Here is a 72,089-nt window from a genome sequence, read left to right on the forward strand (position 1 = left end):
TCTGGTTCTTCGACTAATAATCCCCCCCGACTTATATCCACACCGAGATATTCAGCAATCAAAGTAATAAATATACCACCTCCTATTATGCTATGCGGTCTCATCCCCCTAACCATAGCTGATAAATAATAACCCACACAATAAGGTATACTTACAGCGCTTTGTGGGTCTCGAATACACATGTGGTAAAACAAATCCTGTTCATTTACCTTTTCCTTATTCTTACCTCGTTGTGTAATCGAATTGGCTAAAAACCTATGAATTACTCTTAAATATGCTCTATCTATATCCAAATAAGAGTAATTTCCCCCTTTAAATCGGTGATGGCTAGTCATTTGACTCCATACACCATGCGTATCAAAATTTTCATCAATTTTCCTACCGTTCAATATCAACCCTCTACAATCGGCAGATGCTAACTCCTCAGGCGTATATATACGTAAGGCCTGAGCCATGTCTAGTAGAGACATGTGGCGCATCGAACCTCCTAACAAAAATCTAATAAAAGATTGATCGGTTAAACTAGCTACCCGATCATTTATTTCTATACTACACAATAATTCTTCACACCATACTTTATATACAGGTCTATGCATGTTGAATAAACGTACCCAATCGTTAAAAGTTGAATTACCATACCTCTGTGTAAGTAATTCCCTAATTGGCCCGGCTAATTCTACTGCTTCTAACGGTGCCCATTCTATTACCCTAGGTACTTCAACAGCTTTAGAATGAAGAGTATGCAAGCCCCTTTGGTATTTTGGATAATCTATCCAACGTCTGTCAAATCTCAAGTTCGGGTGCAAATCTTCCAAGTGCATATCTGAAAATGTCATAACTGGATAAGGTATATCTTGTTTATAATAGCTATCAACATCCTGTTGTTCTGCATTCTCAGGAGAAGCATTGCGAGCTTGGGATGAAGATTCACCCCTTTCAGTCTGCAAAACACATCAAACACAATTTTTACGCATCCAAATATGCATTAGTGTCAGCAAAATCATCAATCAAAATAATTACAATGACATGTTCAATTTATATCAAACTTAAGCTCATTTTCATATTTTTATCAAATCTACACTTTTTCAAATAAGCATATACGAAAATGTTCGCCAAGTTCATAAGCATTCAACTCAAATAACATGTCAAAATAATCATTACTAGCAATTAAACAAGTTTCAAATGACATTATCTCTTAAAAATCAAGTTCATGAATTTTAGACTTGAAAAAGTCCACTTTAATTCTCAAAATCATGTTTAGGCTCAAAGTTTGGATCATTTAACTACCTAAACATGTTACACTACTTAATTTAGCAACAATTCATGACAAAAATCGGCCATAACCTGTTTATATCAAAAATCCCCAAATTGCTCAAGAACACAAACCCTAGATTCCTCAAAATTTGAAGTTTAAGGCTTCTAATCATGTTAAATAGCATCAATCTAGGTTATACAAGCATAATACATAAGCAATTTAAGCATAATTACACTAAAAAGTATCAAAATCGAATTGGGAAAAAAATTGCTCAAGAACACCAATTTTCGGATTAAATGGTATTTAGGTGTAGAAATTTACCATTTTTCTTGAGTAATTCCTTGATAGCATCCTTCTCAACATGATTTTAGTAAAAGATTTGATGAAAAACGGTCAAAAATTGCGAATTTGGTGTGTGTTTTTCGGTATTTTCGCAGTTTGGAGTGTGGTTGTGGGTGGACTGATCTGTTTCTTTGCGTTTTATTTTTTTCTGGGTTTTTGGTCCTCCGCGAGTTGCGGCATTTAGACCTTACAAACTCCGCAACTCGCGGCGTTTGGTTTTTTTTTTTTTTTTTTTTTTTATAAAACCTTATACTTTGTAAAACTTATAATTAATTAAATTTTAAAAATTTGTTTTTCCTTTAGGAGCGAGGGTGTTTCGGATCGATGTCCTAGTCCGTCCCTCGACAAAATTTTAAAATTTGTCAATTCAAAGCGAGATTTTAAAAGTAAAGATTTTTGGGTTTTTTTTAATATTTTTGGCATACTTTAATTTAATAAGATTAAAAATAATAATAATAAAAGTTCTCGTCCCTCCCTCGGGTAAAGCAATTTCGGTTCAAAGACCTAGTCTTCAACTTACGACGAATTTTAAAAATCATATTTTTAACTTAACGAAATAAAGTAAATTTTTGTTTTTAAATTCACACCAAACTTAAATTTAAAATGCATAAAATTAAAAATTCACATCAAACTTAATTAAAAATTCATATTATAAATTCACACCAAACTTATATTTAATTTTGTTGTTATACATACAAACTTATATTAAAAATATTAAAAATTTTCAAATATTGAAAAACTTAAATATATTGATCTTACAAAGTTCACAATATTAATTTAAGATTTATATATTAATTTTAAAAATATGGTAAAAATAAAATTAAAAATCTTTTTGGCTTTTATCCCACTTTAATCAATCAAATATTATCAAAAATATGCGCCCCTCTTTTCGGTAAAGTAATTTCGGTTCCATGAGCTAATTTAACTCATGACGAATTTTTGAAATATTTTGGGTTGATTGATTAAAGATATTTATACCTTAAGAATAAACGTTAAATTTCGCAGTGATGTAATAAATTTTTGTATGATATCAATAATTTCGGTCGCCAAACCTAATTTTATTCAATACCAATTTAATACTTTATAGCGAACAATTTAGCGTTTATTATCAAAAGGTTAAAAATGAAAATAAAAAAAATAAAAACTGTACAGACTTACATGTGAGATAGTATTCTTAGTGATATGATCTATCCCACTCATAAGATAGTCGGTTTAATTGGTTTTCCATAGCTACAAAGGCGTAACCTCGAGCATTCAGTGTTTTTTCTTCTAAACATATGAACGGTCCGTCTCTGCATAAAGTAACAAATTCGGTGTTTGAATAGGTTTGATTATTTGAACATTTACCTCCATGTGACAATTTTCCGCATTTGTGACATCTTTCTAGGTGTCGTGCTCTTCTTTTCGCTGCGGATTTTGATTTTCCTTTACCAAATTGTAACTTATTATCTTCGCATCTGGATTCTTTTCTTACTCCGTCCAATCTATCTCTGATTACTGATACTATTTCACTCGGAAGTGTGTCATTATTACGTTTAGTGATCAAAGCGTGTAGCATTAGACCATGGTTTTGTTCACAGGCAGTCTTCATTTCGTAAAAACCTAAAAAAAAATAAAAATTCAGAATGGGGGGAGAAGACTAGTTCTTTAGGGTCTGCTAGGGAAAGACCATTCGGGTTCCATTTTCGAGAACTACACGAAAACAGAAAATCTAACTCTAACAGAAATACATATTATCCTTTAAAAGACTTGATTCTCCCCACACTTAGTTAGCCGTGGTATCAAAATTATGATTAACTTCATTGTCAACTTCCATTGGACTATCTATGTAATGTTTAACTCTTTGACCATTAACCTTAAATTCAATCCCATTTGAATTTATTAATTCTATCATTCCGTATGGGAAAACTCTTTTGACTATGAATGGTCCAGACCATCTTGATTTCAATTTTCCAGGAAATAGCTTGAATCGTGAATTGAAAAGAAGAACTCTGTCTCCTTCTTTAAATTCTTTTGAACTTCTGATTCTTTTATCATGTCATTTCTTCGTTCTTTCCTTATAGATTAACGAATTTTCGTATGCTTCATGTCTTAATTCTTCTAATTCATTTAGTTGACTTAACAGTAGACGTCCAGCTTCATGTAAGTCGAGATTACATGTCTTCAAAGCCCAAAATGCTTTGTGTTCAATTTCTACTGGAAGATGACATGCTTTTCCATAAACGAGTCTAAAAGGTGTGGTTCCAATTGGAGTTTTGTAGGCTGTTCTAAAAGCCAGAGTGCATCCTCCAATTTAATGGACCATTCCTTCGGATTTGATCCTACGGTTTTTTCTAGAATACGTTTTAAAGCTCGGTTGGTATTTTCAACTTGTCCACTTGTTTGTGGATGATATGCGGTGGAGATTTTATGAGTTACTCCATATCTTTTGAGAACTTTCTCAAGTTGATTATTACAGAAATGAGTACCCCGATCATTTATTAAAGCTTTCGGTGTTCCAAACCTTGCAAAAAGACATTTTAAAAAGTTGACTACAACTCGTGCATCGTTAGTTGGAAGAGCTTGTGCTTTCGCCCATTTAGATACATAATCAATGGCTACGAGAACATAGAGATTATTATGAGATTTTGGAAATGGACCCATAAAGTCAATACCCCAAATGTCAAATACTTCACATACTTGAATGACATTTTGTGGCATTTCATCACGTTGACTTATTTTTCCGACTCTTTGACATGCATCACAGGATTTGCAAAGAAGGTGTGCGTCTTTGTAAATTGTAGGCCAATAGAATCCAGCATCATAAACTTTTCTTGCTGTTAGTTGAGGCCCATAATGCCCTCCTGTTGGTCCTGTGTGACAATGGTTTAAAATTTTACTAGCTTCATCTCCGAATACACATCGGCGTATTATTCCATCGGGACAACTTTTAAACAGATGTGGATCTTCCCAGAAATAGTGTTTTATATCACTGAAGAATTTCTTTCGTTTTTGGTACGATAATCCTTTTTCAAGGAATCCACAAACTAAGTAGTTTGCATAGTCTGCAAACCATGGAATTTCATTATAATCTATCTTCAATAGATATTCATCAGGAAAGTTGTCTTGTATAGCTGATTCATTTAGAACTTGTAATTCGGGATTTTCAAGACGAGAAAGATGATCAGCGGCGAGATTTTCTGCTCCTCTTTTATCTCGGATTTCAATATCGAACTCTTGTAAGAGTAAGATCCAACGGATTAATCTTGGTTTGGCATATTGTTTCAAAAATAGGTATCTAAGAGCAGAATGGTCGGTATAGACCAACGTTTTTGCTAGAACGAGATATGAACGAAATTTGTCAAAAGCAAAGACAATAGCAAGGAGTTCTTTGTCATGATCGGCGCATTAGTAAGTTTCTCTTTAAGAATATTAAAAGATTTGATACATTCATCTGAAAAGATGAATGGAGCATCCTTTTCTAGGAGTTTATTCATAGGAGTGGCAATTTTAAAAAAATCTTTTATGAAACGTCGGTAAAAACCGGCATGCCCTAGAAAACTCCTAACTCCTCTAACATTGGTGGGATGTGGAAGTTTAGCAATTACATCTACTTTAGCTCTATCCACTTCAATTCCTTCTTTTGAAATTTTATGTCCAAGAACGATGCATTCTTTAACCATGAAATAACATTTCTCCCAATTAAGTACTAGATTTGATTGTTCGCATCTAATAAGCATTCGTTCCAGATTAACTAGACATGATTCAAATGTATCACCGAAGACTGAAAAGTCATCCATGAAAACTTCCATGCATTCTTCTATCATGTCGTGAAAAATCGCCATCATACACCTTTGAAAGGTTGCAGGGGCGTTGCAAAGTCCAAATGGCATGCGTTTGTAAGCAAAATTACCATAAGGGCACGTGAATGTGGTTTTCTCTTGATCTTCGGGTGCTATTGGAATTTGAAAATATCCGGAAAAACCATCTAGAAAACAATAGTAACTATTTCCGGCTAGCCTTTCCAACATTTGATCAATGAAAGGTAAGAGAAAGTGATCTTTTCTGGTGGCGTCATTTAATTTTCTATAATCAATACATACACGCCATCCTGTTACAGTCCTAGTAGGAATAAGCTCATTTTTCTCATTTGTGATAACAGTCATGCCACCCTTCTTAGGCACGCATTGAACTGAGCTTACCCATGGACTATCAGAAATTGGATAAATTAGACTTGCATCTAGCAGTTTAATAATTTCTTTTTAACAACATCTTGCATATTAGGATTTAGTCTTCGTTGGCGTTGCACATACGTTTTATGACCTTCTTCCATAAGGATTTTATGTGTGCAATACGAAGGACTTATTCCTTTAATATCATGAATCTTCCATGCAATGACTGGTTTATGAGCTTTCAACACAGAAATGAGTTGAGATTTTTCATTTTCAGTAAGAGAAGATGATATTATTACAGGTAATTCAGATTCACCATGTAAATAAGCGTATTCCAAATGGTTTGGAAGTAGCTTTAACTCTAATTTCGGTGGTTCTTCTATCGATGATTTATATCGATATCTGTCTTCTTCTTTTAGCATTTGAATTTCTTCTGTTGTTGGTTCATATCCATTAGCTATTAGTGTAGCTAACATTTCAGCTTCATCAATTGGTTCATTACCTTCTCCTAAAGAACATTCTCCTGTTCCTTGTAATTCTGGAAATTCTTCTAACAATTCTGCATGTGAATCTATAGTTTGAATATAATAACATGTATCATCTGCAAATTGCGGTTTTTGCATTGCTCTATCAACTGAAAAGGTAACACTCTCGTCCTCTATACTTAGGGTCAATTTCTTACCGAACACGTCTATCATTGCTTTAGCCGTGTTTAAGAATGGTCTTCCTAATATGAGAGGAACTTGAGAATCTTCTTCCATGTCCAGAACAACAAAATCTACTGGAAATACTAAAGTACCAACTTTAACTAGCATGTTTTCCATTATCCCTCTAGGATATTTTATTGATCTATCGGCTAGTTGTATACTTATTCTTTTTGGTTTCAATTCTCCAAGGTCTAGTTTAGTGTATAGTGAATACGGCATTAAATTTATACTAGCACCTAAGTCTGCCAATGCTTCTATTGAACTAAGACTACCCAGAAAATATGGAATTGTGAAACTTCCTGGATCAGATAGTTTTTCTGGTATCTTATTCAACAGCACTGCTGAACAATTAGCATTCATAGTAACGGCCGAGAGTTCTTCCATTTTCTTTCTATTTGAGATTAGATCTTTCAAGAATTTAGCATATCTAGGCATTCCTGAAATCACATCAATGAAAGGAAGATTTACATTTATCTGTTTAAACATATCCAAGAATTTGGATTGCTCGGCTTCAAGCTTCTCTTTCTTCATTTTACTCGGGTAAGGAAGTGGTGGTTGGTATGGTTTAACATAAGGTTTATCCTTAGCTGTGTTATCTTCATTAACCTTTTCAACTACCGGTTCTTTTTCCTTATCTTGATCAGGTTGTGGTTCTTGTGGAGTAGGAATAGCTTCATCAGAAGTTACAGGTATTTCAGGTGGTTTAAGTGTTGTACCACTTCTTGTGGTAATGGCTTTAGCTGTTTCATTCCGGGGGTTAGCATTTGTATCACTAGGTAAACTTCCCGGTTTTCTTTCACCTATTAACCTTGCTAGGTTACTTACTTCTTGTTCCAAATTTTGAATAGAAGCTTGTTGATTTCTAAATGCTTGAGCATTTTGTTCATTAGTTTGTTTTTGAGATGTGAAAAACTGCGTTTGAGTTTCAACTAGCTTCGTCATCATATCTTCTAAATTCAACTTTTTATCATCGGTTTGTGGTGGTTTATTTTGAAAATTAGGTCTTTGCTGATTGTAAGTATTATTGGATACTTGTTGATTGCTAGGACCTTGTTGGTTGTTGTATGGAATATTTCGATTATAATTCTGGTTTTGATTGTAGATCGGTCTTGGCGGTTGATAATTATTCTGATAATTATTTCCAGGCCTTTGGTTTAGATATGAAACATTCTCTCTTTGTTCCATTGTTAGTTCAATACTAAGACAATCTTTTGTCAAATGTGGTCCTCCACACTGCTCACAACTAATTCGTATTGAGTGAATATCCTTAGTCATCTTTTCCATTCGTCTCTCGACAGCATCTATCTTTGCGGAAATGGAATCTAAGTCATGGCTAGAATCGACTCTAGCTGCTTTAGATGATCTAACGATATCTTTTTCTTGGTGCCACTCATGTGAGTGGGAAGCAGTGTTATCAATAATTTTATAAGCATCAGTTTCGGTTTTCTTCATAATAGAACCACTAGCTGCTATATCTATGTCTTTTCTTGTAGTGATGTGGCATCCTTGGTAGAATATTTGTAATATTTGACAGGTGTCTAAACCATGTTGCGGACATCCTCTTAATAACTTTCCAAATCTTGTCCACGCCTCATATAGAGTTTCATTTGGCTTCTGTGCGAACGTAACAATTTCTCCTTGAAGTCTTACGGCTTTAGATGCCGGAAAGAATTGTTTAAGAAAATTTTCAACTAAAACGTCCCATGTATCAATCGCCCCTTCAGGTAACGATTCCAACCAATCTTTGGCTTCTCCCTTTAAAGTCCAGGGAAATAACATGAGATATATCTGTTCATCCTCAACTTCTCTTATTTTAAATAGAGTGCAGATCCTATTAAAGGTACGAAGATGTTCATTTGGATCTTCCTTCGGCGCACCACTAAATTGGAATTGATTAGTCACCATATGTAGAATTTGTCCTTTGATTTCATAATCTGGCGCATTAATGTCTGGATGAGTAATTGCGTGACCTTAGCCAGTGCGTTTAGCTCTCATTCGGTCTTCCATACTTAAAGGTTCCATTACTTCCATAACTGAATTTGTTGAATCGGAATCACTAGAGGATTCTGATTTAATGGTTCGTTCCTCAACAATCTCTGTTTGAATGATTGGTGGTTCCGGAGGAAAATTTAATGGTTCAGGATCTATGAATTGTCCCTGAATATTATCCGGATTCTCAATTGTGAGGTCGGGTTCAAAAAATGGATTATCGGAAATTTGAATTGGAGTACTTGGTTGACTGGATGACGATTCTAAAGAAAAATCAACGGCGGTAATATTTGCTAAATGTCTTGATCTAGTTACAGGTGGTGAACGTATAAAAGGTGATGAACGTCTTGCTCGGTGCATTCACTGAATATCCTATTAGTTTTTAAAAGGAAAGAAAAATTATATAAGTTATCCAATTAATAGACTTTTCTGATTTTGCCCACGTTTCGAATAGCCAAAAGATGCAGCAGAGGGGCAGGATTCGTTTGGTCTCAATATAATTGAGGACTGTTTGGCTCCAATAACCCGGTCCACGTACAAATCCAACTATTTCTACGAACCAGAAAATTTTGATGTCTATCAATTTAACCACTTAAAATAAATTTTCGTAATTTTAAGAAATTTAGATAAGAAGTAGAAAAAAATCTATATCCTAAAACTAGAATAGCGAGAAATAAGAAAGAAAAAGAGTGCGTCGAAAAAGGTCGAAAAATAAAAGGCGTCGAAAAATAAAAGGCGTCGAAAAATACGAAAGAAAAAAATGACTTTAAAACTTAAAAACACTCGACTAACCCAACCTTATTACTACCACTAACTTAAAATTATAATCGCAAATTGAGATTACTAATTGAAATGATAATTGATACATAGGTAAAAGGTGTCTAAAAATATTAAAGCTTACAAGTAAAACTATATCCCAAATGGCAATAACTTAAAAAAAACACTAAAATTTAAAAAGGCGTCGCAAAATTCTAAAGCACCTAGATCTAAGTCTAAAGAAAAAGCACTTAAGGAATTTTACGACAAAGCCTAAAAATCTATAAATAAAAATAACTATGGCAAAAATTAAGTTTAAAACTAAAAACTAGCGAAAAACAAATAAAAAGGGACAAAATATAAAAATATACTAAAGGTTGTAAAAAAAATACAATTTTTTATAAAAATATTATTTTTATATTATTTATTTTATAAAACTATTAATTTTTATATATTAATAAAACTAAATAAACTTAATATTACAAATTAAATAAATAAAACTAAATTAATTAAAATTAATTAACTAATCAAACCCTAATTAGGTTTTAACATTAATAATAATAATAATTATCCCGTAATTAATGCTGTTAGGGTTCCTGTGTGGCCCGTGTCAGACGACTCCGCGAGTCGCGGTTGGTCCGGTTTAATAACTCCGCGAGTCGCGGAGGGTTCAGGCTCAGACGAGATGCAGGTCAAAATTCAACAGGTCAGTTTTATTTATATTTTATTTATTTATTTTTCTGTTTTAAATAAAATATATTTATATAAATTTAATAAAACTTATATTTTAAAACCTAAAATAAAAATAGAAATATTTTATAATTTTATAAATAAAACTCTTAAAACTAGATTTATAAATGTTTTTTTTTTCGGTTTTTGATTTTATGTTTTAAATAAAAACAAAATATTTAAATAAAACTTATATTTTTATAAAATAAAAATAAAGAAACTTTATAAAACTTAAATATTTAACAAATTCTTAAAAATATTTATATTTTTGTTTTTCTTTTTATATTTTCGAATATATAAAACGTATTTTTATAAAAACGTATTTTTATAGAAGTAAACTAAAAATAAAAATCTTTTTTATATATATATTAGCGTTGCGCTTTCGGCGTTTAAGTTCCCCGGCAGCGGCGCCAAAAATACTTGATGTTTTCACTAGGGGTATATAAAATAGCTTATATTTTACAAGGAAATACTATTAAATACGATACAATTTTACTCAGGATATTTATTTATTTATTGAATAGATATACTTAAACCTTGCTACAACACTTATAGGCAGTGTACCTAATCGTACAGTAGTGTAGTTTTTAGTAAGTCCGGTTCGGTCCACAGGGAAAATATTTTAAACAAAGCTTAACGCTATATTAGTTTTATTTTATAAAATTACAAATATATATATATAAGTAATATTATTATTATAAAGGGGGGTTTTTACCGTTTAATGACCGGTTTGTCGATTTTAAAACTTTAGTCGCAGTTAAAACAAAATGTAAAATATTAAATAAATAAAAGACTTAATTTAAAGCGTAAAGTAAATAACGATAATGAAATTGCGATAAATAAAAGTGCGATAAAATAAACTTGCGATTAAAAAGTACGATAATTAAAAGTGCAATTAAATACAATAACAATAAATAAAAGTGCTATAATTAGAAGTGCAATTAAATATAAAATAAAGGAAATTAAATATGAAATAAAAGAATTATGCTTATTTAAACTTCCGTAATCATGATGTTTGACGTGTTTTTTTGAGTTTTATGCCCATGGGTTAATTGTCTTTTGTTCTGGATTATTTAATATGTCCGTCTGGTTTTTGTCCATAACAGTTCATCAGTCATAAATATAAAGTGCGAGTGTCCTCGTCAAATTATCCTTATACCCGAAGTTAAATATTCCAACTAATTGGGGACTTAAACTGTAACAAGATTTTAATACTTTGTTTAATAATTACACCAGGTTATCGACTGCGTGTAACCCAAGGTTTTAATACTTTGTTAACAATTATGCCAAGTGTCCTGGTACATAATTTCACCCCTGTTTTAATAATACTAGTGGCTATTAATCCATTCCCGTGTCCGGTTAAATGAACGATTACTCGTACTTATAAATATCCCGCCCATCGTGTCCGATTGAGTGTATATGGTTATTTATAGGGACGTCCAATTGTAAATCTTTATATTAAAATTAACAAACTATCATTTAGTTAAACAAATATAAAGCCCATTAATAGCCCATAGTCTAATTTCCACAAGTGTCGTTCTTTTGTCCAAACTCCAATTATAGTACAAAGCCTAATTACTCAATTTTAGTAATTAGCCCAACATCATGATTACTTCGGATTAAATAAGCATAATAATAACTTAGCTACGAGACATTAATGTAAAAAGGATGAACATAACTTACAATGATTAAAAATAGCGTAGCGTTACACGGACAGAATTTCGACTTACACCCTTACAACATTCGCTAACATATCCTTATTATTAGAATTATAATTAAAATTAAAATTAAAATTAAAATTAAAATATATATATATATATTACGTTTACATATAGAGAAAGAGAGATTTTAGGATATATTTTTCGTCGAACTGCGTTGGCTTTTATAGGAATTTGAGTCCAGGTGAACTCCGCGAGTCGCGTAATTTTTTGCCTTCAAACTCCGCAACTCGCGGAGTTTGAAATTACAGCTCACCCAGCTTTGGCTCTTTGTTTGCCGACGATTTATAAATATATTATAATATATATATTAATTTTAAGAATTAATTATATATTATATTATATTTATATACATAGTTAACTTGTAATTTTTAGTCCGTTGCGTCGAGTGTTGAGAGTTGACTCTGGTCCCGGTTTCGGATTTCCGAACGTCCTTGCGTACAATTTAATATCTTGTACTTTGCGTTTTGAATCTTGTAACCTTGCAATTTTGAGACGTTTCTTATCAATAATTGGAACCTCTTTGATTGTATTTTGTACTTTTGAGCTTTTTGGTCGTTTGCGTCTTCAATTCGTCGAATCTGTCTTTTGTCTTCACCTTTTATTATTTAAACGAATATCACTTTTAAATAGAACAATTGCAACTAAAAGCTTGTCTTTCTTGAGGAATAATGCTATGAAATATATGTTCATTTTTAGTATTATCAGCATGAATGAATCTACTTCAGTTAATGAGCACATTAATTCTTTGAATACTCTATTTTCTCAACTCGCTTCATTAAGTTGCAATATAGAGCCAAAAGAACGTGCTGAACTTTTACTTCAGAGTCTACCTGATTCGTATGATCAACTCATTATTAACTTAACCAATAATGTTCTCTCGGAGTATCTAGTCTATGATGAAGTTGCGGCTGCTATTCTAGAAGAAGAAAATTGGCGCAATAACAAGGAGGACAAACAGGCCGGTTCACGACAAGTGGAGGCCTTATTGGTGTCAGGAGGGAGATCAACGGAACGTGGCCCAAGTGGGAGTCACAATCATGGTAAACCAAAGTCTAAAAAGAAGAAGAACTATACATGCTACAATTGTGGCAAGAAAGCTCACCTGAAGAAGGATTGTCGGAGTTTAAATAACTCAAATCCTCAAGGAAATATTGCAAGCACTTCAGATGATGGGACTGCTTTGGTTAGTGAGGCAGTGGTAGCAAATGAAGGCAGAAAGACATTTGTTGATGTCTGGTTATTTGACTCGGGAGCTACTTTTCACATGACCCATAGAAGAGAATGGTTCAAACAATATGAACGTATCTCAGGAGGATCTGTATACAGTTGCAATGATCATGAACTAAAGATCATTGGAATTGGAGATATCGTTTTGAAGATGCATGATGGTACAGTTCGTACTATTCAAGGTGTGCGACACGTGGAGGGTTTGAAAAAGAACTTATTGTCTTTGGGACAATTGGATGATCTTGGTTGTAAGATGGTGATACATGAGAATATCATGATAATCAAGAAAGATGCGGTTGTACTTATGAAAGGAGAAAAGGTGGGTGCTAATTTATACATTCCGAAAGGCGAAACGGTACAGGAATGGGAAGCATCTGTTGCTTCAAATAGTTCAAGTGATAAAGTTGCTATGACATGGCATCAAAAGCTTGGACACATGTCTGAGCAAGGTATGCAGATTCTTGTTGAAAGAAATCTTATTCCTGGTCTTACAAAGGTATCGCTACCTTTCTGTGAGCATTGTGTAATCAGCAAGCAGCATCGCCTGAAGTTTAACACATCAAATTCTAGAAGTAAATTGGTTCTTGAATTGGTTCACTCTGATGTGTGGCAACCACCAGTTCAATCCCTAGGAGGAGCAAAGTATTTTGTATCATTTATTGATGATTACACTAGGAGATGTTGGGTGTACCCAATCAAGAGGAAGGCAGATGTGTTTGAAGTTTTCAAAGTTTACAAAGCGCGTGTTGAACTTGAATCTAGTAAAAAGATCAAGTGTTTAAGGATGGATAATGGAGGAGAATACACTGGTGATGAATTTGATAAGTTCTGCAAACAAGAAGGTATCAAAAGGCAGTTCACGACGGCATACACTCCTCAACAAAATGGAGTGGCAGAGCGGATGAACAGAACCTTGTTAGATAGAACACGGGCGATGTTGGCAACTGCAAGCTTGGGAAAATCATTCTGGGCAGAAGCAGTAAGTACTGCCTGTTATGTGATAAATCGGTCACCAACAACTGCAATTGAGTTGAAATCGCCGATGGAGATGTGGACTGGAAAACTAGTTGATTATTCTGATCTTCATATATTTGGAAGTCCTGTGTACGTAATGTACAATTCTCAAGAAACGACAAAGTTGGATCCGAAGTCCAGAAAGTGTTTGTTCTTGGGGTATGCTGATGGAGTTAAGGGGTATCGCTTGTGGGACCTCACTGCCCACAAAGTAGTCATCAGCAGAGATGTTATCTTTACAGAAGACAAAAAGCTTAAAGATGTTAGCACTTCAAAAGAAACTATACCGATACAGGTGGGTAATGAATTTCATAAAGATTCTTCTGAAGCAGTACCAGAGCACGATGAAAATCAAGTAGTCGTTGATGAAGCTCCAGCGACTCGTATTTCTAATCGGGAAAGGAAACGTCCAGGGTGGCACTCAGATTATATTATGGAAAGCAATGTTGCATATTGTCTTCTAACAGAGGAAGGAGAGCCAACAACTCTTCGCGAGGCACTGAATCATTCAGATGCATATCAGTGGATGACGGCTATGCAGGAAGAAATTGAAGCTCTTCATAAAAATAAAACATGGGAACTTGTGCCATTACCGAAAGGTAGAAAACCTATTGGAAATAAATGGGTGTATAAGATCAAGCGAAATGGCGATGATCAAGTGGAGCGGTATCGTGCAAGACTGGTGGTTAAAGGATATGCTCAGAAAGAAGGTACAGACTTTAATGAAATATTTTCTCCTGTGGTTCGACTTACAACAATTCGAGTAGTTCTAGCGATGTGTGCTACATTTGATTTGCATCTAGAGCAGCTAGATGTGAAAACTGCATTTCTTCATGGAAATCTTGAAGAAGAAATTTATATGCTTCAATCAGAAGGTTTTGAACTACAAGGAAAAAAGAACTTGGTTTGCAGGTTAAAGAAATCTCTGTATGGTCTCAAACAGGCGCCGAGATGTTGGTACAAGAGATTTGATTCTTTCATAATGAGCCTTGAATATAACAGACTTTATGCAGACCCTTGTGCATATTTCAAGAGGTTTGGGGACAATGATTTTGTCATTTTGCTGTTATATGTAGACGACATGTTGGTTGCAGGCCCCAACAAAGATCGTATTAATAAGCTGAAGGCTCAATTGGCTAGGGAGTTTGAAATGAAAGACTTGGGTACCGCAAACAAGATTCTAGGGATGCAAATTCACCGAGACAGAGATAATAGGAAGATTTGGATTTCTCAAAAGAATTATTTGAAGAAAGTCTTGCAGCGCTTCAATATGCAAGATAGTAAGCCAATCTCAACCCCACTTCCTACTAATCTCAAGTTATCCTCCGTTATGTGTCCTAGCAGTGAATACGAGAGGAAATAGATGTCTCGCGTATCGTATGCATCAGCAGTGGGAAGTTTAATGTTCGCAATGATATGTACAAGACCAGACATTGCACATGCAGTGGGAGTAGTTAGTCGGTACATGGCGAATCCTGGTAAAGAGCATTGGAATGCGGTAAAGAGGATCCTTAAATACATCAAGGGAACCTTAGATGTTGCATTATGTTATGGGGAACCAAAATTTATTGTCAAAGGGTATGTTGATTCAGATTATGCAGGTGATATCGATAAAACTAAATCTACCACTGCATATGTTTTCACACTTTGTGGTGGAATAGTAAGCTGGGTTTCAAAACTGCAGTCAGTTGTGGCGACGTCAACAACAGAAGCAGAATATGTAGCAGCTACTCACGGTACAAAAGAGACAGTATGGTTGAAGATGTTGTTGGAGGAACTCGGGCACAAACAAAAGAATATCACTTTATTTTGTGACAACCAGAGTGCCTTGCATCTTGCAAGGAATCCGGCATCTCATTCAAAGACAAAGCATATACGAGTTCAGTATCACTTCGTTCGTGAGAAAGTGGAAGAAGGAACTGTGGATGTGCAGAAAATTCATACTGATAATAATGTGGCTGATTTTCTAACAAAGTCAATCAACCGTGACAAGTTCCTCATGCGGCCTAGCATAGACGTAAGCAACATCATTGGCAAGGAAGGATTATCGTGTGAAGACTGATTGAGCTTCAATCAAATCTTCAAGTGGGAGATTGTCAAATATGGAATGGTTGGTGGATGTTGATCAGTAGGTGGATGGCTTTCCTCATTAGTCAAAGTTGGCAAAACATACCTAACACTTTTGGTAGGCAACCTACCATTTGTTTTGACCACATGGTTTATCTACATATACATGCGTATGAATGCATGAATGGGTAGGTAGAATGCATGGTTCATTTCAAGTATAAATAGAACCATAAGCATGCTCATTTATGCATCCCAAATCAATTCATTCTCCTTGTACTAAAACTTAAATAGAGAGTTTGTGAGTAATCTCCTAACTATAAGAGATATAAAGATTAGTGTTTATCTTTGTAATTAGAGAAAAGTGTAATTCCTATTATTCTTATTAGTGAAGCGGTTCTTTCCTTGCCCGTAGTTTTTACCCTTTTGAGGTTTTCCACGTTAAATCTTGGTGTTCCTTTATTGTCATTATTTCGAGTATTATTAGCGGTTTGCTATAATTCGGTGTCGCTTTTCACAACATTATACTGATTCAAAAACTAGAACCATAGATATCCAAAAAAAAAAACATAGAAACATCAAATTCATTACATGAACAAAACTTTATAAAAATTAACAGTAAGCAACTTAAGATTCAGGATGTAAAGAAAACACTGGAAATTCTAAAGCAATATATTCCAATAAAACACAGAAACAACTTCCAAATGTTAATACCAGTGTACCACCATAACCATCTACCTTCGGCCTTCTCCTGAATTTTGAACACAACATCAAAACAATTAGTACTTAACGTCGCACTTTTACTTGGTTTAATCAGGCTATAGATTTGTTATATAGATATATAATGTATCAAACATGACATACCAATTAAGAAGAGAATGTTGAAGAAAGGTAATTCTGATCCTCCATTAAGATTTCAAGATTCTTGCTTTTTAATAGAAAATCAACCGCCTCCTCATCAAACTTCACCAAAAAACCCAACCGGATCAGTTCAGAAAGCTTTGGCACAAATTCTTCGTTTTCCCAAATCACACCATCAGCTATCACTTGTGCATAATGAGAAGCATACTCAATCACATTTTTGTATCCGCAAGACTTGTCCATCTTTTTTTGCATGAAAAGCTTCGAGTTCTTCTTGTCCCAACGAACCATTCTCACAGCTTCGACACTAACCACATCTCCAGAAGAAAAAGTCAAACTGTATCTAACAGTCATCGGTTCCATTGTCTCAAAAGCTTCAACGGCGAGCAAACGCTTAACAGCTTCATGTCTTGTTTCCACGTCAACTTTAAGACTAGGGTCACCAAGAAATCCAAGAATCAGTTTAAACAAACCTTTTTTAACAATCCGTTTTTCAGATTTTACCGGCTCAAACTTATCATGTTTAACATCAGATATCGTCTTCTTAACACATTCAGATAGCATACGAACACCGAGTTTGCCGTATATGTCCATGATTTTCGTTCGGGTTAGACATTTCAAACTTGGCTGAGGATACCAAACAAACATGCGATGAGAAGATTTCTGAAATAGATCTACTAAAAACAGGTCATCGCCAATGAAAACATCAGACTTGGGAAGCAAAAATATCCCATCAGAAGTAGGATCTAAAACCGGAAGTTTCGATATGTTACTAATAAACGTGTCTTCTGTTTTTGAATTCCAGTTGTTGACCACAAACTCCCAAAAGGCGCAACATTCAGTATGTGTAATTTGACGACCTGAAGATTCCCATTTCTTCCATAACTCGCAGTAATCGTCAACTGAAGGGTGAACTTTGACATTGAAAACATTAGCAAAGAAGCTAAGAAGATTATTCTTGTAGTTACATTTATCCAAAACATTAAACTCGTCACCAAACAAATTGTGTTTATCATGTAGAACACATTTTTGAGGTGTTACCCATTCTCCATTTTCAGTACCTCTCGGGATCCATATTTTTTTGTTGAATTCCTCTTCGGGTTTCCAATTCAATTCAGACAAGTAACTGTATATGCGTTTGATACAATCAAAACTCGAGTGACATTCGAGATAACTAGCAAGCAGTTGGCATCCGTTGTTAACATCCGTTACTACCTTTAACAGACTAAGCTGATCTTTATAAGATGCAATTCGAGATCCATAAAACTCTTCATCAATAAAAGGACCGTCATTACGTTTTATTACACGATCCCAAGTAGAATCGAAAAGCAGACAGTCACCTGGACGTTTGTAACCGAAGTAAGTTTTTATCCATTTCTTCTGGGAGAGCTTTTCAAAGAACTTAGCACGTGTTTTGGATTCGACAGTTTCCAGTTTCTTAACAGTGTCAAGCAACCCAAAAACGCTTACAGGAGACATGCTGCTACAATCATGAGGCAAGATGACCCCACCAGCCACCAACTTTGCACCATCTTTGAAATTTATGATCACTCCTAACAGCTTCAGCTCATCTTTATAATCATTAATCCGACTACCATAAAAACTATCGGTGTCATCAATGAACGGAAGAAGCGATATTGAAGAAATCGGTTCCCAATCTGTTCCAAACAGAATGCACTCACACGGAGATCTGTAGTCACCGAGTTTTGTCCGTAACCATTTCTCTTCTCGTAAGCAGCTGCTGAGTTTTGAAGGCAATTCGACCATCATTTTCTTTACCTTTCTGCACCAATCCAGTAACAAGAAAACATTTTCTTTTCTCATTGAAGAAGCCTGTTGCTTGAAAGTGGAAACGAATTTTTTTGATGCATCTTCAAAATTAACAATAACACCAATTTTGTGCAGCTCATTTGACATTGAGAAGATCTTTCGTCCATAGAAGCTTTCGTCAAGAATCGGAAACGATTTGAAGACGTGAAGAAGACCTCCCCATTCAGATTCAGGATTCAACAAGTAACAATCAGACGGGCATTTGTAGCCCATGTTGGTCTTCAAGCATTTCTTACCCTTAACCGCTTGCACCAATTTATCTGATGATATTAACTTTGATATGCACTTTAATATCAAGTAAACGGCTTCAGATGACAAAGAAGTCAATAAAGACGAAGACTTTAAGTTATCATAAACAAGTTGGTAACATCTTTGATTGAAACTCGCAACCACACCCAACAGCTCTAATTCTGTTTTGAAAATTTGCAATTCGTAGCCATAGTAATCTTGATCAATGAATGGAATATCGCTTATCTGTGAAGCAGCATTCCATTCACAGCTGTACAAAACAGCATTGCTCGGAGCCACATCACCTCGAGATGTTCTGAGCCATTTTGTATCTTTGATACGTTCAATGAAGTCCTTACTAGAAATATAATTGGCTCTCAAATACTGAATAAACTTCAGTATTGAAATCACATTGTCTCTAGTAAGCTTCGAAGAAGCTACAATAGACATCAAACGGTCACCAATGAATTCACACGCCTCTTTGTTTTCAAACCGTACACCAAACATTTGCAGCTCTTCTTTGTAAAGTTTTATACCATCACCATAAAAGTTTACATCTATCAACGGGATGTCAACAAGGACCGATCCATTTTGTAAAAGCTTCCCAATTGACTCTTCTAGCATGAACGACTCGTTAGGTGGCCTATAACCAGAACAACCGCTTAACGAAATCTTCAACCAACTACCGTTTTTGATAGATGAAATAAACCTTTCGCGTAAACTAACTCTTTTAATCCTTAGATTGTGAAACCATTGAAGAAGCAAAAACGTGTTCTTCTTTGTAAGAGGAGAAGACAGAGTAGGAATAGAAGAATTTGGGGGAGATATATTAGGAACATCAGAAGCACCAACATAAGTTTTTAGAAACGAAATTAGTTCTTCCCCTGATGTAACCGTACCAAAATAGTTTGCACAACGAGTGTAATCTTCTCCCAGCTCAACGTAATTATCTCGTCTCCAAGGATTTGTACCAATCAGCTCGACCCATTTGCTTCCATTAGCAGGTACCAGAACTCCAGTTCTACTCGTGTTTACATAACCGTAGTTATCAACAATCGGCATACGACCACAGAGAGCTTCAACCTGATGCTTCTGCAAGTACTTCTTTTGTAAAGAGTTGTAGACAAAATGGGCAAACATAACCGCCAGTTTTCGGTCACTACCGATTGAAGAACAAAGTTCAACTGTGTATTCATAAACACCGACAGATTTAACTTTCAAATCTTCTCTCAGCCACTTATCAAGTATATTCTGTCTCGGACACAATCTGATAGCATCGTGCGTGACTTCGGGTAAGAAAGATTGTTTACCTGAGCAGGAAAATTCCTTGTTACATTTAATCAACCAAGAGATGTTGCAATCAGAATTCACAAGAAGTAGCTTGTTTGCACAAACTTTGATTTTCATCAATGCCACCTGGCCATCAAGTCCAACATACTTGATCAAGGGTATGTTATTGATTTCGGTATGGCAAAAAGTCCACCTCCAATGTTCTGCTATGAATATCAAAAGATCTAAATATACATCCTCCGAGATGCCCATCACAAGATTTGAACTGGCTATGCATCTAGCATACCAATCGTAATCGATGTATTTGATTTCCAGAAACTCTAAAACAGAACAGTACTCTGGTTTATCAAAATAAGAAGTCAGAATATAAGCTCCGTGAGATGAAATATTCTGAAAGCTCACACCATTATTTCTTGCACTATTCAGTATGCTCCAAAATACAGGCTTTAGCCTGAAAACTTCCTTAGGTGTGCGAAACAGCTTCTGGACTGTGTATGATTCACAAGGAACAATTGGTTCATTCATAACCTTGGCTTTAATTGCATCCCGAACATGGTTCAATTCGGGATGAGATGAAGAATTAACAGGCAAGAACCGAAACATGTTCGGAAGACTAGAAACAGGAGCATTGTTAGTCGACTTAACGAGTGACGTGAATGCATTCATGAAAGCAACTGGGACACAAGCGAGAATCCCCTTGTTCCATTTGTTGTCCCAGAGAATGTTCTCCCTTGACGAGGCTAGGAGAAAATCAGCTTGGATAATAAACGGGAAATTTGTTACAGTCTCGGTTGGCAAAAACGAATAAATACCGGGCATGGTTGCACCTCTTTTAAGTCGTGTCCCGTTTGGGAAAGCTAATGTAATGACCCATTCTTCAACCTCAGAACGAATGTCAACTTTGTTTTCGTTCTTCACGGGAAACCTTTGTTTCCACATGTAGTAATCACATTCGGTATCATCTTTAATGCTGATGTCATCAGCAGTAAGATGTAGTGTGTATGACTCAGCAACCAGACTCTTCAGTGTAACAAAGTTTTTTTCACTAGAGATAGATATCGCACTAACAGTATTGAGTTTAGGATCCTCGTTGTTTTCCTTAACTGAAAGCCGCTTTATTTTTGACAGGAATAATAAAACTTCAGGATGAACACTTGAAAGCTGATCTTTTACTGATTTGACTTTGTCTGGTTTTAATGGTAACACCAGAGTTGTGGTTGGCAAGGCAGAATTTGAACCATATATGCATCGAATGGCAGATAAAATTGATTCTTCCTCAACCCATTCGGGAACGATATAACCAACCCCGCATAGCTGGCAAGGTTTTTCATTGAACCTTATCTGATAGCCGTTGCTAAAAATGTGAGGTTGAGCTGTTATCAGAAAAACACTCTTGAACCCGATTCCTGATCAACAAGTACACAATGAATTAGTACCAAAACAGGCCAGAACTAAAAAACTATATAATTTGTACGCATAAATATACAGCAGCAGTGCAGCACACAAAAATAGAGAAGTGTACAAAAAATGAAATAACAGATGACCAAACAAGCCTACATTTCCATGTAGCAAACTATTATCAAACATACAAAAATCAGGCAGAATCATCATGCCCAAATGCCCAGTCTTAATAATCACAATATTATAATGAAGGTTTCAACTATAAAAACAAGAAAGAAAAATTACAATTGAAAGGACTGCTCATCTAATCCTACATGTATACAACAAAATGACAGATTACTGATTACACTTTAGTACCCAAAGAAATTAACTGGACGCATAAACATAATTTGGAACTGTATTCAAGTCATGTATCTAGCAAAACATTATACAAAACAAAAAGTATCATGGACACACAAGTTCAATTCATGTATCCCGTTATGAGTCACCTAATTCTTAACATAAAAATCCCTAATAAATGATACTTGTATAGTCGTATGTGATACTGTGCGATAGACATCCCAATGGTAGCCATGATTCACAATAAGAAATCTTACATGATAGTTTGTTCTTAATCTGTAAAATACTTCAAAAAAGCATAACCATCGATATTCAATCCAAAGTAGAGCATGGCATACAATTATCTTATTTTTAATTTAAGTACTGATTACTGAAATTGAAATAAGCGCGAAGCACACCTTTTTCCCCAATATATCCACGCTTACGTAGACCTTTCTTGGTCGATCGTCCCACACTACAAATAGACTCAACATTCTTGCGCGAGAACCCTTTTTCATTATTAAAAACTAATAAGGTCGCCGGAGCTCCAGTATTTGTTATGTCCTTTGACGTAACAACAAACTCCAACGATGGATCAACACCTTCAGGATACTCGTTATCCTCAGCATTCTGTTAAACAACAATTAAAAATTACTCTAACCTAATCACAAAGCAACCATCGTAATTTTTTTTTTTTTTTTTTTTTTTTAAAGCATTATTAACCACACATTAATTAGGTTTTTTATTACTCCGTATTTTTAAAACAACTCATTTATAATCGTTCTGTGTACATAGATATAGTCCATAATTTAGGCGTAATCTACCACACATTAACTAGATTTTTATATTTATATTTATATATTTATATATTTATATTATATCTTAATAACTACGGAGTACAAATAACTTCATAATTAGTCATAATCAAAAATCGTCTAAATTATACAAAGCACTCTGTAAATTAATTATAAACAAAAACTATTACATAAATGTGTATGGAGATATCAATAGAGAAATAGATAACCTGAATAAGTTCCATGAGGAAGTGAACGTCTTTTGCATAAAGTTCCGCCGATAGATTTTTAACGGCTTGATGAAGATCTTCCGTTAACGGATTCGGTTCACCGCCGATCGAAAACTTCGTCCGCCGTATCTCCGCCACATGCTCCTTCGCCGCCGTAGTCGTCGACGTCATAACAGATTAACACAACACAATGCACGATACGTATCTATTAATTAGTGGCAATTACTTCAAACTTAGTTTACCTAATCAATCAATGACGTCACTTCACTACGTATAGTATTATTTATAACTAGTTTATACTTATATTAACTAGAATTTAAAAGAAATTGAAACAATACAGAAAGAAAACGACGGTTACCGGAACTGACTCGTCGTCGTAATCAGTCAGTCGGTCATTTCAGAGTCTATTTTCCAATACTTTATGGCGTGCTTTTTTGTAAGTTACAGTTTTGAACCTTGTTAAATAAGATAGTTGACACATCGAACCTTTTATAATATGTCAAGTCCAAACTGAACCTTTTAATTTTAACCATGGTTCTAGCGTTCGGCTAGACATTTTGTGATATGTTTGTGTGTTTAGAGGCAACGAAATGAGTACACAGTGAAAGTTAAAGGAGGTTTTGATTAATGTTTCGGACTTGTCGGGTGTTCAAGGCCCGGGCATTTTATTTGGTAGTATGCATTATGGTGAAGATGTAGACAACAATACAATTGATAGGTAGAAGGGTGTCGATTAGGAAAGCATAGTAGCTGATACTTTCCCTTGTCCGAGCTCGTGTAAAGTTAGTCTCAAGTCTAAGTCTTCATCTTCGTCTTCGATGGGTGTAGAGGCTTCGGCTACAGGTTGATTGCGGCCTACCAAAGGCTTTGGCTACAGGTTGATTCAGCTTCGACAGAGAAGATGATGGAGAATAATCTTGATTGCGGCCTCAAGTTTGGCACCTTTAAGTGGAAAATTTGGTTGATGTGATTTCTTTTGTTGATCATGTTAGAATCAAGCAACAACAAAGCAGTCAATGAAAGTCAAATTACCATATTTGGTAATTTGACTTTACGATCAGAAGTTGTTGACTTCATCATTTCCCGTTATAGAGATCACAAGATTGCATTGGTCACTAGTTCAACTGATACAAACATGCACAAAGAAACAGCTTTTTTTCATTGTTGTAAAAAGGGGGTTCCAAACTAAATTGGATCCATACCCAAAATAGAATTAGCTGTTAGAAACTCTAGTTATATAAACAACTTGTAAATGTAAAAACCATAATTCAGATTACAAAAAATACAAGTTCATTTACATAAACCGAACATCATAATCTCCTAATTCTTGCAATTTATCATGGTATCAGAGCTAACGGTGTAGATCTTGAGATCAATACACTCGTTTTTTAGCTTCAATCATCTACCAAATTAAGCTGCCATGTCACAAACTGACGGTAGCTCAAGAAATTCAAAGTAGAAAATCAACCTGTTAAACCAAGTTACCATGTCAAAATATGACGGTAGCTCTGTTAACAGCAACCCAACCCAACTACAACTCAAAACTGATCAATTAGAAAACCATAAATTAAAAAGTTACCTGGATATCCTCTGTCAACCGTCACCTCCCATCACCAAATTAGAAACCATCACTGCAAACCACCCTCGACCACCGGTGAACTGATGTGTATATATTGTGGTATATCAGGACACACAATAGTTCAATGTTTTGAACTTATTGGTTATCCCTAATGGTGGAGAAAACAGAAACTTGGTAGAATGGCGGCAACGGCGACGGTCAGAGATAGAAAGAGAGCTGAGGTAGTGATGACGACCGGCGGCCACCGTAAGGTTATCGGCAACGGCGACTTTAAACTCTTTCACAATCCGAAAAAAGGTATCTCGAAATCTAAATCTTTGTATCAATCGACCAATTGGGTGAGGGTTCAATCCTCCAACCCTAATTTCACAAATCCCGTTCATAAAAAAATGAAAAAGAGAAATAACTCTAAGAGTTCAACCCTCAATCGTACGAATCAACTTGATGATATTCTTTACAATCGGTTTCAGTGTCTAGAAGAAACGATCGAAGAAGGATTAAATCCTAATTCTGGATCGATCTCACCAGATAGAGAGAAAAGAGAAAGAGATAACTCTAACCCTAATTTGCTTGAACCCACTGTAGTAGAAAAATGGGGAGGGTATATGTCTGTACCCAATGCCAAACATGGACATGGGCTCAACTTAAGAGGGAGGTGGGTAAAATTAAAAGAACATGGGCTTAAGTCATCGGCCCATAAAGAAACAGTAGGAAAACTTAATGGATTTAATATAATTCAGACCCAGGCCAAGAAATCTTATATGAATAATAATAAATCAGCCCAACCGTTTTTTGAAAATAAACGTAACTCATGTTTTACTGGAAAAGCCAATATTAATTCAAATAACGTTAAGAGTAATGAATGGATTTTTGATTGTGGTGCTACCCACACCATGAGTTTTGAAAAATCCGATTTTTATGCTCAATCAAAACCTCGGGTTAGTAAAATTCAAACGGCCAATGGTGGTGTTGTACAAGTAGAAGGGGGTGAGAAAATCGAAATTACACTGACTATGAACTTATCTAATTGTTTATATATTCACGCCCTGTCCCATAAACTTTTATCCGTTAGTCACGTTACAAAAGAATTAAATTGTTCCATTTTATTACACCCCACTTTCTGTATCCTTCAAGATATCAGGACCGGGGTGATTATCGGGCGTGGTACCGAACGGGGGGGATTGTATGTGATGACCCGGAAATTTCTGACCAAATTTAAACTTAATCTTTAACATTTCCGACACGATAAGCAAAGTCTATGAATTTGAAATTCAAAATTTTAAACTATTCAAATACCTTTCGATTGTTCTCAGCGATTCGCGAACAATTATATGTAAATAGATACATATACTATAACTTGAAAACGTGACAAAGTGTTATAAATATGATACTATGCATTAACCTTATTTGTTTGATTATCTGATTGATATATTTAACTATGGGGTTAAAAGATTATGCCAACGATTGAATTAAAAGATATTTATTAAATTTTCACGGGTCTCTATGATGAGGTCCACGTTGATTTGAGAAATCATGCATTTTTAACGGTATTCGGAATAATTGGTAAATTGATTGTTAATATGTTTTTGGTTTAAATATCTATTTGAATATAATTAGTTTTAGAAAATTAAATTTTATAATATATATATACGAAATGATTAAAAATTTACTATTAAACGATGCCATTTCAAATTAAAAATTTTACGTATTAAGTCGTTTTATTTTTATGATATAATTTTTGTAATTTTTTTTTAGAAACGAAGTTAAATTAAAAATGTACAATTTGTAAAGCACAACGTACAACGTGTAGCTTAAATAGTTGAATTTAAATTAATTCATTTACTATTCACATGAAAACGACATGATAGAAATTATTAATTATAAGTTACATAGAATACCCCTGAAGTATTTAATAAATACGACTTTTTAAAATTTTGAATTCAATTTACGTATTATATTAATATGTCGACACGCTAGTGAACAAACAAGATGTGAGCTGGAAAATGATGCCATGCGATCGCATGGCAAAATGCCCATAAACCCATGCGATCGCATGGGCAGGTGGGACAGGTCTGATCCTATAAATATCGAACGTTTCTGTTTTTTTTTTCTTTATCCATCTATCTCGCATCTATCTCTCAATATATATTATATTTATATTTTTTATTATTATTATTATTATTATTATTATTATTATTATTATTATTATTATTATTATTATTATTATTATTATTATTATTATTATTATTAATCTTAATATTATTAGTAGTATTATTATTAATTAGTATTATACATAAAATACTACGACGAGGTCATGAGCGTGTCACTTTCAAAATATGTTTTCGAGCGGGATAGAGCTAAGGAAATTATGGGTTATTGCCAAGGAGGTTATGGGTAATGTTCGGGAGTATATTTATGAATCAAACCTAGTATTTATCATCTCCGTTACGTCTACGTACTTTCCTACAATATTGAATCTCAATATTGATACGTTGAGACCTACGATTATTTGATACTCTGAGTTCGATCACATTACGATGAACAACTTTATATGCTGCTAAGGTGAGTTTCATATGATCCCTTTTACTCTATACATTTTTGGGCTGAGAATACATGCAATTTATTTTGAACGCAATGGATACAAGTACATAGTAAATTCTACACCGAGTTAGAACCGAAAATCCCTTAACTTTGGTAACTAGTAACTGTCGGTTATAAGAACCGATGGGCGCGAATAGAGATATATGGATCCATAGGGTTTGACATCCCCGTCTGTTCCAGGTATAGAAAGAAACTCTAGCCTGAACTATAAAACAGACGTATGCTATTTGAAGTTAGTACACGTTGGATTACGTGTATTGTACATGTTGGTTGCATGTTAAACGAGGGGTACTTATTATAGACGTTAAGGCTTGGTTACCAGGGTGCTCATTCTTGTAGAATATTTTGATAAACGTTTCTGGATGAAACAACTGAAATCTTGTGATCCATCTTTATATACAGATTATGCGAAATACTAAAACTATGAACTCACCAACCTTTGTGTTGACACTTGTTAGCATGTTTATTCTCAGGTTCCCTAGAAGTCTTCCGCTGTTTGCTTACATGTTATACAAGCTATGTGCATGGAGTCTTGCATGCTTTATTCGAGAAAACGTTGCATTCACAAAATCATCACCATGTATCTATTTTGACTGCATTGTCAACAGAAGTATTATTGTAAACTATTATTTACGGTGATTGTCTATATGTAGAAATCATCAGATGTCGAAAACTTTTGATTTAAATATTCATTTATGGTATGCCTTTTCAAAAGAATGCAATGAAAAACGTATCATATAGAGGTCAAATACCTCGCAATGAAATCAATGAATGACGTGTTCGTCCATATGGATTTGGAGCGATCGTCACAGTTGGTATCAGAGCGTTGGTCCTAGTGAATCAGGTCTTGCATTAGTGTGTCTAACTGATAGTTGTTAGGATACATTCGTAAGTCTGGACTTCGACCGTGTCTGCATGTCAAAAGTTTTGCTTATCATTTCTTGTCGGAAATTACCTGCTTATCATTCCTAGTCTAGACACTTCTTACTGCATTGATTGCATGAATAGTGTATAGACAAAATTCGTATCATAGCGTATCTGTTACTGTAAACTTTTCCCGACAGCTTTCGAAAGTTCCTCCGTAATTTACGGATCCCTTGTATCATATATAGGTATTCTATGTAATTAGAATATCATCCGATATCCAAAAATCATTTCATATCAAAAATCCTTTATCCAAACCGCGTAAGATGAATTCCGCATCTAGTTCGAATTCCTCAGATGCCAACAGCTATTCCGATATGGATTTTCACTCAAGCTCCGAAAGTAATGTAACCGGAATGGATCAACCAATTAGCCATCATCTATTCTGGATGGATTGGGGATGGGTTCGTAGCCTCCTCAATCATTGGAGACAGGAAGAAGGTGATCCTTTCCATCCACCAAATTTCCCTCTTGGCGGAGAACCTGAAGCACTTACCGGCGAACCTGTTCGAGAAACCATTTTCTCTCTCATTTCTAGAGTTTCTCGTCACGATTATATACTACATCGAATTTCAAATCTTATTTATCCGATCGTCCGAACCGCCGATAATCCTGGTATAATAGAGGAAGTCAACGAGCTTCGTGCTCGGGTAGTGGCTTTGGAAAATATGGTGCGAAGGTTACACACACCAGCAGCAGCACCAGCAGCATAACCAGTATCAACATCATCAACACCAACAGTATCATTACCATCACCAACAACCACATCCGTATCACACGCCTCAACATCACGATCTGTACCTCGAACATTAACATCATACGCACCATAGATACCAAGGAGTATCAACAACAGCAAATGATGAAGTATTGATTCGTAACTTCATTAGAGAAACATTCTACGGCGATTATGTAATTTCTAAAGTCTAGAGATTATTTATCCCAGTTCTAACCATAAATCAGATAAATTATAAACCCTGATCAGAATGGTGTATGATGTACAAGCTAGACTTGTTCTATCAACAGCATCATCAGTACCCTTAGCTTCACCAACACAATCAGTGCTGTCAACATCATTAGAATCGTCAGCACCTCTAACATCACAAGCTCCGCCAGTTCAAGAATTACCATGGAAATCATTATGAATCAATAACGCATATATTGTATCAACGAGTTATTAACTCATCCCCTCTGAAGAATTTATATGTATACCATATATATAAATTTTCAAAATAAATTTTTCTGTACTAAGCTATTATGTATGGAACTTAACTACTCGGTTAATTCATATTACTAATATGCTATGATGTACATCCTTCGTTAATAACTTAACCTTCGTTAACTACAATCTCTGTTTCAATTCAATGAAATTCGTTTCATAATAAACCAAGTGTATTATTCAATAACATGGTTGATTTTACACTTTCATCTTCGATGCACTCGAAACTTTCTACAAAACATCATTTGCACCTTGCGAAGTTAGCAAGAATTCCACGAATACCAACATCCTTTATCGAGGAATATCAATAAGAATAAATAATGAAGTATTGATTTCATTAGTGAAATACTCCGCGAAGATTATGCAATCTCTAATGTTTTAGAGATTATTCATTTCTAATTCAAGCCAAAAATCAAATGAGCTTAATATGATATTAACTCATTAAATATGTATTACATCTGAAGAAAATATACATACATATATTTTCATAAAGACTGTAATGAAAATCCTTTTGTACAAAATATTAATTGTGAAATCTTTAACGGGTAGGTAATACTCGGGAAATATATAAGTTCACAATTAATATGTTAGATTGTACATTCTTCAACTTTGAATCACAAATCTATTAATCATGCTCACAATGATACACAATCATCTCATACAAATTCAATTACACATTCTGATAATTGACGGATCAGAATCCAATTCATAACTCTAAACCGGTGACATCATTCTTAGATCTCTACATCTTTCAAAGCTATACTTTGACTTCAAAACCGTGCAAGATCCTTTAGCGTTGTTTTTACCGAAAATAATCTTGAAATTCCTTTTCAAAGTATCCAGTATTATCAACCATTCAACCAGTCAATGACGACCTTTCAGACCGGTAACTTTGGCATACACGTTTTTGTTACCGGGGAACCTTTCATGTTCCACCACATTAGCAGTAAATTTACTAACAACTTCATTAATCCTTGATCTTCCAAAAAATTCTTATACTCATTAAAACCCTATCATGTATTCATCCACATCTCTTAACAATAATTTCCATACGAATTACCGGGAATTAGCAATCAGTATTTTGAAATCTTACAGCACGTCTACGCCAACAGTTATATGAGTACATATAACGTCTACCTCCTGAACTTACATATTTCGAATGTGAAGTTCCTGAAAAACACCCTGAACTGCGAACTAGTTCTAGAAATGCTGATGAAGCAGCAAAAACTGTAAACGACTTTAACAGTCAAAAGTTTGATGATAAAGAATGGTATGGTGGTAAAGCTGAGAAAAAGAGAATGTTTGGAACTGGAAAACGGATTGAGCAAAGTATGAAGGAGGCTGTGGATAAATCACAAAGACTGAACCTGCGTTCAAAGAATACAAATGATTCAGTGTCTGCTGAAATCCTTAGCAAATACCTTACTCCTTCCCTTCATTACGGACAATATTCTTCATCATTATCATTATCTTAAATATTCTAAGATATCATCGTATCTTTCATTATAAATATCCTCAATATTTCTGAGGATAATTTCGTGACTATCTGAAATTATTCATTCCTTCACGCTATCTGTGTTACATCATAAAAGAAACTGTGTTAGTTTCTAAATTCTGAAAAATTCAAGTTTAAAATCTGAATGTTTTGAAGTAGTGTTGGGAACTGAAGCATGAATTAGTATAATATAATGACGTCAGGCCAACGTGATTATATTACAGTAAGCCATGCTGAGTTTCTAATGGAACGTGATGAAGGTTCACAGATCCCACCCTCATCATGAACCATGTTACATAACTCTTTCATTCTATTTAATCTCTAAAATTATCAAGAAAACATATTTCTTGATGATTCGGTCTTTTCCAGATATTCTGGTAATTTGACAAATCAAGATCGTGCCATTACAATTTCTTTCCTTGAACATTAATTATGTTCATTCCGAAATCCATACCTACGAATTCTGGACCATTATCCGCTTGCCTTAAGGTCGAGAAGAGAAAACAATAACACAGCTTCTAAATATAAAGAAGAGTATAAATCACAGCAAATAGAAGAGATCATTAACCGTAGATGTCAATAATTATGGAAAGACAAATGCAAGGAAGGATTATGAAAACCACTACCCCAAGAGCGAAGTAAAAGTAAACAGATTCCTCCGGCGGGAGTTGGAATAGAAGGATGATTGTGGTGGTGGTCATAATAATATCAAGAATCAGAACTGGATGAAGCATTTTCACAATATTGTGAAAGTATGAAACGAGGAAAAAGATGTAGGAGTAGTGAAAATAATGAAACGGAAGAAGTCAATTTATAGCAAAAGATCAGACATAGCAATCGAGGTAGATTACGCATTCAATCAAAGGAAATCTTAAATTCCTTAATTCCCGAAGAACCAAATCTTATTTAGAGTATGAAGATTTTCTATTCCTTAAATTTCGGAAATCAATCGTTACTACGTCAAAAGTTAAAATGAGTCTCTATTCCTTCAATTCACTAATTTACGATAACTTCTTTCATACGCTTCGAGTAATCAGATTGTTATATCCATATTATTCAACGGTGATAAAACTCTATTTATCGACTCATATACATCATGAAAACATTTTTATTGTTAGCCATGACGACCTCACTCAAATTTCGGGACGAAATTTCTTAAACGGGGGGATACTGTGATGACCCGGAAATTTCTGACCAAATTTAAACTTAATCTTTAACATTTCCGACACGATAAGCAAAGTCTATGAATTTGAAATTCAAAATTTTAAACTATTCAAATACCTTTCGATTGTTCTCAGCGATTCGCGAACAATTATATGTAAATAGATACATATACTATAACTTGAAAACGTGACAAAGTGTTATAAATATGATACTATGCATTAACCTTATTTGTTTGATTATCTGATTGATATATTTAACTATGGGGTTAAAAGATTATGCCAACGATTGAATTAAAAGATATTTATTAAATTTTCACGGGTCTCTATGATGAGGTCCACGTTGATTTGAGAAATCATGCATTTTTAACGGTATTCGGAATAATTGGTAAATTGATTGTTAATATGTTTTTGGTTTAAATATCTATTTGAATATAATTAGTTTTAGAAAATTAAATTTTATAATATATATATACGAAATGATTAAAAATTTACTATTAAACGATGCCATTTCAAATTAAAAATTTTACGTATTAAGTCGTTTTATTTTTATGATATAATTTTTGTAATTTTTTTTAGAAACGAAGTTAAATTAAAAATGTACAATTTGTAAAGCACAACGTACAACGTGTAGCTTAAATAGTTGAATTTAAATTAATTCATTTACTATTTACATGAAAACGACATGATAGAAATTATTAATTATAAGTTACATAGAATACCCCTGAAGTATTTAATAAATACGACTTTTTAAAATTTTGAATTCAATTTACGTATTATATTAATATGTCGACATGCTAGTGAACAAACAAGATGTGAGCTGGAAAATGATGCCATGCGATCGCATGGCAAAATGCCCATAAACCCATGCGATCGCATGGGCAGGTGGGACAGGTCTGATCCTATAAATATCGAACGTTTCTGTTTTTTTTTCTTTATCCATCTATCTCGCATCTATCTCTCAATATATATTATATTTATATTTATTATTATTATTATTATTATTATTATTATTATTATTATTATTATTATTATTATTATTATTATTATTATTATTATTATTATTATTATTATTATTATTATTATTATTATTATTATTATTATTATTATTAATCTTAATATTATTAGTAGTATTATTATTAATTAGTATTATACATATAATACTACGACGAGGTCATGAGCGTGTCACTTTCAAAATATGTTTTCGAGCGGGATAGAGCTAAGGAAATTATGGGTTATTGCCAAGGAAGTTATGGGTAATGTTCGGGAGTATATTTATGAATCAAACCTAGTATTTATCATCTCCGTTACGTCTACGTACTTTCCTACAATATTGAATCTCAATATTGATACGTTGAGACCTACGATTATTTGATACTCTGAGTTCGATCACATTACGATGAACAACTTTATATGCTGCTAAGGTGAGTTTCATATGATCCCTTTTACTCTATACATTTTTGGGCTGAGAATACATGCAATTTATTTTGAACGCAATGGATACAAGTACATAGTAAATTCTACACCGAGTTAGAACCGAAAATCCCTTAACTTTGGTAACTAGTAACTGTCGGTTATAAGAACCGATGGGCGCGAATAGAGATATATGGATCCATAGGGTTTGACATCCCCGTCTGTTCCAGGTATAGAAAGAAACTCTAGCCTGAACTATAAAACAGACGTATGCTATTTGAAGTTAGTACACGTTGGATTACGTGTATTGTACATGTTGGTTGCATGTTAAACGAGGGGTACTTATTATAGATGTTAAGGCTTGGTTACCAGGGTGCTCATTCTTGTAGAATATTTTGATAAACGTTTTTGGATGAAACAACTGAAATCTTGTGATCCATCTTTATATACAGATTATGTGAAATACTAAAACTATGAACTCACCAACCTTTGTGTTGACACTTGTTAGCATGTTTATTCTCAGGTTCCCTAGAAGTCTTCCGCTGTTTGCTTACATGTTATACAAGCTATGTGCATGGAGTCTTGCATGCTTTATTCGAGAAAACGTTGCATTCACAAAATCATCACCATGTATCTATTTTGACTGCATTGTCAACAGAAGTATTATTGTAAAATATTATTTACGGTGATTGTCTATATGTAGAAATCATCAGATGTCGAAAACCTTTGATTTAAATATTCATTTATGGTATGCCTTTTCAAAAGAATGCAATGAAAAACGTATCATATAGAGGTCAAATACCTCGCAATGAAATCAATGAATGACGTGTTCGTCCATATGGATTTGGAGCGATCGTCACATTGTACTAAGTGGACGAAGTAACCCAACAACGTACTGTGATGCTTGCTACAGAACATCTACGAGGGAAGCTTGGTTGTGGCATAGGAGGTTGGGTCACCTATCTGTCGAATACTTACATGCTTTATTTCCAAGTCTTTTTCCATCCAATGTTACTTTAAATTGTGAAACTTGTATTTTGGCTAAAAGCCACCGAAAAACTTTTAAACCTAGTAATACAAGGAAAGATGCACCCTTTGCTTTAATTCATTCGAATGTATGGGGTCCTGCACCGGTTATTAGGGGGGGGGGGATTTCTGATCTTTTGTCTTATTTATTGACGATCATACCCGAATGACTTGGATTTATTTCCTAACCCACAAATCAGAAGTTTTTAAGAAATTTCTCACTTTTATAAAATGGTACAAACCCAATTTAATAAAAACATACAAATGTTAAGATCCGATAATGGGGTGAGTTTGTAAACTCATCAATGAAACTTTCTGCAAAAATAATGGGATTATTCATCAAACCTCGTGCGCTCATACTCCCGAGCAAAATGGCATAGCCGAACGTAAAAATTGACTAATTTTAGAAATGAAAAGAGCTTTATTAATTGAATCCAAGGCTCCGAAAAGTTTTTGGCCCGAAGCCCTTGCTTCCGCTACCTATCTTATCAACCAATTACCTACTAAAGTTTTGGGCACAAAAACTCCTAAAGACACTCTTTCCCAATTTCACACCCTTCCGACCTCATTTAGCATTGAACCTCGCATATTTGGGTGATCCGTCTTTATTCACATCCCAAAAAGTGAGCGCACCAAACTAGATCTATGTGTGGAAAAGTGTTTGATGGTTGGTTATGGGATCAACCAAAAAGGGTATCGGTGCTATAGTCCAAAGAAACGTCATGTCTACACTACCATAAATTGTGACTTTCTTGAAACTGAATATTTTTATCATACCCAACTCACGAGTGAGGGGGAGAAAGAGGATAATGACACACTAAGTTTATAACAACCCGAAAATTTTTGACTAAATTTAACCTAACTTTGACTAGTTCCAACGACTCACGAACAATTATTTGTAAAAATTGCGTATTAGTATTATTATTAATATTGTTTTAAACAATATTATCATCAATATTTTTTTAACATATACAATCATTATTATTATTATCAGTATTATTAATATTATTATTATTAATAATTATCAATATCATTAACATAATACTAATATATTATTAATATTATTAGTATTATCACTTTTACTAAAATTATTATGATTATCATTATTATATTAATACAATTTATTATTATTACTAATAATATTATTAATAACATTATTAGTTATTATTATCGAAAATTATTATTATTGAAATCATTTTATTATTTTGATTTGATTATTAGTATATCATTTTTATTATTACAAATAATATTATCAGTATTATTATTTATATTATTATTATTATTATTAGTATTTTTATTATTAAATAAAATTAATAGTGTTATTATAATTAATATATTTATTAATTATTGATATCAAATAAAAAAATTAAAAGTAAAATACAATGAACTGCTTTTAATTTTTCAAAAATTGTGAACTACTTTCTCAGATTCATGATCTACTTTTAATTTGTTTAAACTATCACGATCTGCTTTATATCTATTTATCATGAATTCCAGCTCGATCTCAATCAGCTTCTATTTCTTTATATATTTTATTTTTTTGTTATCATCCTGATTAGTTTAATTTTCTACTGGTAATGATTTTGTTTTCTGGTGAGTTCTTGCCTATAAAAACTAACGATTGTTATCACATTCATATCCACTACTTCAATTCAGTAATCAAAACAGAAGCATTTTATATTTTTTTTTTCTTCCTGTTCGTGACCTCTGTCCTTTATTCTTTTTGTCAAAACCTCGAATTCAAATCATTTTTCAAAATGTAATAATGCCATATTGTTAGGAATATCATACTCAAACTGTCTGAAAAGTTTCACAATCCAATTCTTCGTATCGATCACGAATTTGAGAGTCAAAGTTATTTTTCTAAAAAGTCAAAGGTGGTGTTCTTGGTAAAATTCGGATTAATTTTTATGTTTACGGTTTAATTGAGGATTCTAATAGCTTCTTTGAATGTTATGCAACAAATTTCATGTTATAAATATTGTCCAAAACAACCTCAAAATCGAAAATCAAATTTTTTTTATTATATATGCGACGAACAGCAGCTCCTGCTGTGTTTATTTTTTTAATTTTTTTTCGCGTTTAATAATTTATAGTGGTTAGGAAATCGTTTCTGTTTGTTAATCCTAAAACCCATTTCAATGTTTTGATTATTACGATTGATTTGGGTCGATTGGTTAGTGAGAAGAAGAAGATGAAACAAATAATACGAGTATAATTTAATCAATAGTCGATATAAATCAGAAAAATAAGAATGGTGCAATGGTTAGGAGTGTTGACTAGTTAGCGAGGGGTCACGGGTTCGTGTCCCGTTCATGGCATATCTTTTTTTAGAAAGCTTTGAGGTAGTTTTTCTTAGCATTATTATTATTATTATTATTATTATTATTATTATTATTATTATTATTATTATTATTATTATTATTATCATTATTACTATTAATATTGTTATTAATTATTTTCGTTATTATCACTAAGTATTAAAATCATCATCATTATTATTGTTACTAGTAATTATTAGTTACCATTTATTATTATCATCTTTATAATTACAATTATGATTATTATTATTATTTTTATTACTAAAAAGATTATCATTACTAATATTATCATTATTAGTATTATTATTATTGTATTACTAGTATTATTACTAGTAAAAGTATTAGTTACCACTTTAGAATTATTAATATTATTATTTTGGAAACAAACAACTTATTATTATAAATATTAGTATTAGTATCACTTCCTAAATATTAAGATTTATTTTTATCATAAATACTATTATCACTATTATTATTAATATGATTATTAATGTTATTATTACTAAAAATTATTATCATTATTATCATTTTTACAAAAGTTATCATTTTTGCTAAAACTATCATCTTTACTTTATAATTATTAGTAAAACTATCATTTGTATTAAAATTACTATTATTACCATTATTACCATTATTATTATACTTATTAGTAAATCATTATTATCGAAACTATTATTTTTACAAATAAATATATTGTACATTGAATACACCTATTTCATATACTACAATTATATTTTCATATAACAAATGATAATGCTAAAAACGAACATATATTTCATAGCATTATTCCCCAAGAAAGACAAGATTTTAGTTGGTATTGTTCGATTTACAAGCAATATTCGTTTAAATATTAAAAAGTGAAGACAAAAGGCAGATTCGACAAATTGAAGACAAAAAGGTCCAAAGAGCTAAAAAGTACAAGATACAATTAAAAAGGTTCAAAATATTGATGAGGAACGTCTCAAAATGACAAGAGTACAAGTTACAAAACGCAAAGTACACGATATAAAATAATACGCGAAGACGTCCGAAAATCCGGAACCGGGACCTGAGCCAAGAAGAAACGCCCGACGCAACGGACCAAAAATATCTAGTCTACTATGCACAAGAATATAATATAATATATATATAATTATATATAATTATATATTATATATATTATTATTATTATATTACGTCGGCAAGAAGAAAACAAAGCAATTTGGCTGGATCCAGGGTGGCCATGCGACTCGCATGGCCAGAGGCACAAATCCATGCGAGTCGCATGGAGTGAAAATGTTGGTCAGGTCCTATATAAAGCCAGTTTTCTGCCGAGTTTGATACACATAATTTTAATCTCTCTCAATATATACGATATATATATATATAATTTATATTTTAATTTTAATTTTAATTTTAATTCTAATAATAAGGGTATGTTAGCGAATGTTGTAAGGGTGTAAGTCGAAATTCTGTCCGTGTAACGCTACACTATTTTTAATCATTGTAAGTTATGTTCAACCTTTTTATATTAATGTCTCGTAGCTAAGTTATTATTATACTTATTTAAAACGAAGTAATCATGATGTTGGGCTAATTACTAAAATTGGATAATTGGGCTTTGTACCATAATTGGGGTTTGGATAAAAGAACGACACTTGTGGAAACTAGACTATGGGCTATTAATGGGCTTTATATTTGTTTAACTAAATGAAAGTTTGTTAATGTTAATATAAAGATTTACAATTGGGCGTCCCTATAAATTACCATATACACTCGATCGGACACGATGAGCGGGGTATTTATATGTACGAATAATCGTTCATTTAACCGGACACGGGAATGGATTAATAGCCACTAGAATAATTAAAACAGGGGTGAAATTACATTCAAGGGTAATTGGTGTAATTGTTAACAAAGTAGTAAAACCTTGGTTTACACGCAGTCGATAACCTGGTGTATTCATTAAACAAAGTATTAAAACCTTGTTACAATTTGAATCCCCAATTAGTTGGAATATTTATCTTCGGGTATAATAATAATTTGACAAGGACACTTGCAATTTATATTTATGACTGATGGACTGTTATGGACAAAAACCAGACGGACATATTGAATAATCCAGGACAAAGGACAATTAACCCATGGGCATAAAACTAAAATCAACACGTCAAACATCATGATTACGGAAGTTTAAATAAGCATAATTCTTTTATTTCATATTCAATTTCCTTTATTTTATATTTAATTGCACTTCTAATTATCGCACTTTTATTTATTGTTATTTTATTTAATCGCACTTTTAATTATCGTACTTTTTAATTATCGCACTTTTATTATTCGCAATTTCATTATCGTTATTTACTTTACGCTTTAATTTAAGTCTTGTATTTTATATTTTACATTAGGTTTTAACTGCGACTAAAGTTTTAAAATCGACAAACCGGTCATTAAACGGTAAAAATCCCCCTTTATAACAATAATATTACTTATATATATATTTGTATTTTTATAAAAGTAAACTAATATAGCGTTGAGCTTTGTTTAAAGATTTCCCTGTGGAACGAACCGGACTTACTAAAAACTACACTACTGTACGATTAGGTACACTGCCTATAAGTGTTGTAGCAAGGTTTAAGTATATCCATTCTATAAATAAATAAATATCTTGTGTAAAATTGTATCGTATTTAATAGTGTTTTCCTAGTAAAATAATAACTATTTTATATACACCTCGCTTTGACATCAAGTATTTTTGGCGCCGCTGCCGGGGACATTCGCCAAAGCGAAACGTTATAATTTTTAATTTTTAAGTTATAATTAGTTTTTGTAAAATTTATATTTTTAAAAAAAAATAAAAAAATATATAAAAAAAAAAAGCTTTTAAAATCGAAAAAAAAAAATATTTTAAGTATATTTTTAAGTTTTTCTTTTATTTTTACAAAATTATAAAGTATTTTAAGTTTATTTTTAAGTTTTTATTTTAATTATATATATATATTTTATTTAAATTTAAAACAGAAAAAAAAAAAAAAAATAAATAATAAATATTACGTGACCTGTCATTTGAACCAGTCCAATTGAACCAGTTCAGGGTGTCCATGCGACTCGCATGATCCACCCCCTTAAATCATGCGACTCGCATGAGGGGTCTGACAAGACCACAACCAAACCCTAAAAACGCATTTATTACGGTTATTATTTAATTATTATTATTAAACCCTAAACCTTATTATTATTATTATTATTAGTTTTAGTTTTAATTTTACTTTTTATTTAATTTGTTGTATTTAGTTTTAATTAGTTTTATTAAATTGTAAAATTTGTAGTTTTATTAAATAAATAATATAAAAATAATATTTTTATAAAAATTGTACTTTTTACAACTTTTTGTATATTTTTATATTTTGTACCTTTTTAATCGTTGTAGCGTAATATTTGTATTTTTTAGCTCATTTTTAATTTTAAACTTAGTTTTTGCTTTAGTTATTTTTACTCCTAGATTTTTAGGCTTTGCCGTAGAATTCCTTAAGTGCTTTTTCTTTAGACTAAGATTTAGGTGCTTTAGAATTTTGCGACGCCTTTTTAAGTTTTAGTTTTTTTCCATTTGGGATTTAGTTTCTCCTGTAAGCTTTAATATTTTTAGACCTTTTACTATGTACCAATTATCATTCCAATTAGTAATTTCAATTTGCGATTATAATTTTAAGTTAGTTGTAGTAATAAGGTTAGGTTAGTCAAGTATTTTTAAGTTTTTATAAGTTTCTTTTATTTTTCCGTCACTTTTTATTTTTCAACCATTTTTTTTCTTTTTCGACCTTTTGCGACGAACTCTTTTTCTCTCTTATTTCTCGCCATTCTAGTTTTTAGGACTTAGAATTTTTTCTACTTCTTATCTAAATTTCTTAAAATTACGAAAATTTATTTTAAGTGGTTAAATTGATAGACATCAAAATTTTCTGGTTCATAGTAATAGTTGGATTTGTACGTGGACCGGGTTATTGGAGCCAAACAGTCCTCAATTATATTGAGACCAAACGAATCCTGCCCCTCTGCTGCATCTTTTGGCTATTCGAAACGTGGGCAAAATCAGAAAAGTCTATTGATTGGATAACTTATTATAATTTTTCTTTCCTTTTTAAAACTAATAGGATATTCAGTGAATGCACCGAGCAAGACGTTCATCACCTTTTGTACGTTCACCACCTGTAACTAGATCAAGACATCGTTTAACAAATATAACCGCCGTTGATTTTTCTTTAGAATCGTCATCCAGTCAACCAAGTACTTCAGTTCAAATTACCGATAATCCATTTTTTGAACCTGACCTCACAATTGAGAATCCAGAAAATATTCAGGAACGGTTCGTAGATCCTGAACCATTAAACTTTCCTCCGGAACCACCAATCATTCAAACAGAGATTGTTGAGGAACGAACCATTAAATCTGAAGCATCTAGTGATACCGATTCAACAAATTCAATTATGGAGAATCTGGAACCTTTAAGTATGGAAGACCGAATGAGAGCTAAACGCACTGGCCAAGGTCACGCAATTACTCATCCAGACATTAATGCGCCAGATTATGAAATCAAAGGACAAATTCTACACATGGTGACTAATCAATGCCAATTTAGTGGTGCGCCGAAGGAAGATCCAAATGAACATCTACGTACCTTTAATAGGATCTGCACACTATTTAAAATCCGAGAAGTGGAGGATGAACAGATATATCTCATGTTATTTCCCTGGACTTTAAAGGGAGAAGCCAAAGATTGGTTGGAATCGTTACCTGAAGGGGCGATCGATACATGGGATGTTTTAATTGATAAATTTCTTAAACAATTTTTTCCTGCATCTAAAGCCGTAAGACTTCAAGCAGAAATTGTTACATTCACACAGAAGCCAAATGAAACTCTATATGAGGCGTGGACAAGATATGGAAAGTTATTAAGAGGATGTCCGCAACATGGTTTAGACACCTGTCAAATAGTACAAATATTCTACCGAGGATGCGACATCACTACAAGAAAAGACATAGATATAGCAGCTGGTGGTTCTATTATGAAGAAAACCGAAACTGATGCTTACAAAATTATTGATAATACTGCTTCCCACTCACATGAGTGGCACCAAGAAAAAGATATCATTAGATCATCTAAAGCAGCTAGAGCCGATTCTAGCCATGACTTAGATTCCATTTCCGCAAAGATAGATGCTTTCGAGAGACGAATGGAAAAGATGACTAAGGATATTCACTCAATACGAATTAGTTGTGAGCAGTGTGGAGGACCACATTTGACAAAAGATTGTCTCAGTATTGAATTAACAATGGAACAAAGAGAGAATATTTCATACATAAACCAAAGGCCTGGAAATAATTATCAGAATAATTATCAACCGCCAAGACCTATTTACAATCAAAACCAGAATTATAACCGAAATATTCCATACAATAACCAACAAGGTCCTAGCAATCAACAAGTATCCAATAATACTTACAATCAGCAAAGACCTAATTTTCAAAACAAACCACCACAACAAACCGATGATAAAAAGCCGAATTTAGAAGATATGATGACAAAGCTAGTTGAAACTCAAACGCAGTTTTTCACATCTCAGAAACAAACCAATGAACAAAATGCTCAAGCATTTAGAAATCAACAAGCTTCTATTCAAAATCTGGAACAAGAAGTAAGTAACCTAGCAAGGTTAATAGGTGAAAGAAAACCGGGAAGTTTACCTAGTGATACAAATGCTAACCCCCGGAATGAAACAGCTAAAGCTATTACCACAAGAAGTGGTACAACACTTAAACCACCTGAAATACCAGTAACTTCTGATGAAACTATTCCTACTCCACAAGAACCACAACCTGATCAAGATAAGGAAAAAAAACCGGTAGTTGAAAAGGTTAATGAAAATAACACAGTTAAGGATAAACCTTATGTTAAACCATACCAACCACCACTTCCTTACCCGAGTAAAATGAAGAAAGAAAAACTTGAAGCCGAGCAATCCAAATTCTTGGATATGTTTAAACAGATAAATGTAAATCTTCCTTTCATTGATGTGATTTCAGGAATGCCAAGATATGCTAAATTCTTGAAAGATCTAATCACGAATAGAAAGAAAATGGAAGAACTCTCGGCTGTTACTATGAATGCTAATTGTTCAGCAGTGCTGTTGAATAAGATACCAGAAAAACTATCTGATCCAGGAAGTTTCACAATTCCATGTTTTCTGGGTAGTCTTAGTTCAATAGAAGCATTGGCAGACTTAGGTGCTAGTATAAATCTAATGCCGTATTCACTATACGCTAAACTAGACCTTGGAGAATTGAAACCAACCAGAATAAGCATACAACTAGCCGATAGATCAATAAAATATCCTAGAGGGATAATGGAGAACATGCTAGTTAAAGTTGGTACTTTAGTATTTCCAGTAGATTTTGTTGTTTTGGACATGGAAGAAGATTCTCAAGTTCCTCTCATATTAGGAAGACCATTCTTAAACACGGCTAAAGCAATGATAGACGTGTTCGGTAAGAAACTGACCCTAAGTATAGAGGATGAGAGTGTTACCTTTTCAGTTGATAGAGCAATGCAACAACCACAATCTGCAGATGATACATGTTATTATATTCAAACTATAGATGCACATGCAGAATTATTAGAAGAATTTCCAGAATTACAAGGAACAGGAGAATGTTCTTTAGGAGAAGGTAATGAACCAATTGATGAAGCTGAAATGTTAGCTACACTTATAGCTAATGGATATGAACCAACAACAGAAGAAATTCAAATGCTAAAAGAAGAAGACAGATATCGATATAAATCATCGATAGAAGAACCTCCGAAATTAGAGTTAAAGCCACTTCCAAACCATTTGGAATACGCTTATTTACATGGTGAATCTGAATTACCTGTAATAATATCGTCTTCTCTTACTGAAAATGAAAAATCACAACTCATTTCTGTGTTGAAAGCTCATAAACCAGCCATTGCATGGAAGATTCATGATATTAAAGGAATAAGTCCTTCGTATTGCACACATAAAATCCTTATGGAAGAAGGTCATAAAACGTATGTGCAACGCCAACGAAGACTAAATCCTAATATGCAAGATGTAGTTAAGAAAGAGATTATTAAACTGCTAGATGCAGGTTTAATATATCCAATCTCTGATAGTCCATGGGTAAGCCCAGTTCAATGCGTGCCTAAGAAGGGTGGCATGACTGTCATCACAAATGAGAAAAATGAGCTTATTCCTACTAGGACTGTAACAGGATGGCGTGTATGTATTGATTATAGAAAATTAAATGACGCCACCAGAAAAGATCACTTTCCCTTACCTTTCATAGATCAAATGTTGGAAAGATTAGCCGGAAATAGTTACTATTGTTTTCTAGATGGATTTTCCGGATATTTTCAAATTCCAATAGCACCCGAGGACCAAGAGAAAACCACATTCACGTGCCCTTATGGTACTTTTGCTTACAAACGCATGCCATTTGGACTTTGCAACGCCCCTGCAACCTTTCAAAGGTGTATGATGGCGATTTTTCACGACATGATAGAAGAATGCATGGAAGTATTCATGGATGACTTTTCAGTCTTCGGTGATACATTTAAATCATGTCTAGTTAATCTGGAACGAATGCTAATTAGATGCGAAAAATCAAATCTAGTACTTAATTGGGAGAAATGCCATTTCATGGTTAAAGAAGGCATCGTTCTTGGACATAAAATTTCAAAAGAAGGAATTGAAGTGGATAGAGCTAAAGTAGATGTAATTGCTAAACTTCCACATCCCACCAATGTTAGAGGAGTTAGGAGTTTTCTAGGGCATGCCGGTTTTTACCGACGTTTCATAAAAGATTTTTCTAAAATTGCCACTCCTATGAATAAACTCCTAGAAAAGGATGCGCCATTCATCTTTTCAGATGAGTGTATCAAATCTTTTAATATTCTTAAAGAAAAACTCACTAATGCACCAATCATGATAACACCAAATTGGAATCTACCATTTGAACTAATGTGCGATGCAAGTGATTTTGCAATGGGAGCCGTTTTAGGACAAAGGATTGAAAAACGATTTCAACCTATATATTATGCTAGTAAGACGTTACAAGGAGCACAAACGAACTATACAACTACTGAAAAAGAACTCCTTGCTATTGTCTTTGCTTTTGACAAATTTCGATCATATCTCGTTCTAGCAAAAACGGTGGTCTATACCGACCATTCTGCTCTTAGATACCTATTTTCAAAACAAGATGCTAAACCAAGATTAATCCGTTGGATCTTACTCTTACAAGAGTTTGATATTGAAATCCGAGATAAAAGAGGAGCAGAAAATCTCGCCGCTGATCATCTTTCTCGTCTTGAAAATCCCGAATTAGAAGTTCTAAATGAATCGGCCATACAAGACAACTTTCCTGATGAATATCTATTGAAGATAGATTATAAAGAAATCCCATGGTTTGCAGACTATGCAAACTACTTAGTTTGTGGATTCCTTGAAAAAGGATTATCGTACCAAAGACGAAAGAAATTCTTCAGTGATATAAAACACTATTTCTGGGAAGATCCACATCTGTTTAAAAGTTGTCCCGATGGAATAATACGCCGATGTGTATTTGGAGATGAAGCTAGTAAAATTTTAAACCATTGTCACACAGGACCAACAGGAGGGCATTATGGGCCTCAACTAACAGCAAGAAAAGTTTATGAAGCTGGATTCTATTGGCCTACAATTTACAAAGACGCACACCTTCTTTGCAAATCCTGTGATGCATGTCAAAGGGCCGGAAAAATAAGTCAACGTGATGAAATGCCACAAAATGTCATCCAAGTATGTGAAGTATTTGACATTTGGGGTATTGACTTTATGGGTCCATTTCCAAAATCTCATAATAATCTATATATACTCGTAGCCATTGATTATGTATCTAAATGGGCGGAAGCACAAGCTCTCCCAACTAACGATGCACGAGTTGTAGTCAACTTTTTAAAACGTCTTTTTGCAAGGTTTGGAACACCGAAAGCTTTAATAAGTGATCGGGGTACTCATTTCTGTAATAATCAACTTGAGAAAGTTCTTAAAAGATATGAAGTAACTCATAAAATCTCCACCGCATATCATCCACAAACAAGTGGACAAGTTGAAAATACAAACCGAGCTTTAAAACGTATTCTAGAGAAAACCGTAGGATCAAATCCGAAGGAATGGTCCATTAAATTGGAGGATGCACTCTGGGCTTTTAGAACAGCCTACAAAACTCCAATTGGAACCACACCTTTTAGACTTGTGTATGGAAAAGCATGTCATCTTCCAGTAGAAATTGAACACAAAGCATTTTGGGCTTTGAAGACATGTAATCTTGATTTACATGAAGCTGGACGTCTACGATTAAGTCAACTAAACGAATTAGAAGAATTAAGACATGAAGCATACGAAAATTCGTTAATCTATAAAGAAAGAACAAAGAAATGGCATGATAAAAGAATCAGAAGTTCAAAAGAATTCAAAGAAGGAGACAGAGTTCTTCTTTTCAATTCACGATTCAAGCTATTTCCTGGAAAATTGAAATCAAGATGGTCTGGACCATTCATAGTCAAAAGAGTTTTCCCATACGGAACGATAGAATTAATAAATTCAAATGGGATTGAATTTAAAGTTAATGGTCACAGAGTTAAACATTACATACATGGTCCGATGGAAGTCGACAACGAAGTTAATCACAATTTCGATACCACAGCTAACTAAGTGTGGGGAGAATCAAGTCTTTAAAGGATAATATGTATTTCTGTTAGAGTTAGATTGTCTGTTTTCGTGTAGTTCTCGAAAATGGAACACGTATGGTCTTTCCCTAGCAGACCCTAAAGAACTAGTCTTCTCCCCCCATTCTGAATTTTTATTTTTTTAGGTTTTTACGAAATGAAGACTGCCTGTGAACTAAACCATGGTCTAATGCTACACGCTTTGATCACTAAAAGAAATAATGACATACTACCGAGTGAATTAGTATCAGTAATCAGAGAAAGAATGGACGGAGTTAGAAAAGGATCCAGATGCGAAGATAATAAGTTACAATTTGGTAAAGGAAAATCAAAATCCGCAGCGAAAAGAAGAGCACGACACCTAGAACGATGTCACAAATGCGGAAAATGGTCACATGGAGGTAAATGTTCAAATAATCAAACCTATTCAAATACCGAATTTGTTACTTTATGCAGAGACGGACCGTTCATATGTTTAGAAGAAAAGACAATGAATGCTCGAGGTTACGCCTATGCAGCCATGTAAAACCAATTATACCGACTATCTTATGAATATAATAGATCATATAACTAAGAAATCTATTTCACAGGTATGTCTGTACAGTTTTTATTTTTATTTTTATTTTTAACCTTTTGATAATAAACGCTAATTTGTTCGCTAAAAAGTATTAAATTGGTATTGAATAAAATTAGGTTTGGCGACCGAAATTATTGATATCATTCAAAAATTTATTACATCACTGCGAAATTTAACGTTTATTCTTAAGGTATAAATATCTTTAAACAATCAACCCAAAATATTTCAAAAATTCGTCATGAGTTAAATTAGGTCTTGGAACCGAAATTACTTTATCGAAAAGAGGGGCGCATATTTTTGATAATATTTGATTGATTAAAGTGGGATAAAAAGACAAAAAGATTTTTAATTTTATTTTTACCATATTTTTAAAATTAATATTTAAATCTTAAATTAATATTGTAAACTTTGTAAAAACAATATATTTAAAATTGTAAATATTTGAAAAAAAAAAATTTAATATAAGTTTGGTGTGAATTTTTAATATAAATTTTGAATTTTATATTTAAGTTGTGTGAATTTAAAAACAAAAATTTACTTTATCTCATTAAGTTAAAAATATGATTTTTAAAATTCGTCGTAAGTTGAAGACTAGGTCTTTGAACCGAAATTGCTTTACCCGAGGGAGGGACGAGAACTTTTATTATCATTATTTTTAATCTTTTTGATTTAAAGTATGCCAAAAAAATTAAAAAATCCAAAAATCTAAGCTTTTAAAACAATCGCTTGAAAATGACAAAATTTTAAAATTTTGTCGAGGGACAGACTAGGGCATCGTCCCGAAACGACCTCATCTTAAAAAGAAACAAAATTTTTAAAATTTTATTTAATTTATGTTTTAAAAGCTTAAGGTTTAAAAAAAAAAAAAAAAAAAAAAAATACCTGGAATTGGCCCCCATGCGAGTCGCATGGGGATGGGCAGGAAACCATGCGACTCACATGGATAATAAAAACTGGTCAGATACAAAAGTTCCAGCAATCTGTTTCTTTCTCACAATACACACACATATACACGAACTTGCACCCAAATACTCTCAAAAATCCGCCATTTTTCACCAAATTTCTTGCAAAACTTCACAACAATCATGCCTAGATTCAGTAGTCTCAACCCCTTCAGGAGAAAGGTAAAGATTTCACCCCTAATCTCTTTAAATTCGAATTTTTGTGTTCTTGAGCTAGAAATTTTATATTTTGATTTTGTTAATTTTAGGTGTAATTAGAGCTAAATTGTTGTTATATTATGCATGTATATCCTAGATAGAAGCTATTTAACATGAATTGAAGCTAAAAACTTCAAATTTTTAAGAATCTAGGGTTTGTGTTCTTGAGCAATTTGGGGCTTTTTGATATAAACAGGTTATGGCCGATTTTTGTCATGAATTGTTGCTAAATTAAGTAGTGTAACATGTTTAGGTAGTTAATTGATCCAAACTTTGAGCCTAAACATGTTTTTGAGAATTAAAGTGGACTTTTTAAGTCTAAAAATTCATGAACTTGGATAATTTGATATAAAGGCCATTTGAAACTTGTTTCATTGCTAGTAGTGATTATTTTGGCATGTTATTTAAGATAAATGCTTATGAACTTGATGTACATTTTTCGTATATGCTTATTTGACAAAGTGTAGACTTGACAAAAATATGAAAATGAGCACTAGTTTGATTTGAATGCCATGTAACAAGTGTTTAATTGCTATAATGATTATTGTTGACATGTTTAAGAGTTTAAATATGATAAAACATTGTACACATTTTCGTATGTAAAAGTGTAGAATTGTTATTGTTAAGAAAATATGTATAAAATGTGTTATGAATTGAACATGTCATCATAATTGTTTCAAGTTATTATTTTGCTAACACTAATGCATATTTGGATGCACAATTTTTGTGTTTAATGTGTTTTACAGAGAGCCGATACTGGAGGTTCAGGAGCATCATCGTCCAGGCAACCAGAGCCCGAACCGGAAATGTTTCATGAACAAGAACAACATATGCAACAAGAAGAAGAAGAACAGGAGGAGCAACATATTCCATATCACGATCAAGATCAATTATTCATGAATCAGTTTCGTCAATTCGCTCCACATCAAAGGATTCTGAGCTTAGACATTAATGAAGATCAGTTACACCCAAATCTGAGATTTGATCGATGTTGGATAGAGTATCCAGATTATCAAAAGAACATGCACATTCTCTACTTTAAGGTTGTTGAAATGCCAAGGGCAATTGACTGGGTACCTTTGGAAACAGTTGACCTTGCCGAACCGATTCGGGAATTATTGGTGCAAAGGTATGGTAATTCTCAGTTTAACGATTGGATGCGCCTATTTTCCATTCGTAGAACCATATATAGGGAATGGTGTATAGAATTACTTAGTACTATTAAGTTAAACAGTGATGTTAGGAGGATAGATGATAGAAGCTTTATTAGATTTCTGTTAGGTGGACGCATGTACAGAATGTCCATGATAGATTTAGCTAGGGCCTTACAGATTTACACCCCTGCTGAACTTTTGAGCCCCGACTGTAATAGCCTGATTGCCCAAGGAGAAAGGGTAGATAGGGAATTTGATATTAACGCCATCTGGAGGCGTATGTCCCACTTTAATGAATTTCACGCCAGTGGAAATCATACATACTTAGATATAGACAGAGCTGAACTCCGGGTGATTCATAGATTCTTAGCAAACACAATTACACAAAGGGGAAGAAATAAGGAGAAATTGACCGTAAACGATTTGTTCTACCTCAAGTGTATTAGAGACCCGAGGAGTTTCGTTAACATTCCCTATTGTGTTGGTTATTATCTCGCTAATGTAGTTTCGGGGATGAAATCGGGGAGTATTATAGGTGGTGGTATTTTCATTACTCTCATTGGAGAGTATTTAGGTGTAGATAAGCACCAAGGGGGTCCAATGAACGAAATAGAGGACGGAGGTGAAACTATAAGTTCAAACCTTTATCACGGTGCAAGGGTATTATTGATGAGACGTGGTCGGGTATATCGATACGAGGGACCTCAGCGACAGGTAGAAAGAGGTTCGGATGATGAAATGGAAGAGGCGAACAACATTATAGGAGTTGTTCGGGAGACTGCTCTTGATTTAGGCGTTCGTATGGAGGATGAATACATGACGAACTATGATAGGCATATGCAGTACGAGGCATGGCAACGTCGGAATGACTACGAGCATTCCCGGCAACGAGAGCATGGCCGATGGGATTATCATCAGCGCCAAATTATAAGCCAGTTGCAGCCTGGCGAGATGTATTATCCGACCCGACCCGCATACTATCCCGCACATCAGCCAGAAATGAGACCACCCTATGATTCATATGATTATGACGCAGCATACCAGTTCACCTATAATCAGCCATGGAACCCGGACGCGAACATGAATTGGGATCCCTATCCTAATTATCCTCCTAACCCACCTCCTGATCAGTAGAGATAAGTTGGTAATTTTTATTTTTATTATTTTAAACACTTAACATTTTATTACGTTTATGTAATGTTTGATATTTCTATTATTATTGTGTACTAATATTTTTCTTATAGTTTGAAAGTGGAATGCCAAAGTTCCATTTCAAATTGCATGTATGATTATATTTGTATTGTATGTATTTTATGTTATGTACACAACAGGGTAAAACAACGCATTTTCAAAGACTGGCATTAAGTTCAGCAAAAGCAACAAATTTTGACGACAATGATGCAAAATATATGTGAAATAACAACAAGACGGAATGAACAAATGACGTGCACCATTTATCATTCAACAAACAAACGCCAATATATTTGGAAACTTTGGTAAAAATTTAATCATTTTCACACAAATCACCCTCAATAATTTAAATTGTTACTGATTTCTTGCAAATGAGGGCATTGCAAGATCTTAAGTGTGGGAAGGAGTTAAATTCTTTCGGATTTTAAAATTTTTATATTAAACACTTGGTTACCATTAAAAATACTAGTAAAGCAGTAGTTGTATTAGAATCTAGTGCTCTCTGATAAAAAAGAACAGCCCTAGTCTTATATACTGACTACCCAATTCTAGTAAAATTTTTCAAAATTTTCAATTAAATGAATTCAAATCATGTTTATACATATTTATGAACGATAAAACTAGGTTTTAACACCGAAATTATTGTTACCTCGGAAAGGACATAAATTAAGAAACAAACTAAAATGTCAAAATTCATTTAAAATGGAATAGAGGACGATAAAAAGGAAAATAAAAGCCAAGTGTGGGAAAATTTACCAAGTTATTTTAAACATATGCCACATATATCTGTAACAAATAACTGAAAATACTTTTGCTTTGAACTAAACTAAACTGTTTTACCCGATGAAAGAAAAGAAGAGATGGATCTACACGATGAATCAATTCCATCATTAAAAGGAAGTAAAGTCTTCCGAAAAAGACACGCGCTTCTTGATTTAGGTCATGAAGTTGTCGTTCAGACCAGCTGTAGGTTGACGAAAAATCTAGAAAAGTCATCACTAAAATTAGCAGGAAATCCACGGACCTCAGCATTAAACAGGGTCGCCAAGTGGTCAGATTTATCCTAACCATGAGAAGGATTTATCTCGTACAATGGGGAGGCACCATGCAAATTAGCTGGATAAGACTAATGAATCAGATTCCCAGAAAGGATAATCTCCTTAAAGATTAAAAATCAGCTTTTAAGACTGATATTACTCAATCCTAGAGATTGACCTTAAAGATTGAGAATTACAAACTCATGGAATTCAATGATATCTAAACTCGAGCTTGAACGAGAAAATATTTTGATCAAAAATACAAACCGATTTGTTTTCTGAAAACCCTATTTTCAATGCGTTCATTACCATTGAACGTAAAATCCTAGGAATTCACCTGGAATTCATTAGGTCACCTGAACTAAATCGGGTGTCAACCGTAAGAACGGTGGTTGCATAACATGGTCAAAGACAGGACTTTGTGCCAGACCGAAAAATTATAAGGGTGAGCTTTACTATTGCTCCTACCAAGGATAGTAATTGCGTCCGACAAGTTATAGACCATAATTAAAAGCATGTCACGGGACATTGCCTTAACAGTTGCTTGTTCAACGCTTTCCTTTACAACCGGACGGTAGTTTGCCGAAAGGTAATATACGGAACAAGTAAACTGGACGTGTTGCTTTCCAAATACAAGGTTAGCAAGTGGGTGACACAAAACCGCAAGTTTTGAGCTAAAATTTTCAAATATGAAACCCACCAAACCCAAAAAAAAATATTTTGCAAACACCGGTAAAGGGTTATTCCGGAAAACTTATCTAGGGTAAAAACTAGATTTCAAAAGATCAATTGTTTTCATAAAGATCCAATTTCCTTAATGGATCTAAATTTTTATAGTCATGTGGGACTGTAAACCATATCGTTATTACCATTGTTTATACCGCCGTATAGAAATCACTGATGTACAAAGTATGAAGAATAAAGAAGTGATTCTAGTATTTCAAGACAATATTGCTTGAGGACAAGCAACGCTCAAGTGTGGGAATATTTGATAATGCTAAAAACGAACATATATTTCATAGCATTATTCCCCAAGAAAGACAAGATTTTAGTTGGTATTGTTCGATTTACAAGCAATATTCGTTTAAATATTAAAAAGTGATTACAAAAGGCAGATTCGACAAATTGAAGACAAAAAGGTCCAAAGAGCTAAAAAGTACAAGATACAATTAAAAAGGTTCAAAATATTGATGAGGAACGTCTCAAAATGACAAGAGTACAAGTTACAAAACGCAAAGTACACGATATAAAATAATACGCGAAGACGTCCGAAAATCCGGAACCGGGACCTGAGCCAAGAAGAAACGCCCGACGCAACGGACCAAAAATATCTAGTCTACTATGCACAAGAATATAATATAATATATATATAATTATATATAATTATATATTATATATATTATTATTATTATATTACGTCGGCAAGAAGAAAACAAAGCAATTTGGCTGGATCCAGGGTGGCCATGCGACTCGCATGGCCAGAGGCACAAATCCATGCGAGTCGCATGGAGTGAAAATGTTGGTCAGGTCCTATATAAAGCCAGTTTTCTGCCGAGTTTGATACACATAATTTTAATCTCTCTCAATATATACGATATATATATATATAATTTATATTTTAATTTTAATTTTAATTTTAATTCTAATAATAAGGGTATGTTAGCGAATGTTGTAAGGGTGTAAGTCGAAATTCTGTCCGTGTAACGCTACGCTATTTTTAATCATTGTAAGTTATGTTCAACCTTTTTATATTAATGTCTCGTAGCTAAGTTATTATTATGCTTATTTAAAACGAAGTAATCATGATGTTGGGCTAATTACTAAAATTGGATAATTGGGCTTTGTACCATAATTGGGGTTTGGATAAAAGAACGACACTTGTGGAAACTAGACTATGGGCTATTAATGGGCTTTATATTTGTTTAACTAAATGAAAGTTTGTTAATGTTAATATAAAGATTTACAATTGGGCGTCCCTATAAATTACCATATACACTCGATCGGACACGATGGGCGGGGTATTTATATGTACGAATAATCGTTCATTTAACCGGACACGGGAATGGATTAATAGCCACTAGAATAATTAAAACAGGGGTGAAATTACATTCAAGGGTAATTGGTGTAATTGTTAACAAAGTAGTAAAACCTTGGTTTACACGCAGTCGATAACCTGGTGTATTCATTAAACAAAGTATTAAAACCTTGTTACAATTCGAATCCCCAATTAGTTGGAATATTTATCTTCGAGTATAATAATAATTTGACAAGGACACTTGCAATTTATATTTATGACTGATGGACTGTTATGGACAAAAACCAGACGGACATATTGAATAATCCAGGACAAAGGACAATTAACCCATGGGCATAAAACTAAAATCAACACGTCAAACATCATGATTACGGAAGTTTAAATAAGCATAATTCTTTTATTTCATATTCAATTTCCTTTATTTTATATTTAATTGCACTTCTAATTATCGCACTTTTATTTATTGTTATTTTATTTAATCGCACTTTTAATTATCGTACTTTTTAATTATCGCACTTTTATTATTCGCAATTTCATTATCGTTATTTACTTTACGCTTTAATTTAAGTCTTGTATTTTATATTTTACATTAGGTTTTAACTGCGACTAAAGTTTTAAAATCGACAAACCGGTCATTAAACGGTAAAAATCCCCCTTTATAACAATAATATTACTTATATATATATTTGTATTTTTATAAAAGTAAACTAATATAGCGTTGAGCTTTGTTTAAAGATTTCCCTGTGGAACGAACCGGACTTACTAAAAACTACACTACTGTACGATTAGGTACACTGCCTATAAGTGTTGTAGCAAGGTTTAAGTATATCCATTCTATAAATAAATAAATATCTTGTGTAAAATTGTATCGTATTTAATAGTGTTTTCCTAGTAAAATAATAACTATTTTATATACACCTCGCTTTGACATCAACAAACATATTAATATTCTTATATAAATATTCATATATAACAATTAGGTATTTTTAATATAATACCAATCAAACATATATATATATAACTACAGAAATATATAACAATCAAAATAACATATATAAACTTATTCGATTACGAGTATATGTGTTAATATATATACTTGATATACGTTCGTGAATCCGAGGACAACTCTGCACTTGTTCAGTGCCATCATACACATATTTACTACGAAATACGAAATACAGTATAGTGAGTTTTCATTGCTCCCTTTTTATCTATATTTTTGGGCTGAGAATACATGCGCAACTTTTATAACAGTTTTACGTTTAGACACAAGTACTCAAACTTTTATGCTATATACATGCTTTTTCATGCTAAATCCCTACCGTAATATCGTTAATTGCTGAGGTATAAGATGCAAACTTAGTTATTGTGAGTAGCGCTACCGAGAGTGACGTCTCTAGTCAGTTGACCGTTGGTCTTTGACTACATAATAATGATTCAACGACACGAATAACAAGTGTCACGGGGTAACTTTTGTTTAGTCGCGATATTACAAACTCATCATTACTTTTAGATTGATATTTCTATATCAATCAACACTTTATATTGATATTTCTATATCAACTTTATTAAATCTTGTGGTCTAACACTATTATTGAAATCATATTTATGATAAATCTATGAACTCGCCAACCTTTTGGTTGACACTCTTTAGCATGTTTATTCTCAGGTTCTACATAATGCTTCCGCTGTGTATTTGCTAATTGAAAGCAACATTTCAACGAGTCATTCATGGATAATTTGAAGGACTTACATTTGCTAATTTGATAATGATTGCTTGTTATGCTTGGAGTCTTCATTACATATCATATCAATTAAAGATATTTAATGCGTTGTTTATTAAATACAATGTAATCTATTTATCTTCCGCTGCAAAACTCAAATAAAATGTCTCATATAGAGTCGTTCTCGTTTATACAATTATGATTTGATATAATTAGTCACAAATACCCCAGGCCCTATTTGGGGGTGTGACAGATTGGTATCAGAGCAGAGTTTGTTGTAGAGAACCAGGATTGCATTTTATGTGTGCCTTGTACAATTAGGTACCTTAGCAATGTAGGACTATAACTTTTCTTGACTATAGTGCATTTAATTGTTGCCTTTAATTGTTAAATGCTACACTATACTTTAGAAACTTTACTTATCTTAGAATATCGAGCCAATTTAAGAACTCTGCTCACTGTCCTAAGTACTATCCAATTACGCCACCGCATTTAAATGCGACACCAAGAATTCTGAAATTCTTGACCTTCTTATGTCATCTATCATGGTTTTGTGTATTACATGAAATATTATCCATGATTTTTTTGAAACTCCTATAATTGTTACTACTCATACTCAAACGTATATAACTCCCTGTTATATATCACGTACCTATATGCCTTATGCCTTTATGCATCGGTTTGCGAACCAAAAAATGTCATTGGGTTATCACAGTATACGAATTGAAAGTCTTTAATCGAAAGATTATCAGATTACATACTTATCATTTTATGATCTCGACACATCATACTACCATTATTGAGTATAGACACATCATATCTTATTATATCTTATCATATCTATCCCAATAGACTTTGTCTAACACTTTTCCTAAATTTCCTTCGTAAATTACGGAAATCTTTTTGCTATATACACGCATTCAAGGAGACGAATATATCATTCAGTATTCAACACCCACTCGTATCAAAAACCCTAATTCCAAGCACATAATATGGATTTCTCATCTGATTCCTCAAGCTCAAATGGCAGCGTAACCGGAATGAACCAACCAATCAGTCATGACCTTTTCTGGATGAATTGGGGATGGGTTCGTAGTCTACTTAATCAATGGAGGAGTGAAGAAGGTGATCCTTTTCACCCACCACATTGCCCTATTGGCGAAGAACCTGAAGCGCTTACCGGCGAACCCATTCGAAACACTATTTTCACCCTCATTTCTAGGGTATCCCACCACGAGTATATAATAACTAGAATTTCAGATCTTATTTATCCACTCGTCCGAACTGCCAATCATCCCGGAATAGTAGAAGAAGTCAACGAGTTTCGCGCTCGAGTAGTGGCTCTGGAGAATATGGTGCGAAACCTTCGAACACCAGCAGCATAACCAGCACCACCAATACCATTAGCATCACCACCAACAGCATCAGCTTCACCACCAACAACATCCGCATCTCACGCCTCAACATCGCACTCGGTACCTCGGATATCAACATCATACGCCCCTAGATACCAAGGAATATTAGTAATAATGAGTTAAGATGTATTGACTCATTCTTCCTGAAGAATTATATATGTATACTTTATATATATGGTTTGGAACAATAATAAATTTTTTCGTACTAAGCTATTAAGTGTGAATCTTAACTAGTATGTACTACTTGGTTAATTCATATCACTAATATGCCATGATGTACATCCTTTGTTAATAACTTAACAATCGTAAATCACTGCTTCAACACAATAAACTCCATTTCATAATAAACCAAGTGTATTACTCAAATACATAATTGTGATGACCCGGAAATTTCTGACCAAATTTAAACTTAATCTTTTTATGATTTAATGTTTCCGACATGATAAGCAATGAATTTTGACAAGTTTTAAAACTTTTGAAAATGATTTTTTTTATATATAACGGTTGACCATCCTGTTTGTACAACGATTCACGAACGTTATAACATGTATTATATACATATTTTAATAAATATAAGAGTTTTCGATATATACGGAATCATGCGAATAATATTTATATACGAAATGATTAAAAATTTACTATTAAACGATGCTATTTCAAATTAAAATTTTTACGTATTAAGTCATTTTATTTTTATGATATAATTTTTGTATTTTTTTTTAAGAAACGAAGTTAAATTAATAATGTACAATTTGTAAAGCACAACGTACAACGTGTAGCTTAAATAGTTGAATTTAAATTAATTCATTTACTATTCACATGAAAATGACATGATAGAAATTATTAATTATAAGTTACATAGAATACCCCTGAAGTATTTAATAAATACGACTTTTTAAAATTTAATATTCGATTTACGTATTATATTAGTATATATAATACGTCGACAAACAACGAGACAAAGGTTTATGAGCTGGATCCTCCAGCCATACGATCGCATGGCCAAGGAGGCTAAACCCCATGCGATCGCATGGGGTACTTTTTCAGGTATGATTGCTATAAATTGCAGTTTTTGGCTCGAGATTATCACACACATACACAAATATAGATATACTCCGTAATATTTTTTTTATTATTATTATTATTATTATTATTATTATTAATAAGATTATTATTAATCTTATTATTTTTATTATTAGTGTTATTATTTTTGCGATACAAAAATAATAATGTACATAAAATATTACGACGGAGTGCTGTCCAAGTAATTTTCAAAACGTGTTTCCATGCGAGCTAGAGCTAAGGAAAATATGGGTTATTGCCAAGGAAATTATGGGTAATGTTCGAGGGTATTTTTGTGAATCAAACCTCGTGTTTATCATCTCCGATGCGTCTACGTGCTTTTCTACAATATTGTATATCAATATTAAACAGTGAGTTTCATAAGATCCCTTTTACTCTCTACATTTTTGGGCTGAGAATACATGCAAATGCTTTATTAACCGATATACAATATTTATATGCGTGAGTTTCATAAGATCCCTTTTACTCTCTACATTTTTGGGCTGAGAATACATGCAAATGCTTTATTAACCGATATACAATATTTATATGCGTGAGTTTCATAAGATCCCTTTTACTCTCTATATTTTTGGGCTGAGAATACATGCAAATGCTTTATTAACCGATATACAATATTTATATGCGTGAGTTTCATTTGCTCCCTTCTTAATTGCTTTTGCAATCTTTATTTTTGGGCTGAGAATACATGCAATTTATTTTAAAACGCAATGGATACAAGTACATACTTAATTCTACACTGAGTTTGAACCGAAAATCCCTTAGCTTTGGTAACTAGTAGCTGCCAGTACATAGGATATGGACTGGTGGGCGCGAATAACAGTATATGGATCCATAGGGCTTGACATCCCCGTCCGAGCTAGAGCGCTAGCCTTTTAACAGACGTGTATTATTTGAGTTTAGGACACGTTGGTTTGCGTGTATTAAAATGAATGGGGTATTTATCATTATAACGTTAAAGCTTAGTTACCAGGGTGCTCTGTTATGTAGAATCTATTGATAAACGTTTCTGGATGAAACAACTGAAATCTTGTGATCCACCTTTATATACAGATTATGAGCAACATTAAAACTATGAACTCACCAACCTTTGTGTTGACACTTGTTAGCATGTTTATTCTCAGATTTCCTAGAAGTCTTCCGCTGTTTGCTTAGATGTTAAACAAGCTATGTGCATGGAGTCTTACATGACATATTTTTCAAGGAGACGTTGCATTTACCAAATCATCACCATGTATCTTATTTTGACTGCATTGTCAACAGAAATGATGTTGTAAACTATTATATACGGTGATTGTCTATATGTAGAAATCATCAGATGTCGAAAACCTTTGATTTAAATATTCATTTATGGTGCGCCTTTTCAAAAGAATGCAATGTTTACAAAACGTATCATATAGAGGTCAAATACCTCGCAATGAAATCAATGAATGACGTGTTCGTCCATATGGATTTGGAGCGATCGTCACAGTTGGTATCAGAGCGTTGGTCCTAGCAAATCAGGTCTTGCATGAATGTGTCTAACTGATAGCTGTTAAGATGCATTAGTAAGTCTGGACTTCGACCGTGTCTGCAAGTTAAAAGTTTTGCTTATCATTTCTTGTCGAAAATTACATGCTTATCATTCTTAAGTCTAGACACGTTTTCCTGCATTTATTGCATAAATAGTGTATAGACAAAAATTCATATCTTAGCGTATCTGTTACTGTAAACTTTTCCTGATATCTTCCGAAAATTTCTCCGTGATTTATGGAATTTGGTATTATATATGTAAATTATGTATTGAAGAATACCAAACTAAATTCTATAATCTAATTCATATCAAAAATCATCTCCCTATTTATACAAGATGGATCCCGTATCTAGTTCAAACTCTGACAGCTATTCCGATATGGATATTCACCTGAATTCCGAAGACAGTGTAACCGGAATGGATCAACCAATTAGCCATCATCTATTCTGGATGAATTAGGGATGGGTTCGTAGCCTACTTAATTATTGGAGACAAGAAGAAGGCGATCCCTTTCACCCACCACATTGCCCTCTTGGCGAAGAACCTGAAGCACTTACTGGCGAACCTGTTCGAGACACCATTTTCTCTCTCATTTCCAGAGTATCTCGTCACGATAATATACTATCTCAAATTCTGGATCTTATTCATCCGCTCGTCCGAACCGCCAATCATCCCGGTGTAGTAGAAGAAGTCAACGAGCTTCGTGCTCGGGTAGTGGCTTTGGAGAATATGGTGCAAAGGTTACAAACACCAGCAGCATCACCGGCATCAACAGTACCACCGACAACAACACCAACAGTACCATTACCACCACCAACAACATCCGCATCGCAAACCTCAACTTCACAATCTGTTCCACGAGCATCAACGTCATACGCACCGTAGTTACCAAGAAATACCAGCAACAATAACCGATGAAGTTTTAACTCATTTCCCCTGAAGAAATTTTATGTATATTTAATATATATGAATTTTGAAATCAAAATAAATCTTTTCGTACTAAGCTATTACGTGTGAATCTTAACTGGTAGGTACTACTCGGTTAGTTCATATTACTAATATGCAATGATGTACATCCTTCCTTAACAACTTAACCATTGTTAACTACAATCTTTGTTTCAACTTAATGAATTCCATTTCATAATAAACCAAGTGTATTATTCAATTACATAATTGATTTTACATTTTCATTTTCGATATACTCGAAACTTCCCAGAAAACATCATTTTTACCTTGCGAAGTTAGCAAGAGTTCCATAAGCACCACCATGATTCACTGAGGAAATATCAATAAAACTGAATAACGAAGTATTGATTACATTAGTAAAATACTCCACGAAGATTATGAAATCTTTAATGTTTTAGAGATTATTCATTTCTAATCCAACAAAAAAAAAATTAAATGAGCTTAATATGATATTAACTCATTAAATCTGTGTTACATCTGAAGAAAATATACATACATATATTTTCATAAAGACGGTAATAAAAATTCTTTTGTACAAAGTATTAATTGTGAAATCTTTAACGGGTAGGTAATACCCGGGAAATATATAAGTTCGCAATTAATATGTTACACTGTACATTCTTCAACTTTGATTCAAAAATTATTAACAATGCTCACAACGATAAACAATCATTTTCATACAAATTCAATTACATATTCTGATATTGACGGATCAGAATCTAAGTCATAACTCTGAACCTGTGACATCATTCTTAGATCTCTACATCTTTCAAATCTATACTTTGACTTCAAAAATGTGAAAGATCCTTTAGCATTGTTATTACTGAAAATAATCTTGCCATCCTTTTCAAAGTATCCAGTTTTATCACACTTTCAACCAGTCAACTTTAACTTTTCAGATTAACCTTATTGTAACCTTGACATATACGTTTTTGTTACCGGGAAACCTTTTATGTTCCACCACATTAGCAGTAAATTTACCAACAACTTCATTGATCCTTGACCTTCCGAAAAATCCGTATACTCATTGAAACCCTATCATGTACTCATTCACATCTTATAACGGTAATTGCCATACCAACTACCGGGAATTAGCAATCAGTATTTTGAATCTTGCAGCATTTTATACGACAACATTTATATATGGATAACATCTATCTTCTAGACTTACATACTTCGAAGGTGAAGTTTCGGAAAAACATCCCAAACTATGAACTAGTTCTCTAAAATTGGAACAATGCTGATGAAGCAGCAAAAATGGTAAACGACTTTAACAGTCAAAAGTTTGATGATAAATAATAGTATGGTGGTAAAACTGAGAAAAAGAGAAGATTTGGAACTGAAAAACGGATTGAGCAGACCATGAAGGAGGCTGTGGACAAATCACGAAGACTAAATCTACCTTCAAAGAATCCAAATGATTCAGTATCTGCTGAAGCCATTAACGAATACCTTGCTTCCGAATCTAAACCCTTGCGAACAATATTCTTCATCATCCTCTGATATTAGAAATTCTAAGATATCATCGAATCTTTCATTATAAATATCCTCCATATTTCTGGAGATAATTTCATAATCATTCGTATCGAAAATCAATTTTCTCCTTGCGATATCTGTGTTATATCATAAAAGAAACTATTTTAGCTTCTAAATTCTGAAACTTTCAAGTTTAAAATATGAATATTTTGAAAGTGGTGTTGGGAGCTGAAGCATGAGTTAGTATAATATAATGACACTTGATCAACGTGATTATATTACAGTAAGTCATGCTGAGTTTCTAATGGAACGTGATAAAGGTTCTCAGATCATACCTTCATCATGAACCATGTTACATAACTCTTTCATTCTATTTAACCTCTAAACAGATCAAGAAAATATTTTTCTTGATGATTCGGTCTTTTCCAGATATTCTGATAATTTGACAAATCAATATCGTGCCATTACAATTTCTTTCTTAGAACATTAACTATGTTCATTTCGAAATGAATAGCTACGAATTCTGGACCATTATTCGCTTAACTTAAGGTCGGGAAGAGAAAACGAAAGCATGAAGCTCCGAAATATAATGGAGAATATAAAGCCCGATAACAATCCCGAAATTACAAACCGTGTATATCAATGCGTATAGCAATATAAAGACACGGGAGAATGAAAAACACTATAACCCCAAGGTAATGGTAGAAGAAAATAACTTCCTCTGGCGGTAGATGAAAAAGAAGAATGACAGATATGAAAGTTAGGAGTATATCAAGAATCAGAACTGGATGAAGCATTTCACAATCTTTTGAAAGTATGAAATGAGGAAGAAGATATAGGAGTGGTGAAAATAATGAAACGGAAGAGGTCAATTTATAGCGAAATATCAGACATAGCAATTGTGGCAGATTACGCATTTAATCAAAGAAAATCCTAATTTCTGCAAATTCCGAAGAATCAAATCTTATTTAGATTATGAAGATTTTCTATTCCTTAAATTCCGAAAATCAATCGTTACTACGTCAAGAGATAAGACGAATCTCTATTCTCCATTTCATTCTATTACGATAACTTCTCTCATACGCTTCGAGTAATTGGATTATTTTATCCATATTATTCAAACATAGATAAAACTTTATTATCAACTCATATTCGTCATTAAAACATTTTTATTGTTAGCCATGACGACCTCACTCAAATTTCGGGACGAAATTTCTTTAACGGGTAGGTACTGTGATGACCCGGAAATTTCTGACCAAATTTAAACTTAATCTTTTTATGATTTAATGTTTCCGACATGATAAGCAATGAATTTTGACAAGTTTTAAAACTTTTGAAAATGATTTTTTTTATATATAACGGTTGACCATCCTGTTTGTACAACGATTCACGAACGTTATAACATGTATTATATACATATTTTAATAAATATAAGAGTTTTCGATATATACGGAATCATGCGAATAATATTTATATACGAAATGATTAAAAATTTACTATTAAACGATGCTATTTCAAATTAAATTTTTTACGTATTAAGTCATTTTATTTTTATGATATAATTTTTGTATTTTTTTTTAAGAAACGAAGTTAAATTAATAATGTACAATTTGTAAAGCACAACGTACAACGTGTAGCTTAAATAGTTGAATTTAAATTAATTCATTTACTATTCACATGAAAACAACATGATAGAAATTATTAATTATAAGTTACATAGAATACCCCTGAAGTATTTAATAAATACGACTTTTTAAAATTTAATATTCGATTTACGTATTATATTAATATATATAATACGTCGACAAACAACGAGACAAAGGTTTATGAGCTGGATCCTCCAGCCATGCGATCGCATGGCCAAGGAGGCTAAACCCCATGCGATCGCATGGGGTACTTTTTCAGGTATGATTGCTATAAATTGCAGTTTTTGGCTCGAGATAATCACACACATACACAAATATAGATATACTCCGTAATATTATTTTTTATTATTATTATTATTATTATTATTATTATTATTATTATTATTATTATTATTATTATTATTATTAATAAGATTATTATTAATCTTATTATTTTTATTATTAGTGTTATTATTTTTGCGATACAAAAATAATAATGTACATAAAATATTACGACGGAGTGCTGTCCAAGTAATTTTCAAAACGTGTTTCCAAGCGAGCTAGAGCTAAGGAAAATATGGGTTATTGCCAAGGAAATTATGGGTAATGTTCGAGGGTATTTTTGTGAATCAAACCTCGTGTTTATCATCTCCGATGCGTCTACGTGCTTTTCTACAATATTGTATATCAATATTAAACAGTGAGTTTCATAAGATCCCTTTTACTCTTTACATTTTTGGACTGAGAATACATGCAAATGCTTTATTAACCGATATACAATATTTATATGCGTGAGTTTCATAAGATCCCTTTTACTCTCTACATTTTTGGGCTGAGAATACATGCAAATGCTTTATTAACCGATATACAATATTTATATGCGTGAGTTTCATAAGATCCCTTTTACTCTCTACATTTTTGGGCTGAGAATACATGCAAATGCTTTATTAACCGATATACAATATTTATATGCGTGAGTTTCATTTGCTCCCTTCTTAATTGCTTTTGCAATCTATATTTTTGGGCTAAGAATACATGCAATTTATTTTAAAACGCAATGGATACAAGTACATACTTAATTCTACACTGAGTTTGAACCGAAAATCCCTTAGCTTTGGTAACTAGTAGCTGCCAGTACATAGGATATGGACTGGTGGGCGCGAATAACAGTATATGGATCCATAGGGCTTGACATCCCCGTCCGAGCTAGAGCGCTAGCCTTTTAACGGACGTGTGTTATTTGAGTTTAGGACACGTTGGTTTGCGTGTATTAAAACGAATGGGGTATTTATCATTATAACGTTAAAGCTTAGTTACCAGGGTGCTCTGTTATGTAGAATCTATTGATAAACGTTTCTGGATGAAACAACTGAAATCTTGTGATCCACCTTTATATACAGATTATGAGCAACATTAAAACTATGAACTCACCAACCTTTGTGTTGACACTTGTTAGCATGTTTATTCTCAGATTTCCTAGAAGTCTTCCGCTGTTTGCTTAGATGTTAAACAAGCTATGTGCATGGAGTCTTACATGACATATTTTTCAAGGAGACGTTGCATTTACCAAATCATCACCATGTATCTTATTTTGACTGCATTGTCAACAGAAATGATGTTGTAAACTATTATATACGGTGATTGTCTATATGTAGAAATCATCAAATGTCGAAAACCTTTGATTTAAATATTCATTTATGGTGCGCCTTTTCAAAAGAATGCAATGTTTACAAAACGTATCATATAGAGGTCAAATACCTCGCAATGAAATCAATGAATGACGTGTTCGTCCATATGGATTTGGAGCGATCGTCACAATAATTGATTGTATACTATCAATTTCGATGTACTCGAAACTCTTTAGAAAACATTATTCGTGCCTTGTGAAGTTCACAAGAATTCCACAAGAACCAACATCATATACCGAGGTATATCAATGACAATGAACGATGAAGTATTGATTCATAACTTCATTAGCGAAATGTTTCGCGACAATTAAGAAATCTCTAAGGTTTTGGAGATTATTTATTCTCATTTTAACCGCAAATCAAATGAGTTTAATATTATATTAACTCATTAAATCTATATTATATCTGAAGAATACATATATGAACGTATATCTTCTCTTTTGTACAAACTGTTAATTGTGAAAATATTTTAACGGGTAGGTGATACCCGAGAAATATTTATATCTCACATTATTATGTTACATTATACCTTCTCCAGTTCTGATTCAATAATCAATAACTATACTACTTACATCCACCTATGTATCCGTTCACTAAAGAACAACCATTTTCATACAAATTCAATTACATATTCTGATTTTGACATATCGGAAATTAAGTAAAGCTTTAGCAAATGTTATCTTCCTAAAGACTACTATATTCATGAATTATATTCATTCGTATTCCATGATGAATTATCACACCAAACCACCAAAATTATCATTCCTTACTTTTGAAAATCACAACATTTCTTCGTCAACCGTTAGATCCATTGATGGATGCATCTTACGCTTAAACACTTCAAATTCAAAATTCTTAAAAACATCCTTTGAATCTTGACGATCACAATAAGTGTTTAATCATCTAAAAATGAAATTTCTTGAAACCATCTCGGATTGATAACCAATGATTCAAATATGGCTGCATTAAATGCAGAGGAAACAGAAAAATTGTAGATGGTCTTAAGGGCCAACAGTTTGATAATAAAGAATGGTACGTTGGAAAAGCTCAAAAGAAAATTTGGAACTGAAAAACTGATTGAGCTAACCATGGAGAAGACCAAGGACAAACACAAGGGCTAAACCCTATATTCAAAGAATCCAGGAAATTCTGGATCCGGTGAAATCTTTAGAGAATATCTTGCTCCGAAGTCATGTTAAAAGCTTGCGGAAAATTTTTCTTCATCAACTTTCGAACTTAGAAATTCCAAAATGTCGTTATAAATATCTTCTATATTTCTGAAGATATTTTCATAACGATTTTTGTCCGCAATTAATTATCTCTTTGCAATATCTTTAATACAGCATAAAGAAAACTGTATTAGTTTCTATATTCTGTAAAATACAAGTTTAAATTATAAATATTTTGAAGAAGTGTTGGGAATTGAAGCATGAGTTAGTATAATATAATGACGTCAGGCCAATGTGATTATATTACAGTAAGTCATGCTAAATTTTTAATGGAAGATGATGATTCATATACTTTATAATCATCATTTGCCATGTTACACGACTCTTACATTCTACTTAACCTCTGAACATATCAATAAAATATATTCTTGATAGTTCTATCCTCAGTAAATCTGGTAATTTACCAAATCAAATCATGATATTACGCTTAGAACAGTAGGTCCATTCGAAACTCCATACCTACGAATTCTGGACCATTACTCGCTTGACTTGAAGTCGGGAAGGAAAAACAAGAGCATAGAGCTCCAAAATATAAGGGAAAATATAAAGCCCGATAACAACACATAAATTACAAACCGTGTATATCAATACGAATAGCAACATAAAGACACGGGAGGATTAAAAACACTATAACCCCAAGGTAATAGTAGAAGTAAACAGATTCCTCCGGTGGTAGATGAAAAAGAAGGACGATAGATATACAAGTCAGGACTATATCCAAAATTAGAACTGGATGAAGCATATTGACAAATCTTTTAGAAGTATGATTTGAGGAAGAAAGTATAGAAGTGATGAAGATAATGAAACGGAAGAAGCTAATTTATAGCAAAATTCCAGACACAGCAATCGAGGCAATTCACCGCATTTAATTAAAGAAAATCCTAATTTCCTTAATTACCGGAGAATCAAATCTTATAAAGATTACGAAGGTTTCTTTAAATCCCTTGAATTCCGGAAATGAGTCGTGACTACGTCAAAAGTTAAGGCTAACATTTAATTTCCTCATTTCAATCTTTTGTGATAGCTTCGTTTATACTCTTCCTATAATCGAATAGTTTTATCCATATTATTCAAAATTGATACAACTCTATTTTTCAACTCATATTCATCATTACAATATTCTTGTTGTAAACAACGACGATCTCTATCAAATTTAATAACTGTGATTTTCACGAACTCCTCTCTATTTTGTCTACCCTAATATTGTGGCATAAACACTCAAGATTTTAAATGAGCTCGATACTATTCATAACACATTTCATTTGTTCAATTTACTAAAATGCTTGTATAGCACCATCATCCCTTTTGAGGATAACCTAGTCAAATGACACTCTTGTTAATCCTTTAGATAACCTCCGCATTAATGATAAAATGCACTTCATAGAAGGACCTGTAGAAATTATGGTTCAAACACTTGAAACAGAACAATATTATATCCGTTGGAATTCACGAAAGGCCCCGAGCATACCTGGGAACGTGAAGACCAAATAAAATGTAAATATCCTCGTCTATGTACGAACAACGCCGATTGATGGCAACAACTAAATTTTGGGACGAAATTTCTTTTAACGGGTAGGTACTATAACAACCCGGAAATTTTTGACTAAATTTAACCTAACTTCGACTAGTTCCAACGACTCATGAACAATTATTTGTAAAAATTACGTATTAGTATTATTATTAATATTGTTTTAAACAATATTATCATTAATATTTTTTTTAACATATACAATCATTATTATTATTATCAGTATTATTAATATTATTATTATTAATAATTATCAATATCATTAACATAATACTAATATATTATTAATATTATTAGTATTATCACTTTTACTAAAATTATTATGATTATCATTATTATATTAATACAATTTATTATTATTACTAAAAATATTATTAATAACATTATTAGTTATTATTATCGAAAATTATTATTATTGAAATCATTTTATTATTTTGATTTGATTATTAGTATATCATTTTTATTATTACAAATAATATTATCAGTATTATTATTTATATTATTATTATTATTAGTATTTTTATTATTAAATAAAATTAATAGTGTTATTATAATTAATATATTTATTAATTATTGATATCAAATAAAAAAAAATTAAAAGTCAAAAACAATGAACTGCTTTTAATTTTTCAAAAATTGTGAACTACTTTCTCAGATTCATGATCTACTTTTAATTTGTTTAAACTATCACGATCTGCTTTATATCTATTTATCATGAATTCCAGCTCGATCTCAATCAGCTTCTATTTCTTTATATATTTTATTTTTTTGTTATCATCCTGATTAGTTTAATTTTCTACTGGTAATGATTTTGTTTTCTGGCGAATTCTTGGCTATAAAAACTAACGATTGTTATCACATTCATATCCACTACTTCAATTCAGTAATCAAAACAGAAGCATTTTATATTTTTTTTTCTTCCTGTTCGTGACCTCTGTCCTTTATTCTTTTTGTCAAAACCTCGAATTCAAATCATTTTTCAAAATGTAATAATGCCATATTGTTAGGAATATCATACTCAAACTGTCTGAAAAGTTTCACAATCCAATTCTTCGTATCGATCACGAATTTGAGAGTCAAAGTTATTTTTCTAAAAAGTCAAAGGTGGTGTTCTTGGTAAAATTTGGATTAATTTTTATGTTTACGGTTCAATTGAGGATTCTAATAGCTTCTTTGAATGTTATGCAACAAATTTCATGTTATAAATATTGTCCAAAACAACCTCAAAATCGAAAATCAAATTTTTTTTTATTATATATGCGACGAACAGCAGCTCCTGCTGTGTTTATTTTTTTAATTTTTTTTTGGCGTTTAATAATTTATAGTGGTTAGGAAATCGATTCTGTTTGTTAATCCTAAAACCCATGTCAATGTTTTGATTATTACGATTGATTTGGGTCGATTGGTTAGTGAGAAGAAGAAGATGAAACAAATAATACGAGTATAATTTAATCAATAATCAATATAAATCAGAAAAATAAGAATGGTGCAATGGTTAGGAGTGTTGACGAGTTAGCGAGGGGTCACGGGTTCGAGTCCCGTTCATGGCATATCTTTTTTTGGAAAGCTTTGAGGTAGTTTTTCTTAGCATTATTATTATTATTATTATTATTATTATTATTATTATTATTATTATTATTATTATTATTATTATTATTATTATTATTATTATTATTACTATTAATATTGTTATTAATTATTTTCGTTATTATCACTAAGTATTAAAATCATTATTATTATTATTGTTACTAGTAATTATTAGTTACCATTTATTATTATCATCTTTATAATTACAATTATGATTATTATTATTATTTTTGTTACTAAAAAGATTATCATTACTAATATTATCATTATTAGTATTATTATTATTGTATTACTAGTATTATTACCAGTAAAAGTATTAGTTACCACTTTAGAATTATTAATATTATTATTTTGGAAACAAACAACTTATTATTATAAATATTAGTATTAGTATCACTTCCTAAATATTAAGATTTATTTTTATCATAAATACTATTATCACTATTATTATTAATATGATTATTAATGTTATTATTACTAAAAATTATTATCATTATTATTATCATTTTTACAAAAGTTATCATTTTTGCTAAAACTATCATCTTTACTTTATAATTATTAGTAAAACTATCATTTGTATTAAAATTACTATTATTACCATTATTACCATTATTATTATACTTATTAGTAAATCATTATTATCGAAACTATTATTTTTACAAATAAATATATTGTACATTGAATACACCTATTTCATATACTACAATTATATTTTCATATAACAAACATATTAATATTCTTATATAAATATTCATATATAACAATTAGGTATTTTTAATATAATACCAATCAAACATATATATATAACTACAGAAATATATAACAATCGAAATAACATATATAAACTTATTCGATTACGAGTATATGTGTTAATATATATACTTGATATAGGTTCGTGAATCCGAGAACAACTCTGCACTTGTTCAGTGCCATCATACACATATTTACTACGAAATACGAAATACAGTATAGTGAGTTTTCATAGCTCCCTTTTTATCTATATTTTTGGGCTGAGAATACATGCGCAACTTTTATAACAGTTTTACGTTTAGACACAAGTACTCAAACTTTTATGCTATATACATGTTTTGTCATGCTAAATCCCTACCGTAATATCGTTAATTGCTGAGGTATAAGATGCAAACTTAGTTATTGTGACTACTGAGAGTGACGTCTCTAGTCAGTTGACCGTTGGTCTTTGACTACATAATAATGATTCAACGACACGAATAACAAGTGTCACGGGGTAACTTTTGTTTAGTCGCGATATTACAAACTCAGCATTACTTATAGATTGGTATTTCTATATCAATCAACACTTTATATTGATATTTCTATATCAACTTTATTTAATCTTGTGGTCTAACACTATTATTGAAATCATATTTATGATAAATCTATGAACTCACCAACCTTTTGGTTGACACTCTTTAGCATGTTTATTCTCAGGTTCTACATAATGCTTCCGCTGTGTATTTGCTAATTGAAAGCAACATTTCAACGAGTCATTCATGGATAATTTGAAGGACTTACATTTGCTAATTTGATGATGATTGCTTGCTATGCTTGGAGTCTTCATTACATATCATATCAATTAAAGATATTTAATGTGTTGTTTATTAAATACAATGTAATCTATTTATCTTCCGCTGCAAAACTCAAATAAAACGTCTCATATAGAGTCGTTCTCATTTATACAATTATGATTTGATATAATTAGTCACAAATACCCCAGGCCCTATTTCTTCCTCCATTGCTTTTTTCCATTTTTCGCAATGGAGGAAGAAATAGAAGCACTTGAGAAGAATGATACATGGAAAAAATGTGTTATTCCTCAAGAAAAGAAACCTGTAGGATCTCGATGGGTATTTACGATAAAACGCAAACCAGATGGAACCGTTGAAAGATATAAAGCTCGTCTTGTTGCCAAGGGATATACTCAAATATATGGAATAGATTATTCCGAGACTTTCTCACCAGTTGTGAAGATTGATACCATCAGGGTTCTTTTCTCTGTTGCTGCAAATGAAGAATGACCTCTTCACCAATTTGATGTGAAGAATGCCTTTCTACATGGTGAATTAAAAGAAGAAGTCTATATGGAAGCTCCCCGAGGATTCTCCGGAAACTTTAAAAATGGGGAAGCTTGTCGACTTAAGAAATCTTTATATGGGTTAAAACAATCCCCACGGGCTTGGTTTGGGAGATTTACTTTATTCATGAGAAAATATGATTTCAAACAAAGTAACTCGGATCATACTCTCTTTTTTAAACGAAAAGAAAATTTAATTACATGATTAATCATTTTTGTTGATGATATGATAATAACAGGAAATGATAAAGAGGAAATTTCTAACTTAAAACTGAACTTATTTAAAGAATCTGAAATGAAAAACTTGGCAGGCTTAAATATTTTTTTGGGATTGAAGTATTACGATTCCAAAAGGGAATACTTATCTGTCAAACGAAGTATGTTCTTGATTTTCTTGCATAAACAGGAATGATTGACTGTAAATCAGCTGATACTCCAATGATTCCAAACCAAAAGCTATATATGGAAGACGAAGCTGATCTTGCTGACAAAGGGCAATACCAAAGGATGGTGGAAAAACTCATATATCTTGCTCACACTCGATCAAATATAGCACATGCAGTTGGAGTTGTGAGTCAATTCATGCATCAACCACAGGTTCACCATA

At 32.8% G+C, this 72,089-nt stretch overlaps 1 protein-coding gene across 1 annotated transcript; it reads right to left on the bottom strand.

The window, feature by feature from the left end:
* Positions 1-16,483: 16,483 nt before the first annotated feature.
* On the bottom strand, positions 16,484-23,153 carry LOC139847300 (uncharacterized). The gene is made up of 4 exons (XM_071836975.1): positions 22,908-23,153; positions 22,303-22,513; positions 16,820-21,570; positions 16,484-16,706 (listed from the first exon to the last, which is right to left on the bottom strand). Exons 1-3 carry the CDS (start codon positions 23,076-23,078, stop codon positions 16,823-16,825), a joined length of 5,130 nt encoding a protein of 1,709 aa, XP_071693076.1. The 5' UTR covers positions 23,079-23,153; the 3' UTR covers positions 16,484-16,706; positions 16,820-16,822.
* Positions 23,154-72,089: the final 48,936 nt, after the last annotated feature.

This window comes from Rutidosis leptorrhynchoides, chromosome 5 (genome assembly GCF_046630445.1).
Source record: "Rutidosis leptorrhynchoides isolate AG116_Rl617_1_P2 chromosome 5, CSIRO_AGI_Rlap_v1, whole genome shotgun sequence".
NCBI classification, from domain to species: Eukaryota; Viridiplantae; Streptophyta; class Magnoliopsida; order Asterales; family Asteraceae; genus Rutidosis; species Rutidosis leptorrhynchoides.

Excerpts from the sequence above, each read along its gene's own strand:
- LOC139847300 (XM_071836975.1), bottom strand. The coding sequence starts at position 23,078 with ATGACGTCGACGACTACGGCGGCGAAGGAGCATGTGGCGGAGATACGG. Across the intron at positions 22,514-22,907 it reads TCCTCATGGAACTTATTCAG|AATGCTGAGGATAACGAGTA; the intron begins GTTATCTATTTC and ends GTTGTTTAACAG. Across the intron at positions 21,571-22,302 it reads TGGATATATTGGGGAAAAAG|GAATCGGGTTCAAGAGTGTT; the intron begins GTGTGCTTCGCG and ends CTTGTTGATCAG.